This window comes from Vulpes vulpes, chromosome 2, assembly GCF_048418805.1.
Source record: "Vulpes vulpes isolate BD-2025 chromosome 2, VulVul3, whole genome shotgun sequence".
Taxonomy (NCBI): Eukaryota; Metazoa; Chordata; class Mammalia; order Carnivora; family Canidae; genus Vulpes; species Vulpes vulpes.
In genome coordinates, this window is record NC_132781.1 from 21,480,059 (window position 1) to 21,552,147 (window position 72,089).

Consider the following 72,089-nt stretch of genomic DNA (forward strand, 5'->3'; position numbering starts at 1 on the left):
AGTAAGAGTCTCAGAAGTGACTGTGATTTATAGGCCAACTATGGTTACTAAAAAATATCACTCCAGTGGCTCTGGTAATTATTTCCTTATAAACAAGATGAAGCACTATGTTGTTTTCCAGAAGCACTGGGCAATTCTTCCCTTAGCAGTATCAGTACACGACTCCTTCTATGAGTAATTTTGGCTTTTTTTTTTTTTCTTTTTTTAGAAATTCTTGCTTCATTTCAATGTCATTCAGAAACCAGGCCTGTGACCTCATGAACTTGCAATCTCACACTTAGTCATGGATGGTGAACAAGACGAACAAGAGGAAAGTATGATGGTTAGCAACACTGGGATCGTCAAACTTTCAACTTGTCATGTGACATGGTCTGGAAGGACTGGTTATTCCACGAGTAATTTTTTGGATGATATAAATCATCAAGTATTCATTTCAAGGAGGAAGAAAGCAGACAGGCAGAAAGGAAAGCATCCTTCCATGATGCTGGAGTTGCTGCTTCAGCAATTGAATCCACCAATCTAGAGGTCAATGGGCAACCACAACTCCAGGAATTGATCATGTGTCCTGGGGGGGGGGGGTCATCAGCACCTGGGCAGGGTATATAAAGGGCCCAAAGCAGGACAAAGACATTCACACCTGACAACACCCAAATCCTCTCACCAGTCCAAACCTAAACAGCCCCGCATATCACCATGTCCGGCTCCTGCTGTGGTTCCATCTGCTCCTCCCAGGGCTGTGGCACAGAATGCTGCCAGCCCTCCTGCTGCCAGCCCTCCTGCCAGCCCTCCTGCTGCCAGCCCTGCTGCTGCCGCGACCCCTGCTGCTGCCGCCCCGTGAGCTGCCAGACCACCGTGTGCCGCCCCGTGACCTGCACCTGCCGCTGCACGCGCCCCATCTGTGAGCCCTGCCGCCGCCCTGTGTGCTGTGACCCCTGCTCCCTGCAGGAGGGCTGCTGCCGCCCCATCAGCTGCTGCCCCACGTCCTGCACGGCCGTGGTCTGCCGCCCCTGCTGCTGGGCCTCCACCTGCTGCCAGCCCATCTCTGTGCAGGCGCCCTGCTGCCGCCCCTCCTGCTGCCAGCCTGCCCCCTGCCGCACCACCTGCAGGACCTCCCCCTGCTGCTGAACCGCCCATTGAGAAATATTCCCAGTGTTCAGAAACATGCAAAAACTCTTCCCACCCCAGAAGATCCTATGAGAGATACCTCCTTTGCAACTTACTTGCTCTTCAGTAACTAACTCAACAGTATCTGTCTATCCACTTTCCCACATAATTGCCCGGTTAATATCCGCCTCTTCTATAACCTTTAGAAACATCCCAACTTTCATCATTTGAATTCCTGGCTTGAAAAAATGAGTGAACAAAGATCAAAATTCCTCTTGAATGGAGCTCTATCCTGCTGACTCATCATCACATCTCTACTGTTACATGACGGGACATTTTTTGAGGATATCATTATATTTATGCTAGGTTTTTACATGGTAAAATAATAAAAATTTTATTTCTTGTTATCAAAAATGTTTCTCTTTATTGTTTATTAATCTTCAAAAGCTTATTTTTAGCTTATGGTATGGTAGGCAGAATCAGAAAAACCAGAGAAAAAAGGATTTTTCAAGGGCCATTTTTAAGCTTTAGGAACAAATCAGGTTCAAGGTCTATAATTTTAATGGCAGTCAAATAATGCAAAACATCTCATGTGAGGCACCTCATAGTTCAAGCCATAGGTTTTATGGTAAAGCTGAGGAAATGGAGAGACTACAGCAGGTTTCTCTGAGCATGCACCTGACCCATGAACCATCCCCACACATGTGAGAAGAGGAAGAAGCCTAAGTTAGACCTGCGTTTATATCCTGATTTAGAAAACTGTGCTGCGATTAATATAATCGGTACCTGGGAATCCCGAAGCACTGAAGGCCTAGGCTGGAAGAACCACTATCATATCTTTTCCATGACTCTCCTCCCCCACCACTGTGGCTGATTCTAATGGAGTCACTGCTGCTGGGAAAAGGAGATTTGTAGTTTGGCTGGAACCATTCTAATTTAGAACCCCAAATGATTATTTTACCATTAAAACAATGCCAATGTGTTGAAATAGTAAAACACTAATCCACACTGGATATGATTTTGTGGTTATTAAATATTTTTAAGCTGACTAGGAAACTAACTACTATTGTTTTCCTGAGAAATATGCATTGAGTTCCCAACATATGATCTAAAAGAGTTTTTTGGAATGTGCTGCTTGTCTGCTTGGGCATCTACCTACCCAGAGAGAGGAGGCAGGCCAGGTAAGCCCTGTGAAGGGTTGGAACTTGATTGACTTTGTTCACTGCTGGACTCCTACTGATCTGCACCATATTTGGCACATAGGATATAATCAGAATTTGGTGAATGAGGGAATGAATAAGTTCTACAGCATTGGAGGAGAGAGAAACATCTCCATCCCTCACTGATTCTCTCCTCATGCTGGATATGTGCATTCTTACAATAAAATAAATTAGCCACCTCATGATGAAAAGCATTTTTCTTGAAATATGGTAAAAACTTCTCAACAGGAAGTCCATTAGAATCAAAACGTTTACATACACAATGGAGTTTTCTCTTTAGTAAGAGTTTAATGGTTTACTGTAGACAGGATGACAAGTCCAGTTTCTTTCTACATATTTTGAACACCATTTTAAAAGTTCTCTAACTACAGTTTTCTCCTCTCAGGATTTTTCCTTGTTAGCCTTCTAGGGAATTCCTTGTCTTACAATATTTTCTCAGATGTAGAATTCTTTGTTTACTCCCAAGCTCATTGTTATTATTGGATTTTGTTTGTTTCCACAGTAACTCCATGCCATGGTGAGCAACAGTGGTTGGTGTGGATCTGAGTAAACCTGCCAGAGGTTATGCAAGCAGAATGATCAGAAAGGAGGCTGACACCACAGTCTTCAGCCACAGATCTAGAACAGACTTAGTTATAAAGCAAAAGGTCAGAACCAGCAAATCCAGAATCTACAAAATGGCTGTGTGAAATGATTTTCCTACAGTCCCAAACAACTGATAATCATAATTGGCTCTATAAGCAGGAATATGCTCAAGCATAGTGCATGGGGAGACACTGGAGCAAGACAGAGGTATGGGCAAAGCCGGCCTGGAGACCACCTTGGTGGGGATCACTACCTGGGAGCTCTGTTGTGCTGGCAGACTGCAGCCTTCATCTAGATGGCAGTGTAGGGGCGAAGGGCAGGCTGCCCCCAAATGGGCCACCTAGACATGAACATTTTTTTGAGTTAAAAGCATTCAAAACCCAGCAGATTCAGGAAATGCTCTTTACCTCTCCCTCAACTACCTGCTTTTACCAGGAAGAAAGCTATTAACCAGATTCCTTTTTATCTAAGACACTTATCTGCATAATAGGGCAACTTGTTTTCCAAACATCTCTTCTTATCTTTCTGCTGATGGTCTCTCTCCCCTCTGTATCCTCAGATGCCTACCTGAGCTCATATAAATATCAAGTTGCTTTCACTGTCTTCGGAATTTCCATGGCTTTGTGGATTCCCCATAAGTATGCTATTAAATTTTATTTACTCCTATTGATCTGTCTCATATCAATTTGCATCTTAGTCCAGCTAGAAGGACCTTGGAGGTAGAGGAAATTCTTCCTTCTCATCAATGGCTTTGTTCATAGTGCCCTGTAACCATTTAGTGATGTCCAACTTTGATGCTATCCTTAGGATATGTTTGGAATTTTAGAAAGCTTTGTGGGAGATAATTATTTGAATTGTTGAGAATATTGGGAAGACAGAGTCCTTTCAGATAGCTCTAAAAATTAGACATTTTATGAATACCAACTATTTTAAAAATATATTCACTGTTAAAATTCCTACATAAAAGACATTCCTTAATGCCAGGGAATATGGTAACCACATTCCATTCTTCAGCAACTTGGCCTTATGAATTATGTTCCCACAGATGTTTTTGCAGTAAGTCCTGGCTCCAACACTAGTAGGCATATGACCTTAGACAAAGTCATATATGTGTAAAATGAGGAATCCAATACTTACCTCATAGGATTATTATGAAGAATAAATTAATACATTTATTTCTTTTAGCACAATATTTAGAATACAGTTATTAAAATCAATGATACTAGCTATCATGAAGATTAAAAAAATGAAATTCACCATGGTTTGGAAAACCACAACTATGGAAAATAATGAGCACATATTTAAGACCAAAAAAAAACCCCAGCCAAACTCACAGTAACAGAGAGTAGAACAGTGGTTACCAGAGGCTGGGTTTATATTCTACATTCTGAACATAAAGAACCAGATATGACTTGCCTAAAGTCTTACACTGAGTAGTGTTGGAGGCAATATTTATGGGGTATGGGGAGAAAGGAGATAAATAAGAAAAAAAAACTGCAGTGGTCGTTGCCAGGGGCTGGGGAGAGGGGTTCAATTGGGAGTTATTGTTTAATGGGCACAGAATTTCAGTGTTGCAAGATGAAGAGTTCTAGGGGTATCTGGGTGGCTAAATTGGTTGAGCATCTGACTCTTGATTTCATCTCTGGTCATGATCTCAGGGTCCTGAGATCAGGCCCCACATCAGGCTCACGCTCAGTATGAGTTCACTTGGGTTTCTCTCCCTCAGCCCTCTCCCTGCCACTCTAAATAAACAAAATCTTTTCATTTTAAATTTTTTGTATATTTTTTAGTGGGAGTTCGATTTGCCAATATATAACACCCAGTGCTCATCCTGTCAAATGCTCCCCTCAGTGCCCGTCACCCAGTCACCCTGTTTCCCCGTCCACCTCCCCTTCCACTACCCATTGTTTGTTTCCCAGAGTTAGGAGTCTCTCATGTACTGTCACCATCTCTGATTTTTCCCCCAAAGAGTTCTAGTGATGGATGGTGCTGATGGTTCACAATAATACAAATGTACTTCATACCACTAAACTGTACACTTAAAAATGGCTCAGATAATAAGTTTTATGTTATGTGTATTTTGCCAAAATAATAATTTAAAAAAACTGGGGAAAAAAATCCCACTGATGAGAAGATGATAAGGTGCATTCCTGTAGCTCCAAAAAGTACACAGCAAAACTTATTTTCCTGAGAGACCATGACTTTTAAAATAGTCCCTTATTTTTTTTTCCTAAACTTATGCTTAGGAGGGAACATTAGCAGTGGAAACAGATACTCACAACTTGGGGAATTTACTTCCACTATTAGTAAGTAACCCTAAATGCATGACAGCTACTCTGTGCTATCAAAACATCAATTGGCAAAAACATCACTGAATTATGAAGATAATTGGAAACTTTGAAGTTAGGGTCATTAAATTCATATTTGAACCATAAATAGCAAAATATAATGGGTCTCTATTAAATAAGGAAAGCAAATGGTGTTTCATGAGTAGGTGAGCACCTAAAAAAATGTGGAGGAAATTGGTAGCCTATCTAGTGCCATTTCAGAAAGAATAAACAATAAACAAGGAAGTGATCATGTGTCCTGGGGGGTCATCAGCACCTGGGCAAGGTATATAAAGGGCCCAAAGCAGGACAAAGACATTCACACCTGACAACACCCAAATCCTCTCACCAGTCCAAACCTAAACAGCCCCGCATATCACCATGTCCGGCTCCTGCTGTGGTTCCATCTGCTCCTCCCAGGGCTGTGGCACAGAATGCTGCCAGCCCTCCTGCTGCCAGCCCTCCTGCCAGCCCTCCTGCTGCCAGCCCTGCTGCTGCCGCGACCCCTGCTGCTGCCGCCCCGTGAGCTGCCAGACCACCGTGTGCCGCCCCGTGACCTGCACCTGCCGCTGCACGCGCCCCATCTGTGAGCCCTGCCGCCGCCCTGTGTGCTGTGACCCCTGCTCCCTGCAGGAGGGCTGCTGCCGCCCCATCAGCTGCTGCCCCACGTCCTGCACGGCCGTGGTCTGCCGCCCCTGCTGCTGGGCCTCCACCTGCTGCCAGCCCATCTCTGTGCAGGCGCCCTGCTGCCGCCCCTCCTGCTGCCAGCCTGCCCCCTGCCGCACCACCTGCAGGACCTCCCCCTGCTGCTGAGAAGTATATCATCATTGAGGGTCGCTAGTAGATGGTGGAGTCCATCCATCCTGCCCTTCACGACAGAAAAGCATGACTTTTCCTGAGAAGCCCATTTCCCGTTTCTTCAAGCTAACTCAGAGTACGCACTGGGGCCCCCTTTTCAGACGGACTACTGATGGGAGAGTACTCTGTCCTCTCAGGACCCCTGTCTAACTCCTCAATCATGTCTTCTGTTTTCTAATAAACTTAGTATTTCCAGCATAGAAATCGTGGTCTTTGTGATACTTCCTTTAAGTAGGTTTTGTCTCTCTTTTTTTTGTTCATATTCAAAGCAGGATGCAGAATAATTCTCTCAAATTGTTCACTGAAATAACTTAGGTCTGGGTAATCTCATTGTTCTTGTAAGGAGCATTTATAAGGCACAATATCCAAGTGAGAAAGGTAGGCATAGCTGTATCTTCACCACATATATAGAGTCACATGTGCTCACAATCCAGACATGCCAAACATCTGAGAGATGTCCTTTAACAACACTTGGTAAGGAGGCTGCATCTAGACTAATATTACATCCCTGGGCTCAAGTTTCATTCACTGAATGATACCTGTTAGTACAGCTTAGAAAACCTAGTATGTTAGAAGTGGTAAGACCCTTAGGCAACATCTGGCAAAACAAGTTTATGAAGTTGCAGAGCAATGAGTAATGAAAGATTAAGTAAGTTTCCTATAATATGATTATAATCACTGGTGTTCAGAAAAGACCCAGGAGAACGTTAGCCCCCTGACATTAAGCCTTTAAGTCAAACACTTCCTCTTAGTATGGTAGGAGACACGTTTTTCTGCCCAGACAAATTCTTGGATCTTTTGTGCCAAGGATAACTGTGGCTTCACATAATTCTCTTCTATATGTTACAGATCTGGTAGTTATTTTGAATGTTATTTTGAGTGTTAACTCTTGAGGGTACTGAGTCCACACTGGCTCTCAAGGGTGCTTACTTTTGTGCCCAGGAACTGGGCAATGATGCCATTTTCCAAGCAAATTAATCAATTACAGGGCACCTGGGTGGCTCAGTCAGTTAAGCATCTGCCTTGGGTTCAAGGTCCTGGGATGGAGGCCCGCATCAGGGTCCATGCTCAGCCAGAACCTGCTTCTTCCTCTCCCTCTGCCCCTCCCCTCCTTGTGCTCTCTCTCTCAAATAAAATGTTTTTTTTAAAAATGAATTAATTACTGTCAACATACACATGTGTGTTGAGCATCTACTATGATTAAGACACTGAGTTGACCATCCTGAGGGAATATGAAAGAGCAAAGAGGGCTTCTTCTTCAAAAAGGTTATAATGTATTTAGGGAGATGAGGTATAAATAAGAAAAAAGTAAAAAAAAAAGTCAAATAGTACATAATGTAGGCAATATAAATATAGAAGATATGCCACAAATACTTTAAAATAGTTGAAGATTGTAAACCTACCAGGAAACATGACGCACTTAAACTTATTGCCATATATTTAAATTGCAAATAAACTGTAAAATATTCAACTATTTTATGAGGAAAAATGTATTGTGCATGTCTTTTTTTTTTAAGATTTTATTCGTTTATTCATGAGAGACCCAGAGAGAGAGAGGCAGAGACAGGCAGAGGGAGAAGCAGGCTCCATGCAAGGAACCCGATATGGGACTCAATCCCCGGACCCCAGGATCTCACTCTAGGCAGAAGGCAGGTGCCAAATTGCTGAGCCACCCAGGGATCTCCGTAGTGTGCATGTCTATATATGTTTATGCCTAAAAATTACCTAAAACATTATGTAACAAAGTCTAAGAGTAATTGGAGATAATAGTCAGTCAGTTTCTTCTTTATATTTTTCTTAATTACATAATTTCAATGAACATATATTTTCTTTTTAATTGAATGTACTATCTAAAACCTCTATCTATTTGGGGAGAAATATTTAAAGTTTTCTCATGATTATGCTCTGCTTTTATTTATTTTAAAGATTTTACTTATTTATTTTGACACAAAGAGAGAGAGAGCACAAGTAGAGGGAGAGGCAGAGGAACAGGGAGAAGCAGAGGAGCCTGCCCTCTCAGCACGGATCCTGAGGCGGGGCTCCATCCCAGGACACTGAGCCAAATCATGACCTGAGCCTACGGCAGATACTTAATTGAATGAGCCACCCAGGTGCCCCTATGCTATGCTTTTGGAAACCTACCTATCAGAGTCTAAATGGATTTAAAGCAGATAATTAGACAGTAGCTATCTGTACTTTTAAGAAGTACTTTATTATATTTATTCCCCAAATGAATGAGAACATATAATGTTTGTCCTTCTCTGACTGACTTACTTCACTCAGCATAATACCCTCCAGTTCCATCCACGTTGAAGCAAATGGTGGGTATATATTGAAAAGAATACCATTATGTTATGTAGGGTGGACTTTTCTGATATCTTTAAACTCCGATCAAATTATTAAACAGTCATTCGTATTTTAACTTTTCAAGATCATCTCAGTTGCATAAAATAAGAAGTGCAATTTGATATGTTCCAATTAAGAACTTTTTAAAATTGTTAGCAGTTTCAAATTACAGGTATAATTATTTTTGTCCATTTGTATAAGACGATTGAGACTTAAGAACACAAGACAATATTTTCCATGTTAAAATTTGTACATAATGCTATTGTTGAATGGTAGTGTTAAATAAAGCCCTACCATTAGTAATACAAAATATGTTGCCCATCACCCTCAGGAATCTGCCTGTATTACTTTTAAGTCTTTTTTAAAGGATGTTTTTCTAAGAGTTCACTCTGTGTTTGCATGGACTGTGGGGTTCTCAGTCGGGTTCAGGACACTATCCACAATTCCGACACATATGCTTCTTGTAAATTCTGCAACAATAACCTAACTCCCCTTTCCAGAAACTAGTGTTAAAAAGAGGGAGCTTCATATCTTCCTTCTAGACATTTTTATTTTATGTCATGCTATTAATGAAACTCTCCAATAGATATCTTATTTAGAATATTTTCTGTGGTGACTGGGCAAACAGCTGGCCATTTGCCATATCAGATATGTTCATCTAATTCTAAATTCAAAATTTAGAGTTTATAAGGCACCCACATAACATGGCTTTTTAAAATATATTAATTTACCTAAGAAACATAAGACAGTTGATAAGCCAGGCACTGTTCTTCATGACAAATAATAGCGTATTTAGGGTCACAACAGTTTGGGTGTGTACTATCATTACTCCTCCTGGCCCAAGGACACAATGCCAGTAAGTGGCTAAGTTTTCAGTGAATGTTATCTAGTTTTAGGATAAATGACATTAAAAAATATCATGACTTGCCAACAATGTCAAATCATAGAGTTCTGTGGCATAAATCATTGAAACATGGCCCATATTTTTTCTGCCTAGAGATGAAGTTTGAATATGGTTGGGAATGAGCATCTTAGACTGAAGTTAGACTCTAGAATTGCTTACTGAGAAACTTGTGGACTCTCTTTGTGGATCTTTACAAAAGGCAAAGAAAAATCTCTTTGGAATGATTTTGGATCAAAAGTGTTCAGATTAGAAAAATTAGTCTTGTTAACTTGAGGATTTAAGTATCTTCTGAAAAGGCCCCCTTTGCATAAAATGTGGTTATCATGAAAACCCCCCAAAACATGAAAAGCTGATTGTGAGACATGTGCATTGAAAAGAGCAAAGTACAAGCAACAAATGCAAAACTCTGTAAGCGGGACTACATCGAACTAAAAAGCTTCCGAATAGCAAAAGAAACAATGAACAAAATGAAAAGGCAACCTACCAAATGAGAGAAAATATTTGCAAACCAAATTTATATCTTATAAGGGGTTAATATCCGGAATATGTAAGAACTCCTACAACTCAATAGCAAAAAAACAAACAAAAACAAAAAGCAAAACAAACAAAAAAACCCAATTTGTTTGAAAAATGGGCAAAGGATCTGAATAGACATTTTCCCAAAAAAGACATACAAATGCCAACAAGGCGCTCAATATCAGTAATCATCAAGGAACTGCAAATCAAAACCACAATGAGATATCACCTCACACCTGTTAGAAAGACTAGTATAACAAGATAAGATACAACAAATGCTAGTGAATATGTAGAGAAAAGGGAACCTTGGTAAGAATGTAGACTGGTATAATCACTGTGGAAAATGGCATAGACACTCCTCAAAAAATTAAAAATAGAACTACCATATGAGCTAGGCAATCCCACTTCTGGGTATATATCTGAAGGAGACAAAATTACAGTGTCAAAGAAGTATCTGCCTTCCCATGTTCATTACAGCATTGTTCACAAAAGCCAAGGCATGAAAGCAATGATAGATGAATAAAGAAAATGGGAAAACATGAGATATATGTATACACACACATATACATGGCATAAATATATGAATAATATATATGTGGTGTGTGTGTATATTCCAAGAGAAGTCTTGGGATAACTGTGTTTTGTACATGCGTAAAAAAAAAAATGAAACCTTACCATTTGTAACAACATGGATGGACTTTGAGGGCACTATGCTAAGTGAAGTAAGTCAGAGAAAGACAAATAATGTATAATCTCACTTACAGGTAGAATAAAAAACATCAAATTCATAGAAACAGAGCATAAAGGTGGTTGTCAGAGGCTGAGGGGTAGAAGAAATGGGAAGATTTTGGTCAAATGATACAAATTTTCAGTTATGAGTATCAGGGATCTTAATGTACAGCATGGTGACTAGTTAACAATACTATATTGTACATTTGAAAGTTGCTATGAGAGTAAAGCTTTAATCTTCTCACCATAAAAACAATAATAACAAAAGATAATTACGTGGAGTACGGTGAAGAATGTGTTGACTAACCTTATTGCAGTAAGCGTCTTGCAATATATACATGCACCAAATCATCACAATGTACACTTCAAGCTTACACAATGTTGTATGTCACTTATATCTCAATAAAACTGGGACAAAGAAAAAGAACAACAACAAAAAAGAGCAGAATATACAAGTTTTTATCTTGGTTCTGGTTATGCTTTGAAATAAAAGTCATGTGGGTCCCTGGATAAGAGATAGAACATGAAATATGAGAGAGTTGAAGGTCTTCATTGATGAGACCATGCTTCATTTCTCCCTCTTCTGTCTCCTCAGTTATGACTATACATTCAGTCAGTTTACATTCCTTTTAAACTTTTAAAATTATGTTTAAAATTCCATTTGGGGAGCTTTAGTTCCTGGGGCTTGAGGTACATTCTTTTGAATGATGGGAATGATCCTAAAGTGACTCAAAACCCTGCCTGGTGAATAATAGGAGGGAAAAGCTGAAAAGTAACGAGACTTCTTCCCCCCATGCAATTCCCCAAGAGCCTCTGATGACCCTTCCCTAAGAAGCATGTCTACCACACTTCCAGCAGAACTGTCACAGAACAGCTATACAGTCCCCTACATAAGTTTTCTGATCAATGTATTGTCTCCGTCAGCAATGCTGGTTGGAAACCCTCCATCTTGTCAGTCATAGTGCCCATGTCAAATATATTAAGAAAAAATTTCCCATTACATGATTCTTTATCATATACACAAGAAAGGCAAATATAAAAAAAAATGTCATGTCTCAGAGATAAAAATCAACATTCTGTAGTCAGAAGGACCACAGTTGCTCAAGACTGAACAGAAGAAAAGAGAAGAAATACAACGGAGGGCAGCTGTGGATATTTTATTCCAATTCTTAGCTGGTTTACAAAAATAACCTTTTATCTTTCCCAACGAGTTATCTGAGCTGCAGTCTTATTCAAGGTACATGGATTCCATTATCAAGTGATAGGTCAATAAAGTCCTAAGGAGTCTACACCCAAGGACATGTCTAATACCTGTCTGATTCACATACAGGTTTCTCAGGGCATCTCCTAAGGGTCAAGTACAAGATCCAGTCAGTTCTCTAGAAACCCCTATATATTTAATTTATTTTAAAACTTGCAGTTCTTTTAGGATCATTTTCTCCAAGATTCATCAGGTGCTTATCTACCCAAAATATGCATCAAGAGCTGTTATCACCTAAAATGACTGAGTGCTTAGATTTTGATGATGAACAGCATGTATATATCCATATTTAGGAATGCCACAAGAGTTCTTTAATGAGATCATGAGTATGTCACAAGTAATGCAATCATTTAGTCAAAACAAAATCCTACTTAATTGGCCAAAAGATAAATGGGGGGGTGGTGTCATCAGCACCTGGGCAGGGTATATAAAGGGCCCAAAGCAGGACAAAGACATTCACACCTGACAACATCCAAATCCTCTCACCAGTCCAAACCTAAACAGCCCCACACATCACCATGTCCGGCTCCTGCTGTGGTTCCATCTGCTCCTCCCAGGGCTGTGGCACAGAATGCTGCCAGCCCTGCTGCTGCCGCGACCCCTGCTGCTGCCGCCCCGTGAGCTGCCAGACCACCGTGTGCCGCCCCGTGACCTGCACCTGCCGCTGCACGCGCCCCATCTGTGAGCCCTGCCGCCGCCCTGTGTGCTGTGACCCCTGCTCCCTGCAGGAGGGCTGCTGCCGCCCCATCAGCTGCTGCCCCACGTCCTGCACGGCCGTGGTCTGCCGCCCCTGCTGCTGGGCCTCCACCTGCTGCCAGCCCATTTCTGTGCAGGCGCCCTGCTGCCGCCCCTCCTGCTGCCAGCCTGCCCCCTGCCGCACCACCTGCAGGACCTCCCCCTGCTGCTAAGAAGTGTACCGACTGTCTAGAACAAGCTATCAACTTTCTGAAAACGTCGTACTCCCATCTCTACCTAACAAACCTCCAGCCCTGAACTATCAAGACCCCAAGTCAACCAGAGGTTGAATGAAAATACAGGCTCACTTATTAAGACTTGGGCTATTCTCAAGTCTTTGTAACACTATCAACTCCCTTCTTCCCACTGTAGATCTTAGATCTTGTGGCATGCTTCTTTTCTAATAAACTTCTCATCTTTGGCCTAGAAAATATATTTTTGGTTTTACTTGTTCATTCTAATTTTTTTTCATTAAGTTTATTTTTTATTTTACTTAAATCAATTTGCCAACATATAAAATATACTGATTGCCTACCATCTGCAAGTCACAGGCTAGATGGTATATGATAAAATTAAAATTGAGTTAAAAATGCTCCCCTCTTCAAGAAACTTCTAGGGAGATAAATGAAATTCACAATGATGCAACTAAAAATTATAAAATGAAAAAAAAGTACAACATACATTGGTGTCAACAGAGAAATCGGTATTGACTAGGGAGGGAGAACAAGGAACACTGAGAAGGGAGCTAGCATTTTGTATAGGTTAAGATTTTGGCATGCAGGTATAAAAGACGATGGCATTCTCAACTCTGGTAATAATACACATGAAGGTATGGAGAGAGGGACTGTTCAGAGGATAGTTTGGCTGGGAACACTGGATATATGTAAAATGATGGTGGAAAATAAATTTGGAAAATGTGTATGCTTTTAATACTAACCAAAGGAGTATGCCCTTAGTGCAGTAAGTACTAGGGAGCTGTTGAAAGTCTTGGGGCAAGTGATTGGCACAAAGGGTACTGAGTATCAGCATGATTCTTATGGTAGTTGCTTATCAAAAATGAGGCCAAAGGCTAGACATATAATAGCTATACAGAAACAATTCAAGAGGCCATTGTACTGGTCCAAGTGATATACAGTAAGAACTGAACTACAATGATAGCCATGGAATAAAGAAGACCCAAAGAGTAGGGCAGACATAGAAACTCAGAGGATATATTACCTAATTGTGGGAAACAAATAGTTAAGAATGAAATGTGTTGGGATGCCTAGGTGGCTCAGCAGTTGAGCATCTGCCTTCAGCTGAGGGTGTGATCCTGAGGTCCTGGGATCAAGTCCCTTAACAGTCTCCCTGCAGGGAGCCTGCTTCTCACTCTGCCTATGTCTCTGTCTCTCTCTGTGTCTCTCATTAATAAATAAATAAAATCTTTTAAAAAATCAAATGTGTTATTGCAGCTTTAGGTAAAACTCTTCTGTCAGAAGACACCTAATAGAATCTTAACATATTCATGCTTATTTACTGTATGTTTACTACTCCATAGCATTTCTGCCCACTACTAGTATTTCTATTCTTGAGCTATTCTAAAGTAATTTTTAAAAATAAGGAGACAAAGAGTTTTAATACTTAATTGATCCTGGAAAACAGCATGGTATAAAATAAAATGAACTGATGTAGGAGGGAGAGATAGAAGTTTTATACCCAGCTCTTCTGGCTGTCTATTGTGTGAATAAAGCAAGTCACTAATCTCTCCAAAATGCAGCCACTCCTAGACTCAGTAGTATTCTAACATCAACTGATGCCAAGAGGAAATTAAAAGCAGTCTATACCAAAAAATCAGTGTTCCAATTTAAAACTATAAGGATGGATGATAGTATATTTGAATCTTTTCCTTGATTCATCCCTCCTATCAGTACTACAATGATTTGTACACTAGAGCAAGATATGAGGCAGACAGATTGAACCTCCCTTCTGCACAACCTTTTAGTGCTCTGTGCATAATATGATGATTTAATAAACATTTGATACTTATAAAAACAATGATGTTAGTTTCTTTTAAAAAATGTCAGTTTCTATAACTATATAATCAAATGTTTGGACAAAACAATTTATTGTTTTTGATCTCTGATACTTGATGATTCCTTCAACCACTTTTCAACTTCATACCTGTGGTCATGGTTATCATATGATATGAATATCTTTCTTGATACTTGCATGAATCACATTCTAATGTAATTCTATCACTGTTCAAACCAATACTTCCACCTCATAAAAAGCTAACTATGTGCTTCTATTCAAGATTGGAAGGAAAGAATAAGCCTACCACAAATAGCAATAATATGCTCTTTTGGCCACCACTTCTTTTTTTCATTTCCCCCCATGTAAACACTACACATTCTTCTTTTGACCACATGTTCTTTCTTTTGGCAACCACCAAAACTGTTTCAAATTTATTTTGCTAAATGTATATCCAGCTTTCTGGCTATGTACTGTGTAAATGGAGCAGCTAGTCACTTACCTCTCCAAATTATAGTCATTCCTAGAGTCAGCAGTATTCTAACATTGGCTGGTGGTGAGGGGAAATTAAAAGTGGTCTATATCAAAATATCAATCCTTTCCACCTATACCTATTGAATGATATTAGATCATTCATTTCCTACCCTGTCTTATATGCACTGTAATCCAGAAAGGATATTTCCTAACTCCTGCTTTTCTTTTTAGTGGTTTGCCTTTGTAAATTCAATTGTTGTGCTCTTTGGTCTAATATCCTTTCACAGGACATATGGTGATTACATAAGTTGAAAATAAATCCCACTTATGAGAAATAAATACTGTCTAGATAATCTATATAGCAGTGATTTTTATCGTTCATAGAAAAATATAAATTACACTTACATTTCTGTGTGGTATTTTCCTCATTATTGGCTATGAATTTTAGTCTTTCTTTTAAATTTTGGCTAATAAAATATCCGTAGTAAATTGGAATGGAACAGTTTTTGTTCTCTACATCTTCCTGAGTGATATTTTCTCAAGTCTGAAGTGTGAGATTCAGGAGAGATCATGGAAATTGGGAAAGATCCAATTTCTGGAAAAATCTATGGATTTCTATCAATGTGAAGTTTATCAGAGTTTCTATCTGACTAACTGTAGAGACTATAATCTTATTAATAAAAAAAATTAAAATGTCTTACATAAGAAAGTCAATTGTTACTAATTTTTTCTGGAGATTTGAGTTTGGTGAATATGACCCTAAAATCACGTCATCTTATGAGTGAGAGTCACTTTGTCAGGTGATGCAGAATGGAAGCTGAGACTTGAGGAGAAATTACAGCATTGTTTGGAAATGAAACAATAACATTTCTATGAAGGAAGAAACATTTAGTGAATATTAGCTGAGCAATAAGGAAAAACCAATCTGAGGATGCATTTAAAATAACTCAATATTTGAACAATCAAAGGACTCTGGAAAAGCTTGTTTAAAGAGTAACAAGATAAAAATGCTGTCCATCACAAACAAAGGAACTGGCCAAGACCTATAAAAGGCCCAAGTGGAATAAGCAGCTCTCACTCAGAAACTCCACTAAGCAACCCAACTCTCAACCCAGCTCCTGACCATGGCCTGCTGCTCCACTAGCTTCTGTGGATTTCCCACCTGCTCCACCAGTGGGAACTGTGGCTCCAGCTGCTGCCAGCCTAGCTGCTGTCAGACCAGCTGCTGCCAGCCAACCAGTTGCCAGACCAGCTGCTGCCAGCCAACCAGCTGCCAGACCAGCTGCTGCCAGCCTAGCTGCTCCCAGCCAACTTGCTGTCAGACCAGCTGCTGCCAGCCCAGCTGCTGTCAGACCAGCTGCTGTGGGACTGGCTGTGGCATTGGTGGTGGCCAGGAGGGTGGCAGTGGAGCTATGAGCTGCCGAGTCAGGTGGTGCCGCCCTGACTGCCGCGTGGAGGACACCTGCCTGCCCCCCTGCTGCGTGGTGAGCTGCACACCCCCAACCTGCTGCCAGCTGCACCATGCCCAGGCCTCCTGCTGCCGCCCATCCTACTGTGGACAGTCCTGCTGCCGCCCAGCCTGCTGCTCCTACTGCTGCCAGCCCACCTGCTGCCAGCCCACCTGCTGCCAGTCTACTTGTTGAAAACCTCATTCTAAATGAATCCTGAGAAACTGGTACTTCAAAATGAGCCAATGTAGAGTCCCAACAACATCTGAGCTCTAATACTCAAAATCCAGCTTGCAAACTCTTATCACATGGCTACATAATTTTCCTAAGATGTGAATTAATTTATAATCGAAGACCAAAAATATTTCATAAACCTCGATATGAACAGAAGTCCTACAAGGTTAAGAGAAATATGTAAAATTTTACTATAAATATCTGAAGCAGCTCAACAGCTCTTTGGAGTTGGGATTTAATAAAATTTTTATTCTTCAGTGATGAAGTCATTGTTGGAGCCTTCTTTTCTTTGGAATTTTTTATTGCTATTGGGGTACTTGGATTTTTCAAAATCTCAATAACTATGCTATGACAGTATGGTTTTTCTTAATTTTTGTCCTGTTATAAAGGTCTTTGAAAGATGGGTTTTCTTTGTTTAGCCATTAAATAGTCTAATATCTGCAGCCAAAATCTATGATTAAAAGAATCTATCAGAAAAAAAAGAATCTATCAGTATTTAAGAATTATTCCCCAAGGTCTTCACATATGCAAACTGATGGGTTAGGTTTTCCAGAAGATCAATTTTACAAAAAGGAATTTTTATGTCATTTAGCTTCTTGAGGTGTTACCAAATCTTTTTATTTCAGTCACATGACTCAGTGTACAATTCTTTCAATTATCAAGGGTATAAAAGGGTAATACATAATTGGAAAGACAGTAAACATAAGATTTCAAATTACTAGTATAAGATGTAAAGGCATCCTGAATTCTTGTCACTACTTTGTAACTAAGAATCTATGGATTCTTGAGCAAGGCCTTTTGCCTGCCTGGGCACCAGTTGAAAGCCCGGAAAATAAGAGAATTGACTTTCATTGCTTACATTACAACATCCTTCTCAGGCAGAGGATAGATTATTTCCTAAACAGGTAATAATGCACTGACAATTAGTCTCTTCAGATACCCACTAGGGAAAAAGTATTCAGTGGTCAAATAATGTTGCATGCATTTTCACCATCTTTAAGGTTTATATAAAGCACAATAGAATATTAAAGAAAGCTCTAAAACTATTATTCCCAAATTGATTTAATCAGGGAATCTTCCATTTATTTATTATTAACTAACATCCTGTAACACTAGTATTCCTCAAAATATACTTTGGAAAATGATGAAAGGGAATTTCAACTAATGTTCCTATAGCATTTATACAGTTCTTTCATGTATTGTTAAGTAGAAAACAAATATTCATTACAGGAAGGGTTTAAGCAAGCATGATACTGGCATTCACTATGTCCAGTCTTATTCTAATCTCCAGAGAGAGAGGTCTAGAATGAAGCAAGGATGAAATAAAAAACCACATAATAAGACCTTCCATTTTAATGGATAAAATCTTTAATTATAAAATCAAAGTGGTAAACCAGTGGCAGGAGATAAAGGGAAATGGGGAATGATTACTAAAGATTATTAGGTGATGAAAAAGTTTTTAAGCTAGAGAAAGGAATGGAGGTTGCAAAACATTATTGATGCACTAAAAGTCATTCAATTGTACACTTTAAAATGGTTTAGTATACATTATATGAATTTCATTTCAACTTAAAAAACTAAGTCAAAGGATTGGGGTTTCCATTAACACGACTTACCAGCATTAGAAAAAAAGCACCACCTTTAGGTAGACACAGTCTATAGAATATACAGCTTACTGAGCCTATAGCATCTTTGTGTGAAAAAGGTTCTCCCTCCTCTGAGAGGACAGAGCCTACCATCAGGGCACAACCTACACATTCATACACAATGTGTCTAAAACATGTTCAACACTCTACGTCCCTCATATACCACTCTCTTAGCTTCCAACAGATTAGGAAAACTTAGGTTGGATGCACCTTTTACTTAGAAGGGCTTCAGCTTGAAGCACCAAAAGAGCCAAGTGGACATGCAGAAGAGAAGATCTTATTACCTGATATAGAATAAAAAATGGGGGATGTTCAACTGGTTGGCATATCAACCATATCTTATCACTCAGGAAAGTAAGGCAGAGGCAACTGAATTAGAGAACTAGTAAAATGGACTTTAAGGAATTGAGAGAAGCCCCAAAATTTACAATAAGAAACTCAGAACCTTGATCTCTTAAAGAAAAATAACTCAATATATAAGTATCTATAAACAGAAGGCAAACATTCAATAATAAAAAACAAACACATCCTTTCTTCTTTTGGTACTACTGTGTCTGGGCCCCATCACTTAAATGAAGTAATGAAAACGAAAGAGAATAAGCAAAGTAATAAAATAGTTTTAAATGACTGGCATTCCTTTCTCAAAGAAGACCACAGATAGAGATATCCAGCATTTAAACAGGACAGAAAATCTACACAGAAACATCATGAATGATTATAACTTCTTACTCTATTTGTATGAGAACCAATCAAGAAGAAATGGATTTAAGCGGTAGGAGAAAATAATTTTATTTTCTTAATTTATTTGGGAAGGTAAGGGAATGTTCAGATTTGTCTGTGGCAGAGGAGTAGAATTCTCAAATTTTAAGTGTCATACCTTATGTGATGGTTAATCTTATGTATGAACTTGACTGGTTTAAAGGAGATATAGTTTAAAAGAGAGCTGGTAAAACATGATTCCTGGGTATCTCTGTGAAGGTGTTTACAGAAGGAATTCACATATGAATCTGCAGAATGAGTAAAGAAGATTGTCTTCACCAATGTGGGTGGGTATCATCTACTCCATTGAGACCCGGAATAGAACAAAAAGGCAGAGAAAGGGTGAACTGTTCTATAGCTCAAGCTGGGACATCCATTTTCTGCCTTTAGACTTCACTGCTCCTGGTGGGACTTCTCAGGCTCCATATCTGTGTGAACCAATCCCTCACAATAAATACACACACACACACACACACACACACACACACACACACACATCCTATTAGTTCTGTTTCTCTGGAGAACCCTTACTAGAACATCTTATTCTTAATAATTCTCTGAAGGCAATTAAAGCCCAGAAACATGAAAACTGAGTTAAGTTTTGCACCAATGTTAGATGCTAAAAACAGTGCCACACCAGAAAAGTACAGAAATAGAGATTTAACAAACAACATTACTATCTCCAGTGCCTTTATCAGGAGGTATTTCAACTCCTCAAACATCTGAATTGTTTGCAAGGGGAGATAAATGTTTTTAGTATCAGAGATTCTACTGAATTTAAATATGAATTAAATAGCTCCTGAGATTGTAATGGTGACAAATCTACATATTCCAAACATCCAAGGTGGAAAAATTAGCTAATCAAAGAATCTGTGATGTAGATTTGCTTAAGGAGAGGAGGCCAAAAATTCACATACCTTTTAACTCAAAATTTGATGTGGGATTTGAAAGTGTCTTAATTCTGACTTGGGAAGAGTTATGATCTTAACTCAAAACTGTCATTTCTGGAGAAGCAGGACTGAACACCTGGTATTCTGATTCAACCTGTATAAGTAGCATTTTAAAATTCATTTCCCTATAATAGAATCCATACTCAACAGAGACCAGGTCACCTTTCATTGCACCTGCACAAATTCGAATTATATTAGCTTTCAGTGAGTTGGACTAGTTTCTAATATGTACAGTAAACTGCATATTGCAGATCTAACTCACATGCTCCAGTGTTAATACATGGAGTGTGATTTTTATGCAGTTAAGGACATTTAAACTATTAGAATGTGGTAACATTCTAATATCAAAATTTAGATAAAGTCACAAGTCAAATAGGTTAACAACCTTTTTAGCACTTGAGATTTTCTTGAAATGTGCTTATTATATAGTTAAAAAAATAAAATTTTCAGAGAAGCCTCTAATTGTGTTGTTACTCACCCTAAGCGCTGCCTTTCTTCCTTTGACTCTAAAAAAAGTTTGAAAGTGGGCCACATTTTTACATCTTTTCTTACCCTTTGATTTTCTCTAGAACAATTGCTTACATTTGGAAAACAGAGTATTTTTTAAGATTTTATTTATTTAAGAGAGAGAGTGTGTGCATGTGTGTGAGAGAGAGAGAAAGAGGGAGAGATCACAAGCAGGGAGGAGGGCAGAGACAGAGGGAGAAGCAGACTCTCCACTGAGCAGGGAGCTCAGTGTCCATCCTAGGACACTGGGATCATGACCTGAGCAGAAGGCAGAAGCTTAACCGACTGAGCCATCCAGGCACCCTGGAAAAAAGTATTGACTATAGTGGTTGAAAGAGTTTAGTCTGGAGTCAGATGATGTGGGTTCAAATCTCAGATTCAGGGCAGCCCGGGTGGCTCAACGGTTTAGCGCTGCCTTCAGCCCAGGGCATGATCCTGGACACCCGGGATCGAGTCCCACATCAGGCTCCCTGCATGGAGCCTGCTTCTCCCTCTGCCTGTGTCTCTGCCTCTTTCTCTCTCTCTGTCTCTCATGAATGAATAAATAAAATCTTTAAAAAAATTCAGATTCACCACTTCTTGTTGTGAAACTAGGCAAGAGATGTAAATCTGTTTGAGGCTCAGTTTCATTACATGGATGATGGGAGTAGCTATAGGCGTGGCTCATGGGATCGCAGTAAAAATTAAATGAACTGATACAGGCAAAGTAGTCAGAACCATTTGGGCACCCAAGTGCTCCAGAAACTGTGATCAGTAACAATTCATCCACATTTCTCAGTCACCCAAAAAGCATCCCTTTCTGGCCAGCTGGATCACTTTGTTTCACAGTCAAATTGAAGATAAGAAAGATAAATGGGCAGTAGTTGACATCAGGGCCATGTTGCTGGGAATTAAACTGTCATGTGAGGCCCAAGAGCTCGATTATTAGGATCAACATTGAGTAATACTGACACTCCTTAAAGATGAGGCATTATTGGTCATTGCCCATTATTCTTAGGGCAATGACCAAATTTTAACAAATATGAAGGACTGTGGGATGTGTAGCCAATGAATGCCAATGATTACTTGACTGTGGTAAAGAAAACTAATTGTAGACCAAATAAAATGAACGTTAAAAGCCTTTTAGAGGTTGAAAATTAACTCAGGAATAGGGCAATTATTATTCAGAGACAGATTATTTATACACAAACAAGAAAGAGATTTTGAGAATTATGTAAATCATAGCTAGCCAAGCCCTATAAAAGGCCCAGCGTGGAAGTCACCACCAAATCTCAAAAACTTCTCTTAGCAACTCAACTCTCAACCCACCTCCTGACCATGGCCTGCTGCTCTACTAGCTTCTGTGGATTTCCCACCTGCTCCACCAGTGGGAACTGTGGCTCCAGCTGCTGCCAGCCTAGCTGCTGTCAGACCAGCTGCTGCCAGCCAACCAGTTGCCAGACCAGCTGCTGCCAGCCTAGCTGCTGCCAGCCCAGCTGCTCCCAGCCAACTTGCTGTCAGACCAGCTGCTGCCAGCCCAGCTGCTGTCAGACCAGCTGCTGTGGGACTGGCTGTGGCATTGGTGGTGGCCAGGAGGGTGGCAGTGGAGCTATGAGCTGCCGAGTCAGGTGGTGCCGCCCTGACTGCCGCGTGGAGGACACCTGCCTGCCCCCCTGCTGCGTGGTGAGCTGCACACCCCCAACCTGCTGCCAGCTGCACCATGCCCAGGCCTCCTGCTGCCGCCCATCCTACTGTGGACAGTCCTGCTGCCGCCCAGCCTGCTGCTCCTACTGCTGCCAGCCCACCTGCTGCCAGCCCACCTGCTGCCAGCCCACCTGTTGCCAGCCCACCTGCTAAAAGCAAGGTTGTTGATTTTTGATTTGAAGTTTCAACTTCCAAATCAATTCATGAACTAATTTTCTCTTCCACTTCTCATGGACCACTAACAAATTCTTGAACTTTTATTTGGATTTTGTTGTGGGGGATACCACACATTTGGGCCTCACAGATCTATCTGATTCCATTCAATTCTGGAAAGACCTCATTCTCCCCACTGAGGTTGCCAAAATATAAATTTAACTCAAGAAATTGCCTTCAGGACGCATGTGAATTTACTCTCTATGACTCAGTGCCACCGATGCCACAGAAGAACCATCTGTCCTTCTCAGATATATACACCTCCTCTATGCCACCATTCTGCAAGCTGCAGTTTTTATGAAAGGGAATTAATATACCAAGGTCTATTAAATTTTATTTGGTGCAACAAACATATCTATTCTTCTTCATTGAGTGTGTTCGTGATATGTCTTTCATAAAAAGTCACTAAAGATTTTAGTCTGTTTTGGATATCCCACATTGCTGTCTAGGAAATTTGATCAGATCCAATGGATGTTAATCCCCATAGAAAGATAAAGCAAAAGCAGTTATATAGGGCCTCAGAAGTGGCACAGACTCTATTTCCATATCTTGACCTCACAAAATGTTTCCATAGAGTTACAGAAATCGGGAACTCTGAATCCAGAGCCAGAATATGATGTATTTTTTCAAGTCTATTAGAGGAATGCTCTTTCAGGCTATCTTCAAACTGTGGTAACATAAACTAGTATATGACACTCTTCCATTTATATGTAGCCTTGAAGAGTAAAGCAAGAGAGCTATAAGTTGGGGAAGACTCTCTGAGGAAATATACTTTTGGTTAGATAGAAAATTTTACTTTTCTTTTTCCAGTTTCTAAACTGAAAGTGAAGATAATAACGTAACGAATTTGGTTTAAAATTTTCAAAAAATAAAAAATAAAATAAAATAAAATTTTCACTTAGACATACATACATTTATTATACATACACATGCATTTACACATACTATACAACAAATGTAAGTTTAACATACAATGAATGTACACATATTTAAATACAGCCTCAGGAAATGCTTAATAAATCTGGGCAGATTTTAGACAATGATTAGGATTAATTTGTGGTTTCTTGAAATTAGAACTGGAGGGAGCCAGGGGCTCCTGGGTGGCTCAGTCAGGCGACTGACTCTTGGTTTCAGCTCATGTTGTGATCTCTGGGTCAGGGGATCAAGCCCTGCACTGGGCTCTGGGCTTAACTCAGTGTCTGACTGGGACTCTCTCCTTCTCTTTCTGCTCCTCCCTCCTGCTCTGTGTCTGTCTGTCTGTCTCTCTCTCCCCCCTCTAAAATAAATAAATAAATAAATAAATCCTTTTTTTAAAAGAACTGGAGGGAACTGAAGTTAATTCTTTTCTATTAAAAATACTTTAGTTAAGATTTTTTTTTAATATTTTTTATTGGAATTCGATTTGCCAACATATAGTATAACACCCAGTGCTCATCCTGTCAAGTGCATCCCTCAGTGCCCATCACCCAGTCACCCCATCCCCCTGCCCACTTCCCCCTCCACTACCCCTTGTTCATTTCCCAGAGTCAGGAGTCTCTCATGTTCAGTGAAAATTAACAAGACAGGAAACAACAAACGTTGGAGAAGACGTGGAGAAAGAGGAACCCTCTTGCACTGTTGGTGGGAATGTGAACTGGTACAAGCCACTCTGATAATCTGTGTGGAGGTTCCTCAAAGAGTTAAAAACAGAACTGCCCTATGACCCAGAAATTGCACTACTGGGGATTTACCCCAAAGATACAGATGCAGTGAAAAGCTGAGACACCTGCACCCCAATGTTTATAGCAGCAATGACCACAATAGCCAAACTGTGGAAGGAGCCTCAGTGTCCCTCGAAAGATGAATGGATACTTTCGTTAAGATTACAATGCTTTATTCTTTCAGGGGTTAATGGAAATCAAGATTTGAAAGCATGAAAAAGGATAATGTGCAAGCAGAGAATCAGTTTTCCCAACATTTCCTCTAGAGATCTGATCTAACCCAGAAGACATCCTTGAACAACAGAACAAAAATGGAAATGTTTTGTCTTCTTGTTCCTTTGATTTTAACTATTGACCATTTTGAGGTAGCACTACCTAAGAGCTCCTTTTGAGAAAAAAGTATAAAGTAAAATGACAAGTGACTTGGGTAGAATGCAAATTTGGTTGTTTATCATTACAATACACTGCCCATCATTCATTCCTTCCTTGATTCAACAAGCATTTACTGAGTGCTCACATTCAGGATGGTGCAGAAGGCACTACCTAGAATACTAAAATGGATCAGACATGGCAGATCATGCCCTTAAGGAATGAAGGATATGGTAGAGCAATTACACAATTTCAGCCCAGGGGTGTCTGAGAGATCATCTCATTTTACAGATGAATAAACCAATGTTCAGAGGGATTAAGTGACTTTTCTGAGGTCACAGAATCACTTAATGGTAGAACTATGTGAGAAGCCTGTTTAGTTTAATTAGTTCAATTTAGTTCTCATAATCACCTAAAGCTGGACTTCTTTAAAGTCCCCTATTAGCTTAAAATGCTATGATTTTTTTTTATTCAAAAGCACCAACTAAAAACAATTGAGGATTTATCAACAGGGGGATGATTGAATAAAGTGTGGTATGATCATAGTCTGGAATATTGCATAGCTGTTTAAAAGAATGACATACATATGAGATATGGAAAAAATTAGATAACCTAGATAAAATGGATAAATTCCTAGAATCACATAATCCATTATGAATCATCAAGAAACAGAAAATCTTAAATCTATCTATGAATCATGAAAAATCTAGAAAAATCTGAACAGATCTGTAACTAACAAGGAGATGAAATTAGTAATAAAAAACCTCCCAACAAATAAAATCCAAGTACCAGAAGCTTCACTGGTAAATACTACCAAATACTTAAAGAAGAGTTAAAACCAATCATCCTCCAACTCTCCCAACAAAATAAATAGGATGGAACACTTCCAGACTAACTCTATGAGGTTAGCATTACCCTGATACCAAAGCCAAAAACACTACGAGAAAACTAGAGACCAGTATCCCTGATGAATATTGATGCAATATTCCTCAACAAAATACTATCAAACAAATTCAACAGTACAGTAAAAGGATTATATACACCATGACCTAGTGGGATTTTATCTTAGAATGCAAGGATGGTTCAAAAGACAAAAATCAATGAATGTAATACATCACATAACAGAATAAAGACAAGAAAACACATGGTTATCTCAATAGATGGAAAAAAAGGATTTGATGGAATATAACACTTTCATAATAATAATAAAAAAAAACAACAGAAAACAAAACCACTCAACAAACTAGGAGTGGAAGGGAACTACATCAGCCTAATAAAAGCCATATATGAAAGCCCACACTAACATCATACTCAGTGGTAAAAGACTAGAAAGCTTTTCCTCTAAGATTAGGAAAAAGAGGGACACCTGGGTGGCTTAGTGGTCAAGCATCTACCTTCAGCTCAGGGCTTGACCCCAGGGTCTTGGGATCAAATCCCACATCAGGCTCCCCACAGAGAGCCTGCTTCTCCCTCCGCGTATGTCTCTGCCTCTCTCTGTGTGTCTCTTATGAATGAATGAATAAAATCTTTAAAAAAAAGATTAGTAAAAAAGAGAAGGGTGCCCACTTTTATTTATTCTATTTATCATAGTACTAGAAGTTCCAGCTAGAGCAATTAGACAAGAAAAAGAGGCAAAAAGCTTCCAAATAAGAAAGAAAAAAGTAAAACTGTTTCTACTTGCAGATGACATGATATGATATATAGAACACCCTAAAGACTCCACCAAAAGAAAAAAAATTAGAAGAAAATGATTAGAACTCATCAACAAATTTAGTAGAGTTGCAGGATACAAAATCAATATACAAAATCAGCTACATTTTTATATACTAACAACAATCTATCAGAAAGAGAAATTAAGGGGGCTGGGTGGTTCTGTCAGTTAAGCATCAGACTCCTGGGATCCCTGGGTGGCGCAGCGGTTTGGCGCCTGCCTTTGGCCCGGGGCGCGATCCTGGAGACCCGGGATCGAGTCCCACGTCGGGCTCCCGGTGCATGGAGCCTGCTTCTCCCTCTGCCTGTGTCTCTGCCTCTCTCTCTCTCTCTCTCTGTGTGACTATCATAAATAAAAAAAAAAAGAAAAAAAAATTAAAAAAAAAAAAAAAAAAGCATCAGACTCCTGATTTCAGCTTAGGTCATGATCTCAGGGTGGTGAGATGGAGCCCCACATTGGGCTCTGCACTGGGCATGGAGCCTGTTAAGATTATCTCTCTCTCCTTCTCCCTCTGCCCCTCCTCCCTGCTCTCTCTCTTGCTCTCTCTCTAAAATAAAAACGTAAAAGTAAATAAAGATAAAATTTTAAAAAGAAAGAAATTAAGAAAGCAATTCCATTTATAATAGCATCAAGAAAAATAAAATACTTAGGAATAAATTTAAACAAAGAGATGAAAGATCTGTGTACTGAAGACTAGAAGGCATTGATGAAAGAAATTAAAGAAGGCACAAATATATGGAAAAGTATTCCATATGTATAAGTTAGGAGAATCAGTACCATTAAAATGCCCATACTACTCAAAGCAATTTACAGATTCAATGTGATCTCTATCAAAATTCTAATGGTATTTTTCACAGAAATAGAAAAAAACATCCTAAAATTTGTATGAAACCATAAAAGGTTCTGAATGGTAAATCAATCTTGAAAAAAAGGAACAGAGCTGGAGGCATAATACTTCCTGATTTCAAATTACATTATACAGCTACATTAATCAAAATAGTATGATACTCGCATAAGGCAGTCATATAGACTAGTGAAATAGAAGAAAACTCCAGAAAGAAACCTCTATATAAGGTCAAATAATTTTTAAAGAGAGTATCACAACCATTCAATAGGGAAGGAGACTCTTTTTAACAAATGATGCTGGGAAAAGCGGATATCCACATGCAAAAGAATGAATGTGGATCCTTACATCATACACAAAAATTAAGTGAAGATGGATAAAAAACCTAGAGTTAGGAGCTAAAACTGTAAAACTCTTAGAAGAAAAAATAAGAGGAAAGCCTCATGACATTAGATTTGGCAGTGATTTCTTGGATATGACACCAAAAGCATATACAACAAAAGTAAAAAACACATAAATTAAACTATATCAAAATTTAAAACTTCTATGCATCAAAGGATCAATGAACAAAATGAAAATTCAATCTACAGATTAGGAGAAAGATTTGCGAATCATATATATGATAAGAAGCCAATATTTAGACTATATAAAGAACTCCTACAACTCAACAGCAATTGAAAATTGGGCAAAGGACATGAATGGACACTTCTCCAAAGAAGATATACAAATAGCCAACAAACATTTGAAAAGACATTTCATGTCACTAGTCATTACAGAAATGCAAATCAAAACCACAACTGATAAACAACCTCATACCCACAAGACTGTCTAGTCGCAAAAAAAAAAAAAAAAAAAAACCAACAACAACAAAAAAAAACCAAAACCAAAAAGTGCTAGCAAGAATGTGGAGAAATTGATTGGAAGCCTTGTGTACTGTTGGTAGAAATGTAAAATAGTGCAGCTACTATGGGAAACAGTATGGCAGTTACCAAAAAAAGTAAAAATAAAATTACCATGTAACCCAGCAATTCCACTTCTAGGTATATACCCAAAGAATTTAGAGTATGATCTTGAAGAGTATATTTGTACACCCAAGTTCATGGTTATATTAATCATAACAGCCAAAAGGTTGGAAGCAGCCCAAATGTCCATCAATGGATAAATGGATAAACAAACTGTAGTGTATACATCCAATGGAATATTATTCAGACTTAAAAAGGAAGGAAATCCTGATATATTCTATAACATGGGTGAATCTTGAGGACATTATGCTAAGTGAAATAAGCCATTCATAAAAAAGACATGTTGTATGATTCCACTTATATGAGGCACCTATGTTGGTCAAATTCATCAATACGGAAAGTGAAAAAGTGGTTATCAAAGGCCTAGGGAGAAAAGAATGGAAAAGTTGTTCTTTAATGGACATTTTCAGTTTTGGAAGTTAAAAAGACTTCTAGAGATTGCACACCAAAGTGAATGTGCTTCAGCCTAGTGAACAGTGCACTTAAATGGTTACGATGTTAAATTTTATATTATATGTATTTTATTATAAGTACAATTTTTTAAAAGATTTTATTTATTTATTCATGAGAAACACAGAGAGGAGAGAGAGAGAGGCAGAGACACAGGCAGAGGGAGAAGCAGGCTCCATGCAGGGAGCCTGACGTGGGACTCGATCTCGGGTCTCCAGGATCACGCCCTGGGCTGAAGGCAGCACTAAACCGCTGAGCCACCCAGGCTGCCCCACTATAAGTACAATTTAAAAAAAATAAATACATATAGACCCCATTATTTACTTAGCTAGATATATTTATGGTTTATGTCTGCAAAAGCTGGGAGAAGTGTCAAAGAATATGCACCAAACTGTTAGTATTTATTATTTCTGAAGTACTAGTTTTGGATCAGATGGATGTTTTGGGAAAGAGAGGAAAAATAATAATTTTTTTATGCACCTGTGTACTGTTTGACTTGTTAAAACACGTATTCATCACTGAATTTTATTTTTAATTTAGTAGAGTCAGAAAACAATCTACTAGCAAAAGTCATTAAAGCTTTCAACTGGGAATATGTACACTGATGGTTGAAGGCAAAAATACTGGTTAGAGCTCTTAGTGTCCTATAACTTGCACAAACAGATCCTAGAAAGGCATAGTTCTTTTGGATGTTGATTAATTTGGATAGTTCATGTTTTGATGACCCTAATATCAGCCATTCCAAATCTGAACAAATTCTTTTTATGAAGTCCTGATCCCTAATTTAATGATCACTTAGGAAGAAAATGTTCAGTTTAGATAAACTCGGTCTCAAGGTTAACAAAGGGTAGGTATGATAAAGCAAACCAGGGTTAGCCCAACTCTAGTCTGTCATGTGATTTGCATAAAGAGGTGTTGCTCTGATTGGCTTCCATAATGATCCAGAGAGCAAAGACAAAACATAATGAGATTTAATTGAATAATGACCAAGCAGTCTATTGAAATGCTATTTATAACTTTCTAAACAACTCAAGTATCAGCCAATCAGAGACTTACTTTGCAAATGGTATCAAGGAACAATGCTGAATGTTAGGGAAATAGGCAGCTCTAGGAAATATATAAAAGGCCAGATGTAGAAGGCGCAGCCAAAACTCAAAAACTTCTCTTTAACAACCCAGCTCTCAACCTAAGTTCTGACCATGGCCTGCTGCTCCACTAGCTTCTGTGGATTTCCCACCTGCTCCACCAGTGGGAACTGTGGCTCCAGCTGCTGCCAGCCTAGCTGCTGTCAGACCAGCTGCTGCCAGCCAACCAGCTGCCAGACCAGCTGCTGCCAGCCCAGCTGCTCCCAGCCAACTTGCTGTCAGACCAGCTGCTGCAAGCCCAGCTGCTGTCAGACCAGCTGCTGTGGGACTGGCTGTGGCATTGGTGGTGGCCAGGAGGGTGGCAGTGGAGCTATGAGCTGCCGAGTCAGGTGGTGCCGCCCTGACTGCCGCGTGGAGGACACCTGCCTGCCCCCCTGCTGCGTGGTGAGCTGCACACCCCCAACCTGCTGCCAGCTGCACCATGCCCAGGCCTCCTGCTGCCGCCCATCCTACTGTGGACAGTCCTGCTGCCGCCCAGCCTGCTGCTCCTACTGCTGCCAGCCCACCTGCTGCCAGCCCACCTGTTGTGAGCCCACCTGCTAAAAGCAAGGCTGCTGATTAATCAAGAATGAAATGGGAAGCTAAACCAGCTGCTCTGATTTCTGAAGAAGTGTTCAATTTTATTCCCATCAGGATGTTTCTAAGCCTATCAGAAATAATGAGACTTAATCAGGCCCCTCTTGGATGTGCTGAATTAGCACAGTGAACACATGTATCAATCAATATCAGGAGTATCTAGATATCCTGCCTTGCTAGAGAAGGCATCAGGGTAGGGTATTTCTTTATTTCAGTGACATCTCCCGTCTCCTCCCTATCTCTTGATCCCTGCATATTTTTAGATTTGCTTTCTCCTTGAATATACCATTAATTTCAAATAAAATGTTTAAATGTGTAAAGCAAACTGAGTTATTTTCTTCTTTCTACCTCTAAGCTTATCCATCTTTAGTTGGAATTCAAGTTAGTTTAGTTGGATTTGCATTTTGATAATAATCTTAAAGCATAAACAAAGTCTAAACTGGAAAGATTAAATATTAATTACATTATGCATGAATCCATCAGTAAGTAAAATGTTCCATGCGTTAAATAATCTTTATAGTTATTCAAATACTTAAAATGCCTGGGTGGCTCAGTGGTTTAGCACCTGCCTTCAGCCCAGGGAGTCTCGCATCGAGCTCCCTGCATGGAGCCTGCTTCCCTCTCTGCCTATGTCTCTGCCTCTCTCGGTGTCTCTCATGAATAAATAAATAAAATCTTTTTAAAAAAATACTTAAAATGCTCTAACCTATTATGATTAGGTCTAGACCAGTAAAGCCACTTTTGGCTAAAAATTTTAGGTTGCTCAAATCTATGGGATTTCCACCTAGATATACCTCTACCATTTTAATCTCCTTCCAGTTAGTTTATACACCAGATGGTTCTCCTTTGTGCATGCCTAATATCTAAAGATTATATTACTAAATAGATTTTAAAATATCTACCAGATACTATTAGATGGCATTTTCCAAGAGCCTTTAGGTTTAATTCCTATGTCTTAGCCTATTATATTCTTCCCACTGATCCCCAGATTACTCTTCAAATTTCAACTCCCAACACTCACCTCCATTTACTGTAAGTGTGTATAAAGTGTATCTGATCTAAATGAGGGTAGAACAAAAAGCCAGGGAGATTCTCTGTGAGTTCTACCAACACCAATGGTCAGACACATGCATTAGATATCTCAAACTATATATGTTGCACTTTGTAATCCAATTTGAAAGATGTTCTCTTAGGCAGTTAACACAAATCCAGAACAGCAAATACATTTTACCATTTAATTTTTAATTCCTCATTAAGTATTTTAATGCAACATCCAAAATAAAATAGGACAAAATATAGGACACTTTATGTAAAATATTTTCCAAGTTATTTACAAGCTCCCAGAACTTACCTCTATCATTTAATTGGCAGCAATGATAGATCAAATGAATTTCAAAGAATATAATAAATGGCGATGCATTCTTCAAAACATCATAATTACCAGATGGTTTTCCCTGAGACTTGGTTCAACTATTCAATGTAGAAAAATATTTCAGCACTTCCTAGTCTCTTTTGACAATAACAGGGACTCCTCCATGGAAGGCGCTAGCTTGAAAGTTCTATTAAATCATTTGTAAGTGTTCCATGTGTCCATGAATCATGCCTTTTACTCCACCTATTCAAAATCAGATTCAGTGAGCATTTACTGAAGTTCTACCTGAGGCTTAGCACTCTGCTAGATACCTTTATATAAACTATGTCACTTGGTAAACAAGAAAAGATTTCTCATCTAGAACATGAACAATATTTACATATTTCAAACTGATTGAAATCAAAGGAATTATAACAGTAATTTGATGTGATGTTGGAGTAAATTAGAAGCTTTTAATTATGTATAACCAAAGGTACTCTTCTATTCAGAGGAAATCCCAATGTCCTAAACTCAACAGAATTCAGTCTATACAGCCAGAAGGAAAAAAATAATAGTTGAAAATAAAAGCACAATTATCCTTAGCCTTAGAGATATGAATAGAGTGTCACGTGGAATAACCACCTCTACAAAATGAGGGTGTTGACATGGAGTAAAATGGACGGACTCTTTGAACATGGAAAACCACAAATGTATTCCAAAGGGCAAAGGACCAATATGAGGAGTCCAAAAGAAACTATAAAACGAAGTAATTTCTAAACTGCTGCTCATAATGGGTCCTAAGTATTTCAATGTAAGCCAATCAGAGGACCAATGAGGAACAAATTTAAACAAAAACAAGGAAGATATGTTAAGAATTTTATAAATAGAAGCTGGCTCAGATATATAAAAGGCCTGACATAGACCTTACCACCAAAACACCTCCAAGCAACCCAACTCTCAACCCAGCTCCTGACCATGGCCTGCTGCTCCACTAGCTTCTGTGGATTTCCCACCTGCTCCACCAGTGGGAACTGTGGCTCCAGCTGCTGCCAGCCTAGCTGCTGTCAGACCAGCTGCTGCCAGCCAACCAGTTGCCAGACCAGCTGCTGCCAGCCTAGCTGCTGCCAGCCCAGCTGCTCCCAGCCAACTTGCTGTCAGACCAGCTGCTGCAAGCCCAGCTGCTGTCAGACCAGCTGCTGTGGGACTGGCTGTGGCATTGGTGGTGGCCAGGAGGGTGGCAGTGGAGCTATGAGCTGCCGAGTCAGGTGGTGCCGCCCTGACTGCCGCGTGGAGGACACCTGCCTGCCCCCCTGCTGCGTGGTGAGCTGCACACCCCCAACCTGCTGCCAGCTGCACCATGCCCAGGCCTCCTGCTGCCGCCCATCCTACTGTGGACAGTCCTGCTGCCGCCCAGCCTGCTGCTCCTACTGCTGCCAGCCCACCTGCTGCCAGCCCACCTGTTGTGAGCCCACCTGCTAAAAGCCAGGTTGTCATTTCCAATTGCCCAGGACACAATATCTCTGGATAGCAGATCTCCTCAATCACCCCTGGGCCATCAGAAGTTCTTAGACTTCCATTTAGGTTTAACTTATGGAGTTACTAAGTATATGAGTTTTATCTGATTTCATCCTGCAGTGAACACCTTGGCTATCCACTGTGGTCACAGAAAAGCTGCAAACCTACCAGTTGGTTATCAAAATGCTTTGGATATACTATTTCTGATTTTTCTGTAGGGTTGAAAACTATTAATATTCTGTGGAATTAATCTTTGAGAACTATACACAAGTCTAATTCTTTTCCCTGCTTCATAATCTTTTTTTTTAAGTTCTATTTACCTAACATTTTTTCTAACATCAAAGGCACCAGAGTAGAGTCAAGTGACTTTCCTCAGGTGTCATCAGAAAAAATGGAAGCTCTTCACCCAAAATTCACCTTCTAAGAAGTAGGCTAAACTTTTTCATATTTCAACATCTGATTCCAACCTTTTTTTGGCAGGGGGTGGGGATCATAATGATCTTGCCTGTTGGCTGTTTCAATTACACCTGTGATACAGTGTTTTCTGTCATTTCTTAATAAATATTATAACTGGGCAAATAAACCTTAGTCTGTGTTTCCACTTGTACATAGAATGGGTTAACTGTGATAATTTGTGAGTGCCTACTTGGAAGAAATACATTCTTTTTAAAAGAAACTGAAATCATACATAGTGCATTCATTCATTCATTCATTCTATAAATATTTATTGACCATCACTTCTAAAGCAAGGACTATGGAGATCAGGAAGATGAAGAATTAATTCTTATCCTTGAGGACTTTGCTATGCATTAAGAAAAAGTATATGTGGGAAAATAGCCACAAAAATGTAACAAGATAAACTATATTCTCCTTAGTTGGTAGAAAAAAATCTCCCTGTCTTAGGGAGATGTTTTTGTGGCCAACAAGCTCTGATGATCCAACTTACAACAGGTACATCACATGTGACATACACATTGGCAAACCCAAAACCCTAAGAGAAGGATGTAAATAAGTAGACATAAGACAGAAGGATTTTTTTTTTTTTTTACTTCAGAAAGGGAGTGAGGATAATAAAGAAGAGAGGAGGGACCCAGTCATGAGGTCATGAATATTACCCTATGACTTATCCCCATTAAGTTACCAAACTCACACAATACTTAGAATAGGTCAGCTTCCCTATGAATATCAGTGGAAGAGCTGGATTTCATGTGTGGGTTGCTGCAAAAGGCATTGGAAACAACCCAGGATGCAGACAAAGCAGGGGGATCTATAAGAAAGTAATGCCTCGGGAATGCTCAGAAACTGGAAAGGCTCTGGATGGCCATTGCTGTGGAAAGTAATATCTTGGTTATGTAGACCGCAAAGAAGACAGAAGGGCCAGAAACAGGATTTCAAAAAGGAAAAAATCACTTTGGGACTAGCAGGAGCTATGTTGGGAGCAACATCTGGAAAGGCTTCACAAGGGAGGTAATCTTTTGGGGCCCTGATGATCATTCTAAATGGAAGGAAAAGAGTTTAGCCTCCCCACCTATAAGAGTGGCAAAAATCCAAAGCACAGACAACACAGAAGGGTGGTGAAATGCTGCTGGAGCAAAAAGAATTCTCTCTCAGTGCTGGTGGGAATGCACAATGGTACAACTTTGGAAGACACTTGGGCTGTTTCTTACCAAGCTAAACACAGGTTCATCATACAACCTAGCAATTGGGTGCCCATGTATTTATCCAAATAAGCTGAAAAGTTAAGTCCAGAAGATAGGGGGCAAGATGGCAAAGGAGGAGGGGTCCTCAACTCCCCTGGTCCCACCAACTCACCTAGATAACTTTCAAATCATCCTGAACACCTACGAATTTGAAGTGATATTTAAAGAGAGGACAGCTGGAACGCCAAGGAGAGAAGGATTTTTGCTTCTAGCAAGGTAGGAAGGTGGAAAAAAATAAAATAAAAAAGAATCAAGTGGGGAAGGGCACCGCAAGGCACCAGGCTAAACCTGGCAGCGAAAACCTCGGGGACAGGAAAGCCCAGCACGGGAGAAGCAGGAACTTTAAAAATCCACACAGGATTCTCCCTGGATGGAAAGTGCTCACCAGGGAAATCAGGCAGAATTGCAGGAGGGGCAGTGAGGCCTCCAATTTCTCAGAGTCGCTAAAAGAGGAAGTGCGTGGGGGGAGAGCGCAGCACAAACTGTGGGCGTATCTCGGTAAAGGGCTGGAGCGCGCAGTCCTTGGAGCATCTAGGAGAAGCTGGTGGGTCAGGAGGGGGCTGTGGACAGAGGTGTCTGTACCCTGCTGCCTTTGGGAGCCGCTACCCACCCCCTCCAGCGCGATTCTAGCACCACAGGGTCACTGGATCCCAGGGCGCCAGGCAGACACAGCGATGATCCTGTGCTCCCCCTGGGACAGGCAGAAGCGGGGACGGTACAGGACAGTGAGGATTCTCCTGCCACTTGGAGCCCCCAAGATGTGCAGATCAATGCACCTGTGCTGTCCGGAAGCATCTAGGCCAGTGCGAACTGGGAGACTGCATTAGTTGCTGGTGGGGAGCTGACTCCAGAGCTGGACATTTGGCCGCCGCCAGTGTTGTTGCTCCTTGTGTCACCTTGTGCCTGGAATGGCGGGGTTTCCAGGGAACAGAGGACTCATGGGGTAAGCAGCTCCCACTGAGCCCGCAGGGAATGGGGCATCTCCACGCAGGAGATGGGGCATCTCCACTCAGGCACACACACCTGAGAATCAGCACAGCAGCCCCTCCCCCAGAAGCCAGCTGGAAGGACAGGGGAAGAGCAAGTTCTGGACCAAACAGCACTGGAGAGCTCCAGGGGAAGTCGAGGGATTTATAGTATTAGAACTAGTGGGTACCCCCCCATCCCCTTTTTCCAGTACAACTCATTTTTATATCAAACTAAAAATTTCCAATATTCTTTTCTCTTTTCCCACCTTAAATTATAATATTTTACCACCTCTTCATTTTTAAGTTTCTTCCTTTTTGACTTTCATATTTCTACAATTACATGTCTTAGATATATTTTCCACTTCTAGATTCCCTTCAATGTACTCAATTTAATTTTGGGAGATATATGAGATATGTTTTTTTGTTTTGTGTTTTTTGTTTTCTCTGCCTCATTTTGTTCTACTATGGCGGAAGTTAATACCTTCTAAAACATGACCAGCATGCAGCCAGAACCAAGTTGTATACCATGCTCATTCATTCTGTAAGATTATATTCTCTCTTCATTCCCATTCTGCCCCCTCTTTTATATCATTTATGTTTTGGTGGTCAATGGTGGGGCTTTCTATAAGTATTGCTGGTTTATATAAATTTGGGACTAAGCATCTTCTAACATACAGAACTTAATACACTAAGAACCAAGAGGATCACCATCTAGGACTCCTCAGGTAGACTACATTCTCCCTCCACTACAATTTCGTCAACACTACCATCTCCCAGTCCTCCCCTTTCTTTCCTTATCTTTTTTACTTTTTTCTTTTTTTTCCTCTTTACTTTTGCTTTTTTCTTTTTTTTTTTCTTGACTCTGGGATTCTTGGCCTTTTATTTTTTACTACTTTGTTTTAAAATTTGTTTTTCACATTGGTGGTCCTTTTGTTTTATTTTGTTCTGATCTTTGTTTTCATTTTCTTGTCTCTGACCTCGGCAGATCCATCTAGGGTGAAATTTACTTAGGTCGTGGTTGATATTCTTGACTCAGCCTGCTCATACAGCCACTCTGCACTGAGCAAGAGGACTAGAAGGAAGAACTTACCACAAAAGAAAGAATCAGAAACAGTACTCTCTGCCACAGAGTTACAGAATTTGGATTACAATTCGATGTCAGAAAGTCAACTCAGAAGCACAATTATAAAGCTACTGGTCACTCTGGAAAAAAAGCATAAAGGATTCAAAAGACTTCATGACTGCAGAATTTAGAACTAATCAGGCCGATATTAAAAATCAATTAAATGAGATGCAATCCAAACTGGATGTCCTAACGATTAGCGTTAATGAGGTGGAAGAAAGAGTGAGTGACATAGAAGACAAGTTGATGGCAAGGAAGGAAGCTGAGGAAAAAAGAGAAAAATAATTAAAGATCATGAGGAAAAGTTAAGGGAAATAAATGATAGCCTCAGAAGGAAGAATCTGCACATAATAGGGGTTCCAGAAAAGGCTGAGAGGGACAGAAAGCATATTTGAACAAATCAGAGCTGAGAACTTCCTTAATTTGGGGAGGGAAACAGGCATTCAGATCCAGGAGATAGAGAGGTTCCCGCCCCCAAATCAATAAAGACCATTCAACACCTTGATATTTAATAGTGAAACTTGCAAATTTCAAAGATAAAGAGAAAATCCTTAAAGCAGCAAGAGACAAGATATCCCTAACTTATATGGGGAGAAATATTAGATTATCACCAGACCTCTGCACAGAGACCTGCCAGGCCAGAAAGGGCTGGTAGGATGTATTCAGGGTCCTAAATGAGAAGAACATGCAGCCAAGAATACTTTATCCAGTAAGGCTCTCATTCAGAATAGAAGGAGAGGTAAAGAGCTCCCAAGATAGGCAGAAACTGAAAGAATATGTGACCACCAAACCAGCTCTGCAAGAAATATTAAGAGGGGCCAGGTAAAAGAAAGAGGAAGCCCAAAGAAATAATCCACAAAAACAGGGATTGAATAAGTATTACAATGACACTAAATTCATATATTTCAATAGTTACTCTGAATATGAATGGGCTAAATGATCCCATCGAAAGATGCACGGTTTCCGACTGGATAAAAAAGCAAGACCCTTCCATTTGCTGTTTACAAGAGACTCATTTTAGACCTAATGACACTGCCAGCCTGAAAATGAAAGGTTGGAGAACCATTTACCATTCAAATGGTCCTCAAAATAAAACTGGGGTAGCAATCCTCATATCACATAAATTAAAGTTTATCCCAAAAACTGTAGTAAGAGATGAAGAGAGACACTATATCATACTTAAAGGATTTATCTAACAAGAGGACCTAACAGTCATGAATATTTATGCCCCTAATGTGGGAGCTGTCAAGTATATCAATCAATTAATAACCAAAGTAAAGACATACTTATATAATAATACACTAATACTTGGAGACTTCCACATGGCACTTTCTGCAAATGACAGATTTTCTAAGCACAACATCACCAAAGAAACAAGGGCTTTAAATGATACACTGGACCAGATAGATTTCACAGATATATACAGAACTTTGCATCCAAACGCAACTGAATACACATTCTTCTCAAGAGCACATGGAACTTTCTCCAGAACAGACCACATACTGGGTCACAAATCAGGTTTCAATACATACCAAAAGATTGGGTTGTCCCCTGCATATTTTCAGACCACAATGCTTTGAAATTAGAACTCAATCACAAGAAGAAATTTTTAGGAAACTCAAATACATGGAGGTTAAATCCTGCTAAAAGATGAATGGGTCAACCAGGAAATTAGAAAATTAAAAAGATTTATGAAAATGAAGATAAAACCATTCAAAATCTTTAGGATACAGCAAAAACAATCCTAAGAGGGAAATAAATCACAGTACAAGCATCCCTCAAAAAATTGGAGAAAACTCAAATACACAAGCTAACCTCACAGCTAAAGGAATTGGAGAAAGAACAGAAATAAGAAATAAAAACTACACCAAGCAGAAGAAGAGAGATAATAAAGATCTGAGCAGAACTAAATAAAATAAAACCAGAAGAACTGTTATCTATCTATTAAAAATTAATAAGCTAGATAAAACATTAGCCAGTCTTATTAAAAAGAGAAAAGACTCAAATTAATAAAACCATGAATGAAAGAGAAGAGATCACAACCAATACCAAGGAAATACAAACGATTTCAAAAATGTATTATGAGGGCAGCCCTGGTGGCCCAGCGGTTTACACCACCTTCAGCCCAGGTTGTGATCCTGGAGACCTGGGATTGAGTCCCACGTCAGGCTCCCTGCATGGAGCCTGCTTCTCCCTCTGCCTGTGTCTCTACCTCTTTCTCTCTCTGTGTCTGTCATGAATAAACAAATAAATAAAAAATAAAAAAATATATTATGAGCAGCTATATGCCAATAAATAAGGCAATCTAGAAGAAATGGCTGTATTTCTGGAAAACCACAAATTACCAAAACTGGAACAGGAAGAAATATAAAACCCAAACAGGCCAATAACCAGGGAGGAAATTGAAGCAGTCATCAAAAACCACCCAAGACACCAAAGTCCAGGGCCAGATGGCTTCCCTGGGGAATTCTATCAAATGTTTAAGAAAGAACCAATTCCTATTATACTAAAGCTGTTCTGAAGGATATAAAAGGATGGAATACTTCCAAACTCGTTTTATAAGGCCAACATCACCTTAATTCCAAAACCAAAGACCCCACCAAAAAGAAGAATTATAGGCCAATATCCCTGACGAACACAGATGCAAAAATTCTCAATAAGATACAGCCAATGGGGCTCAACAATACATTAAGAATATTATTCACCATGACCAAGTGGGATGTATCCCCAGGATGCAAGGTTGGTTTAACATTTATTAAACACTCAATGTGATCACATCAACTAGAGAAAGAAACATGAATCATATGATCTTCTCAATAGATGCAGAGAAAGCATTTGACAAAATACAGCATCCATTCCTGATCAAAACTCTTCAGAAGGGGATCCCTCGGTGGCGCAGCGGTTTAGCGCCTGCCTTTGGCCCAGGGCACGATCCTGGAGACCCGAGATCGAATCCCACGTCGGGCTCCCAGTGCATGGAGCCTGCCTCTCCCTCTGCCTGTGTCTCTGCCTCTCTCTCTCTCTCTCTCTCTGTGTGTGACTATCATAAATAAATAAAAATTAAAAAAAAAAACTCTTCAGAAGGTAAGGATAGAGGGAACATTCCTCAGCATCTTAAAAGCCATTTACAAAAAGCCCACAGCAAATATCATTCTCAATGGGGAAACACTGAGAGCCTTTCCGCTAAGATCGGGAATATGACAGGGATATCCACTCTCAACACTGCTATTCAATATAGTACTAGAAGTCCTAGCTCAGCAATCAGGCAACAAAAAGAAATAAAAGGCATTCAAATTGGCAAAGAAGAAGTCAAACTCTCCCTCTTTGCAGATGACATGATACTGTACATAGAAACCCCAAAAGACTCCACCCCAAGATTGCTAGAACTCATACAGCAATTCAGCAATGCAGCAGGATACAAAATCTATGCCCAGAAATCAGTGGCATTTCTATACACTAACAATGAGACTGAAGAAAGAGAAATTAAGGAGTCAATCCCACTTACAATTGTACCCAAAAGCATAAGATACCTAGGAATAAACCTAACCAAAGAGGTAAAGGATCTATACTCTAAAAACTACAGAACACTTCTGAAAGAAATTGTGGAAGACACAAAGAGATGGAAAAATATTCCATGCTCATGGATTGGAAGAATTAATATTATGAAAATGTCCATGCTACCCAGGGCAATTTACACATTTAATGCAATCCCTATTAAAATACCATGGACTTTCTTCAAAGAATTGTAACAAATCATTTCAAGATTTGTGTGGAATCAGAAAAGACCCCCCAATATCCAGGGGAATATTGAAAAAGAAAACCAGAACTGGGGGCATCACAATGCCAGATTTCAGGTTGTACTACAAAGCTGTGATCATCATGACAGCATGGTACTGGCACAAAAACAGACACACATATCAATGGAACAGAATAGAGAATCCAGAAATGGGCCCTCAACTCTATGGTCAACTAATATTTGACAAATCAGGAAAGATTATCCACTGGAAAAAGGATAGTCTCTTCAATAAATGGTTTTGGGGAAATTGGGCAGCCACATGCAGCAGAAGAAAACTAGACCACTCTCTTGCACCATACACAAAGATAAACTCAAAATGGGTGAAATATCTAAATGTGAGACATATGGGGAATCGCTCATATGGGGAATATAAAAAGTAGTGAAAGGGATTATAGGGGAAAGGAGAGAAAATGAGTGGGAAAAGTCAGAGACGGTGACAGACCTGAGAGTCTCCTAACTCTGGAAAACAAACAAGGGGTAGTGAAAGGGGAGGTGGAAGGGGATATGGGGTGACTGGGTGACAGGCACTGAGGGGGGCACTTTACGGGATGAACACTGGGTGTTTTACCATATGTTGGCAAATCGAACTCCAATGAAATAATATACATATAAAAATAAATAAATAAAATAAACTCTGAATAAAAAACTTACATCCACACAAAAACCTGCACATGAATGTTTATAGCAGCTTTATTCATAATTACCAAGAATTAGCAGCAACAAAGATGTCCTTCAATAGGTGAATGGAAAAACAAATTGTATTACATCTATGGAATGGGATACTATTCTGTGATAAAAAGAAATGATTTATCAAGGTGCAAAAAGATTAAATGCATATTACTAAATGAAAGAAGCTAATGTGAAAAGGCTACATGCTATATGATTCCAACTGTATAACATGCTGAAAAAGGCAAAAACACAGAAACATTAAAATGTTGCCCAAACGTTCTGCCTACTATGCCGCAGAGATGCCTGTAGTCCAACACTAAAATAACAGGCTTATAAACTAAAAAAAATAAAGTTATAGAAATAGACACAGGACTAGCCTGTGAAATCTAAACAGAAGCCAATTATGGGTTTTGTTGTTAGGAAAAGAGAGCTTTCTTTTATTGATTAAAAGACCACACACTGTTGGTGCTTCTATTTCCTCTTTGTCCAGACTATTCTTTTCACTTTAAACACATATATGACTCCTAGAGCTACAGAATACCAAGATAATGGAAGGGACACTGGTCCTGACATAGCTGAGCCTCTGCACCATTGCTAGAAGCTGCCTACCTGTGGGAAGAAGAAGTCCTTTGATCAAGCCAATATCTATCGGCTTTTCCAAAATTGGAAACCTAGAGCGTTCCTAACCACTACACTATGCAGTAGACTGCAGTAAGCTCTCAAAATGGAAACTTCCTATATATGATACCTAAGAGCATTTGAGATGCATAAACAGTTCAGTGATAGGAAAAGCACATTAACTGCAAATTCTAAAGCAAGATGGGGAGTACTTTTAATTGAGGTTCATTGATCATAATGTGAGTAGATGGATAATAAGAGGGATAGAAGAAAATCAGGGGGGGGGCAGATTAAGGTAAGAAATGGAGAAAAGAATGAAAAGGAAAAGCACGAAACAGAGAAGAAAAGACAGAGAGAAGACAGATTGAAGATGACGAGGGGGATGCCTGGGTGGCTCAGTGGTTGAGTGTCTACCTTTGGCTCGGGTCGTGATCCGGGGGTCCTGGGATGGAGTCCCTCATCAGATTCCCCTCGGGGAATTTACTTCTCCCTCTGTTTATGTATCTGCCTCTCTCTCTGCATCTCTCATGAATAAGTAAATAAAATCTTTAAAAAAAAAGAGTAGAGAGAGAGAGGACTAGGGACTGGAGGCAGAAAAGAAAAGGGGAAAATGACGGGGGAGAGGGGCATGAAGGAGAGAGATGAAAACCAACATGACCTTGTTTAGTGCCAGACACTGTGCCATATGCTAATTATACTTTACGCACTTTATCATTTAACACTTATATCAATCCCTGAGATAAATATTATTATCCTGGCTTGTAGATAAGGAAAATAAATCTAAATGAAACTAAATAGCTTGCTTAAGTCACATATTCTTTTAAGTAAACAAAAAAAACTAAAATCTGAACCCAAAACTAAAATCTGACTCCAAAACTCAGAGAATGAAATTAAGGAATTAGATTTGAAGGAGGTATGGGGAGGTTCAGGAGATTTAAGAATGGCTGTTTAGAAGCTGTGGAATAAGTTCCTCTTTTCTCAGTTGTTATTATCTTTCAGCCCACCTGCATAGTCCAGGATAATCTCTGCATTTTAGAGTCACCTTAGTAGTAACTTTAACTACATCTGCAAAGTTCCTTTTGTCTTGTAACATAACATATTCATGGGCATGGCACCAGGGCTCAGATGTCACAGGGCCTCAAATTCTGCTGGAGGGGAGGGGGTAAAGGGATGGGGTAACTGGGTGATGAGCATTAAGGAAGGTATGTGATGTGATCAGCACTGGGTGTTATATGCAACTGATGAATCACTGACCTCTACCTCTGAAATTAATACACTCTATGTTAATTAATTTATTTTAAATAAAATAAAAATAAATCACCATTCTTTATCTCCAGTTCCTTAATTTCATTGTCTTGTTCTGAGTTTTGGAGCCTGAGTTGGGTTCATATTTTGGTTTTTACGTATAAGCTATGTGACTATAATAACTCAGTGAATTTGGAGATAAGTATAAACCTGTGAAATAGCACAATCAATGCCATGAAATCCCAAAGTTTCCTCTCCTTTTTTTGTGTGTGATAAGAATGCTTAATATGTATCTTTTAAACAAATCTTTAAGTATATAATACACTATTGTTAACCATAGACCCTATGGTACATAGTAGATCTCTAAGACTTATTCGTCTTATATAACTGAAGCTTTATACCCTTTGACCATTACCTCCTCAATCCTCCCCACTCCGAACTATAACTGATGTGAAATGTTGGGGTTTGGGAGCAAACAGTCAAGAAAGAATTCTTGAGACATCTTTGGTGCAAAAAACAGTGGCTTTATTAAAGCACAGGGACAGGACCCATGGGCAGAAAGAGCTGTACTGGGGTTGTGAAGAGTGGCTGATTATATACTTTCAAGTTGGGAGGGGGTTAGGGATTCCATTACTTAAGGAATTTGAAAGCAAGATTTCCAGGACCTCAAGGGACTAGCAGTTGTTAGGAAAAGGCCATTTACTACTGTCTAGTAAAACCTTAATTATGAGACCCTTCAGTTGTATTATCAGTGGCCATATGCTTGGAGGATAATTGCTAACATATATCTAGGATAAAGGAAGTTTCCAAAGGGAATTTTACAGGATCCTGGAGGTCTGGCTAATGTCAAGCAAAGGTTGCCTTTTGTTTCTAGCAAAGTATTAACATCAAGGCAGTTGAGTTCCAGGAGGAGGGTCACTCTGCCTGTCTCAAGTACTTATCAATGGGATGTAAGTTATAAGGAAATTTAATTTTTTGTTTTTTGCCTTTTTCTCCACATCAGTAACCACCATTCTACTCTCTGCTTCTATGAGTTTGACTATTTTAGATCCTTATATAAGTGGTGTCATATAGGATTTGTTCTGTGTCTGGCTTATTGATGTTATCATAATGTCCTACAGGTACATCTATGTTGTTGCAGGTAGCACTATTTCCTTCTTTTTTAAAGCTGGATAATATTCCATTGTATGTAAATACCACATTTTCTTCATCCATAGTTCATTGTTGGATACTTGCTTTGCTTCCAGGTCTTGGATATTGTGAATAATGTTGCAGTGAACATAGGAGTACACATATCTCTTTGAAATCTTGATTTCCGTTTGTTTAAGCTCTTTTAAATTTAAGATACTCTTCTTACAAAACCAAGATAACAGTATCTATTTTACAGAACTGATGAAATATTAAATGAAATTGGGTTCATTTGAAGTTTAGTCAGTCTGGGTATAGCAAATGGCACTAAACAAGGGAAGGAGAAAGGAGAAGAAAAATAAAAAGAAAGAAATACACATAATATAATTATGTGTATGTTTCTGTAATCCTTCTAATTGGTCACAAGACTGTAATTGATATTTATAACTCTTCCTTCACTACTCATTTCATGGTAGGGTTTTTTTTTTTAATGCTCAATAAGGACTTCAGCTGGTTGAGGTTCTTTACCTGATAGGGGGTGATTTAAATCTTCATTTCTGAAACACCTTGAATCCATAGTTGTCCTGTCTCTTCCAGGTTGTCAGTAGGTGGATTATACTAGCACACTCAAACGTATATTGAATTCAGAATCCAAAAAAGTCCACTAAGGGTTGTGCTTTTCCTAGCTGAAGATAGTTCAAAGGACAACAATTTTTCTTTTACCTTGGAGAGATCTCAACATGTTCTAGACAATTTGACTCCAAGAAATTTCACTGAGGTGGTGACCTCCTTAATTTTTGTGGGGTTTATCTCCAACCTGGGTGTTCTCATATGTTTACGAAGACATCTAAAGTACTCACTACTTCCTGCTCATCAGAAACAATTAGCATGATGTCATCAATGTGTAGTGGACTGATACGATGTGTGGAATGTCAAGATGATTAAGGTCGCTGCTGAGTGTATTATGACAGAAAGCAGGAGAGTTGACACAGCCCTGAGACAATACTTGTAAATTTACTGTTAGTCATACCAGTTAAAAGCAAACTATTTCTGATTGTTCTTGCAAACTGATAATAGAGGAAAAGGTATTTTCATGTCAAAAGCTGCATACTTCCAGTTGCCAGGGACTATGTTGATTTGTTCTATGAAAGACACTCCATCTGGAACATCAGCTTCAACTGGGGCCATTTCTTAAATTGGCTTAAAATAATAATAGAGGGCAGCCCAGGTGGCTCAGTGGTTTAGCGCCGCCTTCAGCCCAGGGCGTGATCCTGGAGACCCGGGATCAAGTCCCACATCAGGCTCCCTGCATGGAGCCTGCTTCTCCCTCTGCCTGTGTCTCCGCCTCTCTCTCTCTCTCTCTCTCTCTCTCTCTCTCTGTGTGTGTGTGTGTGTGTGTCTCTCATGAATAAATAAATAAAATTTTTAAAAATAATAGTAGATAATTACTTTCTTATACTCTAAGGTTTGTCTGCTTTTTCCATAGGACAAACAAGAGAGTCAGTGGGGAGATGCTAGGTATCACCATCAGGCTTTTTTCAAGTCTCTAAAAATGGCACTCATCTTCACAATTCCTCCAGGGATACGGTATCATTTTGGATTTACTACCCTTGTAATGAGGGGAACTTCCAGTGGCTTCTACTTGGTTCTTGCTACCACATGAGCTTCATTTCTCAAGCCAGAGTGCTAACGTGAGGATTTTGCTAATTGTCAATCAGATTATCCCAGTTATAGACTCACAAATTGAGGAATTGATCTCTAGATCTACTGGGTCCGCTGTGATTAAAATGGGTGGTAAGACTGGCCACCACGATCCACCATAAGCCACCACTTTCATCGGTGGACTGAGTGATATTTTGGGTCTTTAGGAATTAGTGTCAACACAGTGTTAAGGAACTGGAAATAAAGAATGGTGATTTATTTTTATTTTATTTAAAATAAATTAATTAACATAGAGTGTATTAATTTCAGAGGTAGAGGTCAGTGATTCATCAGTTGCATATAACACCCAGTGCTGATGACATCACATACCTTCCCTAATGCCCATCACCCAGTTACCCCATCCCTTTACCCCCTCCCCTCCAGCAACCCTCAGTTTGTTTCCTATAGCTAAAAGTCTTTTATGGTTTGCCTCCCTTTCTGATTTCACCGGTTCAACTGATTTAAAGATGTCTATTTGGGAAGCTGTAGGCTTTCAGAGTAAGCTCCTCTGTGCCAGGTGTTGTTCCTCTCTCGCTTCATACCCTCCCTGCTGTTCAGTTGGGTTAGTGATGCTCTGCAAACCACTCTGTCGGGATTCACCACTAGGGAGTGACAGAGGAAAACTGCAAAGCTGAAGAGGAAGAAGGCTCCTGCTCCTTCCTTTTTGCTTCCTTCTGCTTCATGGGACTTCTTGTATGCTGGCAATTCCCAGGATTACCTCCTAGTAACACTGTTTGCTCCAGCAGCTGTAGAGCCCATCCAGAGAAGCATCTAAACCCAGCCTGCAGTTTTCTCAACACGTGTAGAACCTGCTTCATTGCACACCCCACTCAAAGTCACCAGCAAACCAGTTTTCCTGAAACATGTGAGTTTCAGCTCTACAGGATAACCCCCTCCCTAAATTTCTAAGTGTTAATTCCCTCCCTCTTCCCTCAGAAAAAAAAAAGTATCATTTCCAAGGGTTTGCTACAGCTCCTACATCTGTAACATCTCGGTATCCCCTTCTAACCCTTTTAGTTATCTAACAACTTAGTTTAAAATTCTCCATATAAAATTCACTTGATTCAAATAATGGGTGTGATTCTTGTTTCCGAAGGAACCCTTACTGTTATACTCTTATTGCCTTTAAAAATTCAGATTATTTACTGAACCATTTGTTCAGACTTCCCACTTATTTTGATTAATCTTGGAAACTGACTGAAAAAAAATTAGTCTCTGAGCTTTGGAAGTGGCAACCAGAGAATTACATTATAGATCTGACAAGAATCTGATTGAAGAACTGGAAAGATTACTTGGCACCACTTAGCTCCGCAGTTAAGAAAGCTCTACCATTTCTGGGCAACCCGGTGGCTAGGTGGTTTGGCGCCACCCTCAGCCCAGGGCGTGATCCTGGAGACCCAGAATGGAGTCCCACCTTGGGCTCCCTACATGGAGCCTGTTTCTTCCTCTGCCTGTGTCTCTGCCTCTCTCTCTCTCTCTCTCTCTCTGTCTCTCATTCATGAATTAATGAATAAACAAACAAACAAACAAATCTCTACCATTTCTATTAAAAACCTTCTCTGTAAAGTGGGCTGTGCCATGGAGACCTGACAGCAGGTAGCCCTTTGTTAATTACTGACTTATCCCCAAAACCATAACTCTGACTTGAGAAACCTGCTTTCCATCATGATTATTCTATAAATGCTAATAGGCAAACTTAGTTTTAAAAGCCCAAGAATACAAAGGGATTTTGAGAAACTTCAAGGGAGAAAATGTTGAGTCATCACATCAACTGAAGCATGAAAGCCTTAAGTGAGCCTGAGGATTGAGAGTTAAGTAATTTTGTTCTAATGAGGTTCGGAGAGACTAATCCAAGCACTAACTATTTGTTCATATTGGGGCTTTTCATTTCTTTCTCTTTTTAAAAGATTTATATATTTATTTTGGGGGGTAGATTTTGTATGAGCAGGGGGAGGGACACAGGGAGAGGAAGACAGAGAATGCCAAGCAGACTCCATGATGCGCTCAGAGCCTGACACAGGGCTCCATCTCCATCTCAGGACCCCAGGATTATGACTTGAGCCAAAACCAAGAGCTGGACACTTAACTGACAGAGCCCCCCAGGCACCCTGAAGCTATTCATTTCTAAAAACATTCTTTTTTTCTCTTCTTGATTCTTACATCACAAATACAAGACAGAGTAAAAGAATTGATATACTATGTGGGGATCCCGGAGTGGCTCAGCAGTTGAGCATCTGCCTTCGGCGCAGGGCGTGATCCTGGAGTCCCGGGATCAAGTCCACATCGGGTTCCCTGCATGGAGCCTGCTTCTCCCTCTGCCTGTGTCTCTGCCTCTCTCTCTCAGTCTGTGTCTCTCATGAATAAATAAATAAAATCTTAAAAAAAGATATACTACTTGACCTCAAAATCAAAAATTCTGGCTTTTACTAGAATAATATTGAAAACACAAATTTCAAGACTTTTACCTCTTAGTTTTTCAATATAGTATTTACCTTCGGTGGAAGAGACAAACTAAATCTTTTCCCAAAAGGATGAGAGGAATCTTGGTCTGAAGGGAGCCAGAATAAAGTAAAGGTAGTATTGTTTTGTTCAAAAGATAAGATCTGTAAACCTGCAGAAAAGATGCCAGTAGGCTTATAACACTGTGGGATGGAGAAGTGAAGGAACTCAGGATTTTCAGAACCACTGAGGTTGTCAACCATGAGAAAGTTCAAGAAGAGTCAAGATGACTGATGTTTATCTAGAATAACAGCCAGGAAGATCTTGATGCAGGAGAAATTCATGGTTCTCCCCTTAGGGGGCATCCCTGGGGAAACAGGAGACAATACAATGAATCCTGAAGATAGAATTCAGGAAACTCTGAAGTTAGTATTTTGAACCTTCATTCCAATATTTACGGTTTTATTGAACAGAAGAGACAAAAATGAGAGAGAAGTACACAAAGGTTAGGAATAGAAATTAGTATGGACCAGGGGCTGAGACTGGAAGTAAGCCAAACAAATATATTGTTATATTGTATTTGAGTACAGATTGTACACTCTGATCACTTGAAAGACATTTTTTAACTGTAGGAAGGTACAAAAAAAAGGAATCAGAAGACCTAAATGAAAATCCCAAATTTACCCAATTTTATCTTGGGTAAGCACAAAACCCTGTTGACTGTTAGGGGACTAACAATGCCCAGATACACAAGAGTCAGGAATAAAGCTGAGAAAACTAGGAAGAAGGCTGCCCAGGATGATGTTTTACTCCATTTAGGTGGTTGCTCCTTCTTTATCTAACACATCTGCACTCTAAAAAATCAAAACACTCTTAATATTTGTAGGAATTTTTTTCCACATGTGATGTTCCTCACCTCTCTGTTCTTTTTCTTTCTTCACATACTTCTTCCCAACCCATCAAGAGCCAAACTCCTGGGGTGCCTTGGTGGCTCAGAGATTGAGCATCTGCCTTCAGCTCAGGTCGTGATCCCAAAGTCCTGGGATCAAGTCCCGCATTGGAGCCTGCTTCTCCCTCTGCCTGTGTCTCTGCCTCTCTCTCTGTGTCCCTCATTAATAAATAAATAAAATCTTAAAAAACAAAAACAAGAGACTAAACTACTTGAAAGTACACCTGTGTCCTGCCCATCCCCAAGTCCCCTAAATCCCCTAGTACAGTGCAAAGCAAATAGCAGGGCCTCAACAAAGATTGGCTGAAATAAGCCAAATAATTCAATTATTTGAAATTTGAAAATTTCAAATTTTCTCTTGAAAAATATAATAATCAATAATGGAGTGATTATGGATTAGTATACACTGATTAAGAACACAGACCTTGGAGCCAGAGAGCTGGGGTTCAAATCCCAACTCCACTATTTACCAGTGGCTGGGGTTCAAATCCCACTCCACTATTTACCAGTGGCTGACCCTGAACAACTTATTCTCTCTGTGCCTCAGTTTCCCTCATCTGTAAAACAGAGGATACCTTCAATACCAAGCTTTGGACTGTTGTAAGAATTAAATGACATAATACATGTAAAGCACAGAACCTTATCAATTAAATGCTAATAAGCCTTTGCTGTTATCATAAAATCAGCTGTATATTATAGTAAACTAACAACTGAAGATATGTTTTAAAGTTATCATGTCAGCTAATATTTAAATACATAAAGATTTGATTATCTTAATTTTTAAAAATTTCAACTACTTACAGGAGCTGTTTGGAAATCCAGTAGCTATTTGATTCAATCCAGTAATCAGATTTGTCTAACCAATGGACAAAAATATCTAATTCAAAATAAAATTATAACTATTTGGTGACAATAGCTATTTGGTAACTAATTATTTGGTAACAATGGTTATAATTTTATTTTGAATTAGATGTTTTTGATTTGATAACAAATAATTATTTGTTATCAAATAATTCCAAGGATAAAAAGCCCAACTTTTACTATAGAATAATTGTGTTTAACTATCTCAATCTTCAATTTCACACAATGAACAGCTGGAAATTTTATTTTCCCAGTGCCTGCATATATTCAAATATATTCAAATTTTACTGGAAATCTATTTCCCAATCAGGTTAATTTTACTTAGCACATATACTTTATACTTTCCTTAACTGTGTATAATATCCTATGACTATCTGCACATTCCATAGCCCACAATAATGAATCAGAATTAACCCCCCAAGAAAAATAGGCAACACTGCCAGCCAGCATAAGCTGGGCTAAGCTTGTGTGTGCCGTGTGCCAGAGTACTGTGAGGGGGCTAGCTGCCCTGGCATGTTGCATTGCGATCATACATGTCCACATGAGACAGAGTGGAAGGGCTCATCCCTTTTAAGTCAGTATCAGCTGTCTTCAAGTCGCAAAACATTACTTCCATTTAAAAGAAACCCAATCAGCACAGGCTAATAAGCCGGCAAGCACTTATCTGTCTTGGCTATAACGACACACTAGAAAATCTCTGGAAAAGGCCCCAAAAGTACACCATTTAACCCAAACCCAGAATCCTTTCCCTGCCTGCTCAGCAAAGAATAAAGCGGACATTATACAATGAAAGGACTGATGCCAATAGCAGTCCTGAAGCCAGATACTTTTTTCTTCCAACTGCTATTATAAAGGAGTTCACCAGAAATAGAAAAGATCATGCAATTCAGAAAACAAAGACTGAATGTTTTTACTTACAGGCATTTTTATTAGGATGACAAACTGAAAAGGCTCCTAATGCCTGCTTGTGTGAAGGAATGAAGTGCTCCATCAGGCTTAAAGAAAATTGAGTTGCCTCGAAGTGTGAAATCTCCCCACACTGACAATTCTTGCTGACTCGGGAGGTGCTGTCATGGGAGGGTTTTCCCAACAGCACCCTAGAAATCCAGGATGTTGGTAAGGCACACAACAAACTGTGACTAACACACATAAAAGTGACCTTTCATCCTAGGCCAAGAACTTAGTAGTAAGCACATTCTGTGTCTGGGTGTTGGAGCCTTCTGTGTCTTCAGCCCTGCTACCTCTCATGGGCTTCAGGCTGCTCATCCTGCAGGTCCTACAATGACCTCATCATCCCCCACTTCCCACCACTCCAGATGGCAGCTCTGTGGCTCAAGCCCCCTCTTACCTTACGAGTAAATCTGAGACCTAAATATGATCCTTGGTTTCTCTCTCCACATGTCTTCTTGATCAGCACAACCTATCATCTCTACTTTCAAAAATGTATCCCCAATTCTTCCAACTCTTACTGGTTTATCAATCGCTGGCATCACTGTTCATCCTCTCACCTGGACCACTGATTGTTCTGTCTGTTTCCACTTTGACCCTGCTGCATCTCACTTTCCACAGAACATAACATGTTATCACCCCCTGCTCCAAAGCATTCAGTGCATTCTCAGTGCCTTTAGAATAAAACCTAAACTCTATTGAGCCTACAAAATCCTACATGGCCCGGCACCTACCTACCTCCATGAACTTCATCTACTTTCACACTCCTCGTTTGCCACACTCCAGCCACCTGGCAAGAGAAGTTGCCAACTGCCCTGGCCAATGGAGTGCACTCCCTGCATCACCTCCCACCACTCTGTCACTTCACCATTTTATTTTCTTCTGGCACCTGTTACTTCTCATTGTCATTTCTTTATTTTTTTATTGCCTATCTTCCCCTACTAGAATGAATGCCCTGACCACAAGGCTCTTATCCGACCTGTTAACTTCTATATGCATAGCACCTACCATGGTGCTGGGTATTTTGCTGAATGAATTAACTAATTTAAAAAAATGAATGAATACAGTTTACAGTTGTGTAAAATTTAATCCCAGAAAAATGCTAATTTTTACTATAAATATGAAGAATTGCTGTTAGACAAGCTGTCATTCACCAGGTGTATGACTTTAAATCATTATTTATTATCCTTACTCTCAGTTTTGTCTTCTGAGAATTAGGTGTATTAATAGTCCTGATTTTATAGGGTTATAAGAAATAAAGAAGAAAATGTGCACAAAACCCCGATGTTTATAGCAGCAATGTCCACAATAGCCAAACTGTGGAAGGAGCCTCGGTGTCCATCGAAAGATGAATGGATAAAGAAGATGTGGTTTATGTATACAATGGAATATTACTCAGCCATTAGAAACGACAAATACCCACCATTTGCTTCGACGTGGATGGAACTGGAGGGTATTACGCTGAGTGAAATAAGTCAATCGGAGAAGGACAAACATTATATGGTCTCATTCATTTGGGGAATATAAAAAATAGTGAAAGGGAATGAAGAGGAAGGGAGAAAAAATGAGTGGGAAATATCAGAGAGGGAGACAGAACATGAGAGACTCCTAACGCTGGGAAACGAACTAGGGGTGGTGGAAGGGGAGGTGGACGGGGGGTGGAGGTGACTGGGTGATAGGCACTGAGGGGGGCACTTGATGGGATGAGCACTGGGTGTTATTCTATTCTATTGTTATTTTATTGGCAAATTGAACACCAATAAAAACTAAATTTATTAAATAATAATAATAATAATTTGTAATTGATTATGGAGGATTTAAAATAATAACCAGTAATATATATTCAATAATAAATTTGGCATTTGCTGGCAAAAAAAAAAGAAAATGTTCATAAAATACTCAGCACTATGCTTAGCACTTGGTATATGTATTCAATAAATGCTACCTATTAGCAGAGGATAAGATGACCATATTCTAGTCATCTTAAAAACACAAATGAGTTTTATTGTGGAAACTGATGTGCCACCAGTGGTCCCCAGGAAATTGCATAGGTGATGAGAAATCCCAGATATATCCCTTCTTCTCTATGATACCCTCTAAGACAGAAATCATACCCTCCTCAACACCCCCCATAGAACCACTGTCCCTGCCTTCAAATTATTTCCTTTCTACTGTTAGCATTTTAGTTAAGAAAACAGGCTCTAAAATCAGCTCCCCTTTTATGGTCTCAAGACTTTCAATAACCTGATCCTACCCTTCTACCAACTCATCTTGAGGGTTGTTTTCACTCTAGTCAGAACAGTCCCTCTACCACCATCCCCACCACCACCCTGATACCAAGTAAAAGGGAACATGGCATAGTGGTTGAGAGTGCAGAATCTGGAGCCAGACTGCTTGGTTTCAAATGCTAGCCCCATAACTTACTCATTTACTAGTTAGTCTATGCCCCCAGGTTCCTCATCTGTAAAATGGCAAGGATAGCAACATTGCGTACATCATAAGCTTGTGGTAAGAACTATGTAACACACATAAAGCACTCAGCACAAGGCCTAATATTTAGTAAGTAATGATGCAGCTGAGCCTTTATTCAAAAACTAGTTGTCTTTCTAAAAACAAATCCAATCATGTCCCATATCTGTTCAAAACCTTTCATTAATTTCCTTGCCAAGAGGATGAAGTTCAAAGTCCTGAGTGTAGCATACTAGGCACAGTGCAAATTCTTCCTACTGTGTCACTTTCCAACTCCATCTCCCACTGTTCTCCACAGCCTCCCCAAGTAAGGGAAATCCAGAATCCATGTTTTGTGCTTCTCCCAATCAATGCTTTTGTCATCCCATGAACGTACTGTGGCATTTTGTTTCCCTGCTTCACCTGTTGAAATTCTCTTACTATTCCTTTCTACCTGCTAAGCTCCTAATCATGGTTCTCTACCTACACAACTGCTACCTTCTCATGAAGTACTTCCCGAACCTTCCAGGTAAAGTCTGTGGTACCTACTTCTAAGCTCCCAATCATCTAGAAAACCTGAATGTACAACCCTGTGTTATCATTTGCCAGTTCACATCTCTGTGTCTCTTCTCTACAACCTCCTCAAGGTCAGGCACCTCTTTGCTTCTTTTTTTGTGTAATGTCTGACTTACAGCAGGTGTTCCATGAATGAGGTTTTGACTGGACTAAGAGATATCTATGGAAGGAATGTGGACAATAAGCAAAATTTTAGCAGAGGAACCAAAACCACAAAATCATTCTAGTAGTAGCTAAAATGGCTAAAATGAAAGCAATTTCATGTTAAGCATGCTTTCTTTTTATTTTCTTTTTCTTTTATTTTTTTTATTGGAGTTCAATTTGCCAACATATAGCATAACACTCAATCATCCTGTCAAGTGCCCCACTCAGTTAAGCACCCTTTCGATCCATCTTCTTGTGATTTTTGGCTTCTGATTCCTTTTTGTTGCATAATTTTCTACTTATTTTTTAGAGCCTAAGCCATTTTGCATGAAAATGGGTCAAGGAAACATATTCTTTAAGATGTTCAAAGTAAAATATTTCTAAAGTTTTACTAGTTTAATGTTTTCCCTACTCTAAAGCAATTCTAAAACATTACAGTAAGTTTTACATCTTTATGTATTTAAATAATTCTATCATTAGGGTTTTAGTAGGTTTTTCTTTTTTGAAGATTTTATTTATTTATTCATGAGAGACACAGAGAGAGAGGCAAAGACATAGGCAGAGAGAGAAGCAGGCGCCCTGCAGGGAACCTGATATGGGATTTGATCCCAGGACCCCGGGATCACACCCTGAGCCAAAGGCAGATGCTCAACCATTGAGCCATCCAGGTACCCCAGATTTTAGTAGTTTAGATATTAACTTAGCAATCTCCCCCACCTGTGCTCTATAAAACACTAATCTATGAAGCTAACCTATGGAAACTAACAAACAAAATGATTCCATGGCCAAGTAATTTTGGAGAAAAATACCTGTTATATCTCTTAATTGGAAAGTCAGGGAGCATTTTAGCATATTAAAGGCTCTGAAAGGTCCACCAATGAAGAACTCTATTTCTCAAATGTATTTACCAGATAACCCTATAATGTTCCATCAAACAGGTGTTCGTGGAACTCATTTTAGGAAATATTGCACAGTTTAGTCTCTAAATGGCCCCACAAAACTGTTTTTTGGGGTCATCAACAATCTTAATCTATAACATCGTTGGTCTGAGTTTTGAACGGCATCTGCCACTGTCACTGTACAATTCCTGACTCCCATCTACCTGTCCCTGACAAGTTATTGTTTACTGTATGCATGGAGGGAACGGAAAGTAAATGATTTTTACAACTAAGAAAGTGTTTCTTTACACTGGATCAGAATCTCCTTCTCTATAGATCCCATCCATTCATCTTAATTCAGCTTCTTGGAGCCATGAAAAATAAATCTAAGACTTTTAGCACTTTTTTCAGCCAGAAGACCTAAATTATCACATAGAATCTTTGGTTGCTGTTAGAATAGCAGTCAAAAAGCCTACTTATCTCTTCATCTGAAAAGCAGACAAAGAAATGTGGAGGTGATTTGCAGATACCTAGCATACCAGGCCATCACTAATGATGTATAATGATTAGAGAATAATGACTCGGTGCCTTTGAAGACTGAAATGAAATGTCCTTGAGGTGACAAAGAGCCAACATGAAGAGTCCTAATTTGACAACAAAACAACCTAAACCCCTTTTATGAGGCAAAGAGTGTGTCCCAGGTAATAAACACTTAAGTAATTAGCTGGTTTTAATGGAGATAGCTATAAACTGAAACACAAGGAAAAAAATCTTGGTTAATAGGCTGACACCCAGGGAGGTGGGTATATAAGAGCCAGGGCAGAAGAGAGAAGCATTGAGACACCAACAGACTCCTCTTCTCAACCCAACGAAAACCCAACTCCTGACATCATGGCTTTCTGTGTTCCCTGCTGCTGCAGCGTCCCCACCGGCCCTGCCACCACCATCTGCTCCTCTGACAAATGCTGTCGGTGTGGAGTCTGCCTGCCCAGCACCTGCCCCCATGACATCAGCCTCCTTCAGCCCACCTGCTGCGACACCTGCCCCCCACCCTGCTGTGAGCCTGACACCTATGTGCCAACTTGCTGGCTGCTCAATTCTTCCCACCCAACTCCTGGACTGAGTGGGATCAACCTGACCACCTATGTTCAGTCTGGCTGTCAGAATCCCTGTGAGCCCTGCTAAGCAGCCATGTCTCTGCACAGGTGTGGGATGCTGCTCACCATCTGGCCTTCAACACCCACTACTACCTGTCTCAGGCTCAATCAATCCCAAGTCCCTGGGCCATGTTTTCGTGAATTCACCCAACTTCTCCTCTCCTCTTTTGAGTGGAGTTGGAGACCTTCTTTCTGTCTTTTAGACCATTTTACTGCTCTTTGAGATATAACCATTTTGACTATTCCTTAATAAACTTTATTCTGGCTTAGCAAATTTGGTCTTGTGATGATTTGTTCTCATGTTTCCTCTTGGCGAAAGTGGAATGCCTATCTAAACCTGAATAGCAGGTCATCATATCTAAGATTTATCCCCAGCAGAAGGAGCACATTTGTGGTGGAATCACTGAAAAATTACATACTAGCTCTTTGTGATGGGTTGAAAACTAAAAAATTCACTATGCCATTTTGTAGGATCTTTTTACTCAATAGGTATTTTTTGAAGACAACTACTATGCCAAGCCCTTTGCTGGAACCTGGAGATTAATATAATGTTTTTTAAATGTTTTACTTAATTTAATTTCCATTGTCTCTGAAATTGATTTTTCTTTCTTCCTTACCTGGCTAAACAAATTGATCACTTTGCTGTCATGTAGAAACAATTTTTATTGCTTTAGTTATAATCATTGGTGAAATTCCAAGCTCAAAATGCAAACGTAATTTGGGGAAGAACATATACCCATTACTTGATATATGCTGTCTAGAAAAGTCAATTCCGAAAAAATATTCATATTTATTGTCTATTCCTTGCACCCTCAAATGAGGCTTGTTTTACTTGTAAGAATTATCTTTAGAAGTTTACTAGTCCAGGGACACCTGGGTGACTCAGTGGTTGAGTGTCTGCCTTTGGCTCAGGGCATGATCCTGGGGTCCTAGGATCAAGTACCACATCAGGTTCCCCACAGGGAGCCTGCTTCTCCCTCTGTCTATGTCTGTCTCTCTCTGTGTGTCTCTCATTAATAAATAAATAAAATCTTTAAAAGCACAAAGAAGTTTAGTAGTCCAAGTAACATATAGTATCATGGTGTTGAAATAAGCTGAAAATGCCAGGCTATAGCACAGTATTATCCATCCACCAGAAATGGCACACAATTCTGGAAGCAAAAACACAGTTCCTGTTAGAATAGAACTTTTATGATGACCATTAATTAATCTCCTCAGTTGTCCTGGAAAATTCCAAATGTGTAAGGTTTTTACAGGAAGTATCCAAAGAACAATCTCATCTATTTTCTTGGACTTGTCTTGGGACTTTGGGCCATTCACTTTTCTCTCAACCTTAGTTTTCTCGTCATCACAGCAGAAATAATACTCCTGCCTGTATCCTGGCCTCAGGATTATTGTGAGACTCAGATGACCCAACATGTCAACAGCCCCATTCTAAATGGTGACAGACACTCGCCATTACTGCCACATAATGGTTCCCAGCTTTCGCACCAAAAGGCATCCTCTTATTCTTTGAAAAATATTATTTTTTCCACGTACCTTTGTAAAATAACCCATTTCTTCCTTCATGTTTGTTCATAAATGCATTCATAAGCATTGGCATTAAGCATTAGGATTAATATGCCCAAGTTTCCTTTTTTTAGTCATAAGCAAAGAATTTTGACATTTTCATATATGTTTGTAAGGGATAAATATTTAGATTTTATTTTTAATACTGAAAGTAAGTCTGAGTGCCCTAGAAATACCACTGTGGACCTTTAGGCACTCAAAGACCCTTGGCACTAATTTAAATGACCCAGATGGAACACAGATGTGTGGCTCTGCTCCTAAGCTGCCTTGTGGCCCTGAGCCAGTCACTTGAGTTCTGTGGGTCTCAGGTCTTAAATCAGTCAAACAGGCTTGTTGACCAGAATTTCTCTAGAGACACTTTCAGCTTTAACATTCTACTGTCCTAGGTTATCCAGAAGCATTTTAAGTAACCAGTACTCCATGCCACTAACCAACTGCATCCCACCTGATCACTTTTAGTGCTACTTTCATTCATAATAGCTAACATTTGGTGAATATCTATTGGGCATTCTAATATGTGCTTCATGGGCATTATTTCATTTATTTCTAACAAAAAAAAAAACAAAACCATGGACAGATAGCTACCATCAATCTCTCCACCTTACAGGAGAGAAAACTGAGACTCAAAAAAGTTACACAAATAGTAAGCGATTGAGTGGGGATTAAACCTAAAACTGCCTGAATCCAAAAGCTGCTTCTCTTTCCACTACACCAAAGCACACACTTCCTTTGCAGACAGCAATATGTCCAAGATAAATGGATTACATGAGGCTCTCTTTAACCAGGAGAAAAGTACATGCCATTTAACAGTACATTTTCTTCTGGCCCCCTAAATTGTATATTTGGTTGTATATAGTAACTCACTTTCTCTGGGGTGATTACAGTCTAAGGCAAAATGAGTACATACAATGAGTCTAGGAAAAACTCTTTATGTTTCTAAGGTGAAAACAAATCATCTTTTTTTTTTTTTTAAGCCAGACTTTAAAATACTGATTAGCAACCTTCACACAGGTTAATGGGTCATTAACCTTGCGCTGAAATACAAAATGTTTGGCAACTCAAACACATTTTATAATTTTCTGATGAGTTTCAATAACCCAGTTCAAAGTGAAAACAAGCTACCTGTAAAGTTAATAATTGTTTTCATTTTTCTTTCAAATATATCCTGGCCTCCAGGCCTTTATTTCCATCTTCACTAACTCTAGCCTAATTTAGCCACTGATCACAGCCTCCTAGGTAACCTTGGTTCAATGATCCCATGCCTCTCCCTTCATCCAAACTCTACCTCTGTCAGACCAAGCTTTTATTCTTCTATAAGCATTGGTTAAATTGAATTGCTCAAAACTCTAGGATAACTTAAGTTTTGTGCTTTTTTGTTTTGTTTTGTTTTGTTTACTGAATAACCTGGTATAGTCATTTCTACCAAATCTTATCTACTACTAACCTTGGGGCAATGTACAGCCTACACTCTTGTCAGAGCAATGCCCCCTATATGACAGGCAAGAGAGAAGTATCTTGTTTTAAATCATATCTCTGGCACATAGCTATGTGTCCTTGGTCATGTCGTTAACTTCTCCTGGCCTCAGGTTCCTCAACTGTCAAATAAGATTAAAAACAGTTTGTACCCTACCCAACCAGTGCACCACAGGACTGTTCAGGTCATGAAAAACTAGGAAAGCCTAAGAAAAAAATTGTCACTGACCAGAGGAGACTAAGGCATTGCAATGACTAAATGTAATGTGGGATCTCAGACTGGATCCTGGAACAGAAAGAGGACAGTAGTGGAAAAACTAGTAATATCTGGATAACCCCTGAAATTTAATTAACAGCGATGTACCAATGTTGGTTTCTTAGTTTTGATAGATGTGCAATGGTGTTGTAAGATATTATCATTAAGGGAAATCAAGTGAGGGATAGATAGGAATGGTGTACTATCTTTGCAAGCTTTCTGTAAATCTAAAACTATTCAAAAACAAAAAGCGAATTTTTGAAAAGTATGTATAAATACAGAGAACTGGTGGTTTCCAGAGTGGAGGGATTAGGGGGATGGGCAAAAGGGGTGAAGGAGAGGGCAACATAAAGGCTTATAGTTATGGAATGAACAAATTATGGGGATGAAAGGTACAGCAAAGGGAATACAGTCAGTGGTATTGTAACAGTGCTGTATGGTGACAGACTGTAGCTATACTGTGGTGAGCACAGCTTAATGGACAGATTTGTCTAAACACTACGCTGTACATCTGAAACTACTGTAACATTGTGCCAGCTACATTTCAATTTAAAAAAAACGTATATACCCCCTAAAACTGTAGTGAAGATTAAATTAATTAAAACACGTACAGCCCTTCAAACACTGTGTACCGGCTGTCAACATCTAGGTCCACCTTTTAATATTGTGATGCTGGGGTGAGTTTCTAGTAGACTCCATCAATAGAGGGCGCTAGAAGGAGCCTGCAAGGCCTGAGGAAGAGAAGGTCTTTTTGCCCCAGCAACAGTCCTTTACCCCATAGCCACAGTAGATTCTAGTCTCCAGCTTCCTTCCACACTCCAAAAACAGCATCACTGCACCTCCTTAGAAACACCTGCACCAGCAAGGTGGTGAACCCCTCCCCCCAAGAAGGACACACCTGGCCCCACGGGCCCTCTCCCCTGAGCTTTTGAGGCCAGAGCACCAGCTGGGCAGCCCCTGGGGTCTGTACCCAGCTCAGCAGGGCCCCTCTTCCCAGCATCTGGGTTCAGTTACCCCCAAACTTTACTCTCTCATCCCCATCCTAAAGCTGGTAACCAGCTTTTTGTGTTTGTTACCTCAGTTTTCTTTTTGGCTTTTTCAGCCCCCTGAGCCTATTTAGCCAATCCTTGATCTTAAAATTCTCTGTTGAAATACTTTTTGTGAGGGTTTTCTTCTTTGCTTGTTTTCCTGACTAAACTTGGTGCGGAAGCATCTGCACAAATGCTAGTTGTCATTATTTTCCAACCTTCTTCCCTCAACCACTCATTCCATGTGTTCCAGCCCTAAGACTCCACCCCAAGATCCAGGCCCTATGGCTAGGTACTGCAGAAACCAAGAAAAATAAGACATGGTCTCTGCTTAGAAGGAGATTACATTCTAGTTGAGAACCAACAAGTGTACCAGAACTGCAGCCATTATTTATGGGTACGTAAGGAGTACAATCAAGGCAAAAGAGGGTGTGGCCAACTCTATCAGGGGCAGGGGCAGAGCATAGGAACGGAATGTAGAAAAAGTCATTGTTTTCCTTGACCCAAAGGCACTTACCTCTTTTCTAAACATTGGCTGATCAAAACCCTGCAGGTGTCTCTGATGACAGAGACAGCCTTTCCATCATATTTCCTCTTGTAGATATTCTCACAGTGCCCATGGGAGAAACTGGACTGTGCCACACACAAGGCTGAAAGATTTGGGGTTTTTTGTTTGTTTTGTTTTGTTTTAAAGATTTTATTTATTTATTCATGAGAGACACAAAGAGAGAGGCAGAGACATAAGCAGAGGGAGAAGCAGGCTCCCTGTAGGGAGCCTGATGTGGGACTCCACCCAGGGACCCTGGGATCATGCCCTGAGCCAAAGGCAGACATTTAACCACTGGCCCACCCAGGTGCCCCAAGACCAAAGGATTTGTATAAGCAATCCTCATTTAATCTTTATTTAACTCTTGCAATAAGACTACGGTTAGTGGTTATTATCTTTCCCAAATTTGTAGAAGCCTAAATAACTCGATCTAGGTCTAACAACACATAATTTATAATCTGGATTCAAACTTAGTTCCAGAACTCCTCCTTATTACCTTGTCTTGTTGTTAATTATACATTGTTTGGATCATATGCAAAGGGATTCCTAGCCTTTTCCATCAGACCTTGTACCCTTGAAGGACAGGCACCATGCCTTCTATTTTTCTATCTCTCCCATACTTTTCAGAATATATGCGAGACTGAATAAATATTTGACTTAAAATTAACAGATTTGCTGACCAGTATCCTTTACTGTATTTATGTACTAGCTTTGACCATGACATATTAACACTATCACTGAATTAAAGTGGAAGGAATTTTTTAGATGTTTGATAGGAGGTGACTACCAGCTTTGGCAGTCAGCAATTTGGTTATTCTGAAAAGAAAGAACTTTTCATGTTGTTTTGCAAGGAGATGCAAGCTCATTTTTCAGACCATAGACAGTCTTATGAATCTATGTTTTAATATGTTCAGGCTTCTGGTTAAAAAACCAATATCCTTTGAGAGATTATTTAAATATTTATACATAATTGCATACATATAATGTAGTGGATTGGGACAGAAAATCATCTAGCATGTTCTGAGCTTCCCAATAAAGATCATGGTATTGATTTCTGATATTCATTTATTCCCTCGAATCCATAAAAAGGTAGCAAGGTAAATCTGGTAGGAAAAAGTCCCAGAGGTTTTGACTTCCCAAATATATCCAGAACACACATTTTGAGAAGGACTATTTCTTACTTCTCAGGGAAATCACTCTTGATTCTTTACACTTAGTAGTGATCATTTTTAAGAACAAATTCTGGTTGGTAAAAAAGAGGGAAGCCAGAAAAGACAGTGAAGTATTTACCTGTGATTGAGTAAGTGAAGAACTACACTGATACCATTTTGAAATGGCAGCAGGAAGCACGTTTGAATGTAGCAACACAACCAAATAAAACTGAAGGAGAGCTTATTGCTGATAAATAAGAAGTTAGTGAGTTATTTGTATGGGATTATACAAACAACAACAGGGAAACATTCTGATGGGCAGAAGCCATGGTCCCTGAGACAGCTGGATATAAAAGACTCACAGAGAACAACTTTGTAGACAGCAACAAAATGTCTTACTGTGAGTCTTGTCTCCAAGGCTGCTGCAGGATCCCCACCACCAGCCCCACCACCACCATCTGCTCCTCTGACCTGTGCTGTCAATGTGGAATTGGCCTGCCCAGCACCTGCCCACACCAGCTCAGCCTCCTTCAGCCCACCTGCTGCGACACCTGCCCCCCACCCTGCTGTGTGCCTGACTCCTATGTGCCATCATGTTGGCTGCTCAACAGCTGCCACCCTACTCCAAACCTGAGTGGGATCTCTATCACCACCTGTGTCCAACCCTGTGCACGTGAAGCACCAGGTGCTAGCCAAAGATATGTTCAGGAGCTTTCCCACATTGCCCCAAGAGACAACAATAGTCATTAAGGGCTGCTCAGCAAATGGTCTTTAATTAAAAGTTCTGGAAGAAAACGCTCTGACCCTGTGCTTTCAGTTTTGCAGAACTGTTCTTTCTGTGTTTTGAATGATGACTTACAGTGAGAAGTCGAATAAACACTGTCATGAGCCTCCTCACCTTAAAACTAAATAAGCACCACTGTGCCCCAAACCATGTACTGTCTCGTGTTTAATGCTATAATTACTGCACAACTCTTGACGCATGTGCACATCATAAACCTATAAATACGTCCAGCAGAATGACATTAACTGATGACATCAACATAAACTGCATAAGCAAAAAGAGGCCTCACAAGGTTATGTAAATACTTGAAGAAAATTGCCTGAATGGTCAGATATATTAAGCTGTAAGCTTAAAATCATTTTAAATTCCAAGGTCAGCCCCTACTTTTAATTTTAATGTTTTCCTGTCTCTCTAAGTAACTAACTCACATACGTCCATTTAAAGATTCTGAGAAACTGACAATCAGATATCAACATACAGAAGAGACCCCGAAGACTGAGCTGACCCATATTTTTTCATTGACTCATTTAGGTGAAGCTTTGAATGTAAAACTGTTTTGACAAGTGTAGAGCACTTCACAAATGAATTGTTCCGCTTATGTAAATTATTATTATTATTATTATAAGGGTATATTCTAAAAATAAATACATACCTTTTTTTCATTCTAATCTGTAATTTGATCCAATTCAATATACATTTATCAAATGCCTACTATGTTCCAGGCACTGAATGAAGTACTTGAATAGAGACAAAGAAGATGAAGACATAATTCCCATTTTCAGAGAGTTTGCACTGGAGTGAGGAAGACAGATATAAATGATGAACCATAATATATAACAGATTAACACAAGGTCTAAATATAAAGACAGGCAGCACACTTTGTGAAAGCGAAGAATCTAGAAGAACCACCTAAAAGCTACCGTGAAGGAGATATTTGAATTGATGCTTGAGTAATGAGTAGCATTTGAAAAGTAGAGAATCAGGGAAGGACTGCAAGAAACAGTATGATCTTGGGATCCCTGGGTGGCTCAGCGGTTTAGCGCCTGCCTTTGGCCCAGGGCGTGATCCTGGAGTCTCAGGACTGAGTCCCACATCATGCTCCCTGCATGGAGCCTGCTTCTGCCTCTGCCTGTGTCTCTGCTTTTCTGTCTCTCTCTGTATCTCTCATGAATAAATAAATAAAATTAAAAAAAAGAAACAGTATGATCACAGTCACAGAGATGTTAAGTACCTAGAAGGCTTTAACCACTTTTATTTGATATGCTTTGTGATACATATCAATATTTAAGCAAAAATCAAGCTAACTTCATTAACGAGTTCTTCCTCTCATAAAATGCATGAGGTTTATTTACCAAGGACATTTAGTATTTTCCACTGATTTGTTTCAGCTGGGTTTCTTCCCTTTTAATTAGGCCAAGTTGGTTTTCAGTAATGTCTCCTCAGAAACACCCAACCAAAGAATCTGTACTTCATGTTTACTCAACAGCAACTTGCTATCCAATAAATTATGTAATTTAAATTCTACTAACTGAATAGTTTTGTGCTGATCAAGAGGAAGTATGTGAAAATGCTGGAATCTGGATGTTACATATTAGAGATTATTCAGTCCAACTTCCTCATCTGTCAACCTACAGAATGGCAAATCAAGGCCAACTAAGGTGAAGAATGTTGTATAAGGCATTCCTCAAAAGAATTTACAACCCAAATGAAGATCCAAGATGTGAAAACAAACATTCATAGTAGGAAGTCAGTGAAAAAAAGGATTTCTATAGCTCTAAATCACATTGGATTGGATCCCCTTCCAGAAGCCACTGTTATTTTATGAACCTATGACTTCTCTTTTTAGTTGTTGTTTCAATTTATTTTAAATTAAGTATAGCATTCATTTGAAAATGAATAAAGATGAGGTGATTTTCTTTTACTGGTACATTTAACAAAGGTCAGCAACTGGGTGCATTTTTCTTCCCAAAGAATTTACATTTTGACTCACTATGAGATTGGCATAACTTTGAGAATAAAATTGTTAAAAAAAAAACGTAAGAGTAATACAACCTTTGGAAACTTGCAATAGATTAAAAATAATGAAAGGGGTTTCATCTTATTCCATTCTGGTTATCACCCCACTTGCTCAATAGAACCTGAATTATATCCTCAATAAATAAGGTAAATATGTTTGAGGTGCATATAGCCATATGTAACATTCATCTGTAAGTAGCCATGTCCTTATTGACTTTATTGAGAGAATGGTCCATTTAACCGCTTGAGTTACATGTACCAAAATTAGTAATTAAAGATGATATCATGTTAGGCATACTATTTTAAATTAAGGGGGAGGAAAACAGGGAGAAGAATATAGCCTCTGAAACTATAGCTAAATTTTCTCTCAGACTGATTATCCATAATCAAGTTTGGCATTCCAGACCCTGTGAAGATAAAATGCAACCATCTTGTGACAAAAATGACAAGTCAATGAGTCAAAAACATGATTTACCTTAATAAGGGCAGGACTCTCAATGGACAAGTAAATACCAAACTGATTAGAGAATCTTAGTGAAGACAGGTGGGATAAACAAAAATGAGAGGAAGCTTTCTGGTTGGACCAACACCCACCAGGGAGCATATATAAGAGCCTCAAAGCAAGAGGAGACATTTGTATCCCAGAAACCTCATCTTTGCAAGAAACCAGGAGCAAACCAGATTCTCAACACCATGGCTTGCTGTGTTCCCTGCTGCTGCAGCGTACCCACTGGCCCCGCCACCACCATTTGCTCCTCTGACAAATGCTGCCGGTGTGGAGTCTGCCTGCCTAGCACCTGCCCACACACGACTTGGTTACTGGAGCCAACCTGCTGTGACAACTGCCCCCCACCCTGCCATATTCCTCAGCCCTGTGTGCCCACCTGCTTCCTGCTCAACTCCAGCCACCCTACCCCAGGCCTGGAGACCCTCAACCTCACAACCTACACTCAGCCCTCCTGTGAGCCCTGCATCTCAAGCTGCTGCTGAATGATGATTGCTTTGCTCCATGCCTGACGATGAAGAACCCAGAAGCTGTCTATTCAGTATTCACTTGCCTGGGCAGTTTATCAGATGTTGAGGTAGACCAGATGGCCCAGATATGGAAAACCTACCTTTCATTTTAATGGGAAAAAAATTGAGACATTTTTTATGGTTATTCGGCTGAATAATCATTTGGGCAGGTGAACATCATCTATTATCAAAATACTACTGAAATCTGTCAGAGCTCTGACTATATTTTCTTGGTCATGTTGCTTCTTGGATCCTATTTCTTATACTGGATATTTTCATAGAGAAAAAAATTCTTGATGGGTTTTCCAATAAACTATTTCTCTGGCAAGATATGTTGTTTGTGTACATTCATTTTTTGGTATATTTCTTTAATTTAAAAAAGGTAAAGATAAGATGATTGTTTTATTTTTAAAACTGATTAGAAGAATGATTGGAACTAGCTAGCTTCCTAGGCTTCCTAACTTCAAATTGGTTATCTTTAATGTTCTCCCCTTTTCCTCATCCAAATACAATTTGGAGGTGAGACAATATTTATTTACCTATATTTTGCTGCGTAAATCACATTATTAATTCACATAATCCTTAAAACATCACTCATAGATGAGAAAAATGAAGCTTTAAGAATTGCTCAACATTCTCAAAGTTACTTAGTAAGAAATCCAGAATTCAGGTCTTCATATGTTTGACTTTAAAGCCCAACTCTTTCTACCAAATGACAGAGCCTCCAATACTAAGAGCCAGAAGTTGAGTGAACAGGTAGGACATCAACTTAAGACATGCAAGAAAAAAATTTAAATGTAAGAATCTTTAGCAAAATCATCATATCTGATTGTAATAAAAAAGGATTTATTGGCTCACAGATTAAAAGTAGCAGATATTGGGCAGCCCAGGTGGCTCAGTGGTTTAGCGCCACCTTCAGCCCAGGGCATGACCCTGGAGACCCAGGATCAAGTCCAGCATCAGGCTCCCGGCATGGAGTCTGCTTCTCCCTCTGCCTGTGCCTGTGCCTCTCTCTCTCTCTCTCTGTGTCTCATGAATAAACAAATAAAATCTTAAAAAAAAAAAAAGTAGCAGATATTCAGTTCTAAGATCTGGGTCATTTAGTGGGCCTACCAATTTTGACTTCACTTTTTGACTTCACTTTCCCTTAAGGAGAACTTAAGTAGAGTTCTAGAATCAGGGCACTAGGAATATATCTCTACTTGCCACCATCCTCTGCACAGAAGTTCAACCTCAGTGATCAACAAAATGCCAAAACTCTTCAGGTCATGAGCTAAGAAGTAGAGCTAGAGTCTTGATTAAACATGATTTAATCTATGCCTTAATTTTACTTCTTTTTACCAACCTACTTAATTTTATCTTGAGCAAATTATCCTTTTTCCAACCTTACTTAGAGAGAGAATACCTATATAATATATATATATATAACACATATAATGTATACATCTATGATACATGTATAATGTATATTTGTGTCATTCATATACAAAGGCACAAGTCAAAATCTGAAAAGCATTGAGCTAAAATCGAAAGAATATATGCAAAAAAAAAAAAAAAGGCAGGGCAAGGAAGCAAGGAAGGGACGAAGTAAATGCCTTTCAATAAACATGTTTCTAAATGCCCTTAGTGTGCCTGCCAGTCTCTCCAGAGAGGGATTTCTCAGAGGATCTCACAGGCTTGTTAGCGGTCTGAATGAAGAGAACTTAGCAGCCACAGGGCACATGGAACACAACCTACAATACTTCCAATAAGGGATTTAGTATATTAACTCATTTGTTTGGCCAATATTTCACGAGTGCTTCCCCTATGCCAGGCACCATATCTGTGCTAGAAGTATAAAGATAAAAGAAATGTTATTACCTAGAGTGCTCTCAAGTTTCTTTCATATCTGGTGAAAGACAAGTATGTTATTTTTTTTAAGATTTATATATTTATTTGTGGGGGGGGGGGCAGAGGGAAAGAACCTTCAAGCACACTCCCTGCTGAGCACAGAGCCCAAAATGGAGCTCAATTTCATGACCCATGAGATCATGGCTTGAGCCAAAACCAAGAGTCATATGCTTAACTGACTGACCCTACCAGGAGCCCCAAAACAGGTAAGTTATTATAATCACAACACATGTGTTCTACATACAGTGTATGAATATATTTATAATGCCATGTGGTTCCTGCCGTGACAAGGTGTGAGCAGTAAGGCATGCAAGCACACAGAGGAACTAATCCCAGATTTGGTGATTCAGTGTCAGGGGGAGGGAGAGTTATGGAAAGCCTCTGAGCTCTCCAGGCTAAGCATTGAAAGATGACAAGGCAGGAGAGGTGGTGTGTGTGTGTGGGGGGGGGGGTGTTCCAGACACAACAGCAGCTTACTAACTCATGGATTGAGTGCACTGAAAATGGAGAGAAGAGGGTAAGGGGAGGAGGAAAGAAGAAATGCAGAGACCCTAAGGTTGGGGCTCCCTAAGCCAAGGGCTTTAAGACTAAAACCTATAAGCAAAGAGAGATTTGAAGCAAGAAACTAACAATCATATTTTGTTTCTTTTTATTATCAACTTTTAATTTATGTCTTCACTATCACCGATACCCCTGTAGGGCTAAGGGCAAGCCACCCCAAAATGTGTCACATTGGCATACTGATTTTTTATACTGATTATTTTAAATAAAAATTACTTAAGAGACGGCCTATGCAAGGACATCCAGCCCCTCTTCTGTCTCAGTGAAAGCAGGAAATAAATCTCCCCATGTGAAAGGTACCCTCCCTGTACCAGGAGGTAAAGACAATCCTCATTATCACCAGTTAGGCAATGTAGAGCTGAGAAGGATGTATAAACAAACCTTGCTACCTTTTACTAATTTACTGCCATAGCCCAGTTTCTGTTTACCATTCCTTACTATTTGAAGTTCCCAAAGTTAAGTTTTCTTTGACCTGTCAATTTCTCACATCTTGTCTCTTTGCCCTCAAAGTATAAAAATTGCCTGCTTTGGTAATTTTTTTAGGTCTCAATTTCATTATTTGCCTTCCATATGCACATAATAAACCTTTGGTGTTTTCTCCTCCTAATCTGTCTCATGTAAATTTAATTCTTGGGCCAGCTGGAAAACCTTTAATGGTAGAGGAAGAATTTCTCCTTCCCCACACTCCCATTGACTATAGACAGTATAATTAAAACTGGGCAAATTCTTGTGTGTGTATGTGTATGTAGATTTTCAGCAACTTGGGATCCCTGGGTGGCGCAGCGGTTTGGCGCCTGCCTTTGGCCCGGGGCGCGATCCTGGAGACCCGGGATCGAATCCCACGCCGGGCTCCCGGTGCATGGAGCCTGCTTCTCCCTCTGCCTGTGTCTCTGCCTTTCTCTGTGTGTGTGTGTGTGACTATCATGAATAAATAAATAAAATCTTAAAAAAAAAAAAGATTTTCAGCAACTTGAAAATCTACCATCTAATCAAGAATCACCATGCTTTTCCTGCATTCACTTAAAGGAAAAAGGGGCTCTTTGTTTCTAAAAATAAAATGTTTAGTATCTCTGACACATACTTTAAACTTACATGTTAAACCACAAAAAAGGGGTAGCTCAATTTCAATAGGTTCTATATTTATTATATAACAAGTTAGTCACCAGGCCATCTAAGGCAAATTAGCTCACCTCTCTAGGATTCACTGTCTTAATTTACAAACAAAAGAGAGTTATTCCCAGGTCTCTTAGACCATGGCAAAGAGAAGAAATTTTAATAAAGTGTTGCAAATCTTTTCAATAAGAGAGATGTTTATTATCATAAGCTTATTATTTTACAACTGTTTCTAATCTATAACTTTACATATTATTTGTAATTATGGAAACATAACATTCTACACAGAACAGTAACAATTTCTCTAGCCTTATAAGCCTGACTCAAAGTAACACTGCATTCTAAATAAGAGACAGATTTCTTTCTGCCATGGAATTATGTGAGAATCTGCAAACTCCTCTGTAATGTTTTTCTTAAAATGTCAAAATAATTTCCTTCTGCTTATAATTTTTATCTCTTGAAACTCTTCTACCATAATGTATAACAACAGGAACTTATAATAATATGTGCATAATAAACCTTCCGTCAGACTCCAAGTTCCATGACAGCAAGAATGATGTGTATTTTGTTCACTGCTGTGTATCCAGCATTTATCACAGTGCTTGGCACGTGGGAACTGCCCAATAAATGTCCATTAAATTATTTTTAAAATACTGAAAATGTTAATCAGTCCTAAGCAAAAGAGTGAGCAATTTGGCAGGTATTCACTCAAAGATAAATCTGGTTGAAATCTAGCAGAGATTACAAATCCTTTCTTCCAAGCAGAGTCATAGAGAACTTTTTTAAAATTTGAAGTTTATTAATTTCTGTGCCACTATTTTATTTAATTGTAGGTATGAACCTTCAGATAAATGTTTGCTATTTTCTATAAGGTTGCTCTTTTACTATCTACAGATATATTTTTTCTTCTTTAAACTATTTCTTTCTCCTTTCTCTCACTTTGAATTTGATCTGCAACTTACTTGGATAATGATTATCTTTGTGTAACACTTTATGGTTTTCTATGGACAACAATCTCCTGAGTAGAAGAATGTAGATATTATGATCCTTATTTTGCAGAGGAGAAAGATGAAAATCTAAAATGTGAATGACTTGCCATAACAAGAAAGGCTATCAGCCGGACTGGGACCAGTAAAGAGTTCTTCTGACGCCTAATATGATCATCTTGAATCTATACCCCTTCCAGAAAAACACACAGACATGCTCCTCCATCATGCACAGGGACACAGGTATACTTAAATTAGGAAGTGGGAAGCAAATGAGAAGAATCATGACTTGAAGAATGAGTGAATCAATGTTAAGTGTAAATAATGTGAGGGTCAGGATGATCCTGCACAGAAGGCCACTCCATGTTCCCTCTTAAATATTGAAACATGCCTGAAGCCTAAATGATGTATTGGAATGAAAGAGTCCAGGTGTTTCCTACCACAGATACATTTGATTTAGGGAGAAAATGCACTACTTGAAAAAAAAACTGAATAAAATAAAATGTAGACAGATTAACTTAGGCCCTTAACTTCGATTTCTATTGGTGGTAATTTCATGTGAATACTAGTAGCATGGTCTTGAATTTTTCTTTTACTTAGGATGCAGATATAAGCTACAAATTCGACTTTCCCACACTTAGCAGTAAGAGAAGGAAACAAAGCAAGCCAGTTCTCAATAGAGAAATAAATGGCTAATGCACATATGAAATAATGTCTCAACCTAACTCGTTATAAAAAGAAATACAAATACAACAATAACAAAATTTCATTTTCACCCAACAAATTGGCAAATAAAATATCCATCAAAAGTACAGGGAAATGGTAATTCTCAAATACAGCTTGTGGGGATACATAAATAGAAAGAGGCAAAGAGAACCATTCTGGAGGGCAGTATGACAATGAATATCAAAGGTCTTAAAATATTGTTAACTAGTATTTGCTCCAATAATTCTATCCAATAATTATTTCTGTTCCTAAGATGATCAGAAATGTGAATAAAGATTTCTATCCATAGTTGTTACTACTGCCACAATTACCACCTTGCAAATAACCTAAATAATTAATCATATAAAATTCTTAAGTAACTTAGAAGTATAACTATATGATGAATGCTAGGAGACATTAAAAATAACATTATCAAATATACTTAAGAATTGGAGA

The 72,089-nt window shown here is 39.4% G+C and overlaps 7 protein-coding genes across 7 annotated transcripts; all 7 read left to right on the top strand.

The window, feature by feature from the left end:
- Positions 1–12,368: 12,368 nt before the first annotated feature.
- On the top strand, positions 12,369–13,018 carry LOC112918113 (keratin-associated protein 2-3-like). Its single transcript, XM_025996269.2, has one exon. It carries the CDS (start codon positions 12,369–12,371, stop codon positions 12,756–12,758), a length of 390 nt encoding a protein of 129 aa, XP_025852054.1. The 3' UTR covers positions 12,759–13,018.
- A 2,737-nt stretch (positions 13,019–15,755) lies between these two features.
- On the top strand, positions 15,756–17,016 carry LOC112918028 (keratin-associated protein 1-3-like). Its single transcript, XM_025996197.2, has one exon. It carries the CDS (start codon positions 16,194–16,196, stop codon positions 16,710–16,712), a length of 519 nt encoding a protein of 172 aa, XP_025851982.2. The 5' UTR covers positions 15,756–16,193; the 3' UTR covers positions 16,713–17,016.
- Positions 17,017–21,885: 4,869 nt separating this feature from the next.
- LOC112918027 (keratin, high-sulfur matrix protein, B2A-like) lies at positions 21,886–22,859 on the top strand. Its single transcript, XM_025996196.2, has one exon. The coding sequence runs from the start codon at positions 21,931–21,933 to the stop codon at positions 22,447–22,449; it is 519 nt and encodes a 172-aa protein (XP_025851981.2). The 5' UTR covers positions 21,886–21,930; the 3' UTR covers positions 22,450–22,859.
- A 6,896-nt stretch (positions 22,860–29,755) lies between these two features.
- On the top strand, positions 29,756–30,651 carry LOC112918030 (keratin, high-sulfur matrix protein, B2B-like). Its single transcript, XM_025996199.2, has one exon. The coding sequence runs from the start codon at positions 29,805–29,807 to the stop codon at positions 30,291–30,293; it is 489 nt and encodes a 162-aa protein (XP_025851984.1). The 5' UTR covers positions 29,756–29,804; the 3' UTR covers positions 30,294–30,651.
- Positions 30,652–32,612: 1,961 nt separating this feature from the next.
- On the top strand, positions 32,613–33,775 carry LOC112918029 (keratin, high-sulfur matrix protein, B2A-like). The gene has a single exon (XM_025996198.2). It carries the CDS (start codon positions 32,653–32,655, stop codon positions 33,154–33,156), a length of 504 nt encoding a protein of 167 aa, XP_025851983.1. The 5' UTR covers positions 32,613–32,652; the 3' UTR covers positions 33,157–33,775.
- A 22,448-nt stretch (positions 33,776–56,223) lies between these two features.
- Positions 56,224–56,814, top strand: KRTAP3-1 (keratin associated protein 3-1). Its single transcript, XM_025996203.2, has one exon. The coding sequence runs from the start codon at positions 56,275–56,277 to the stop codon at positions 56,566–56,568; it is 294 nt and encodes a 97-aa protein (XP_025851988.1). The 5' UTR covers positions 56,224–56,274; the 3' UTR covers positions 56,569–56,814.
- Positions 56,815–66,006: 9,192 nt separating this feature from the next.
- On the top strand, positions 66,007–66,706 carry LOC112918034 (keratin-associated protein 3-3). Its single transcript, XM_025996204.2, has one exon. The coding sequence runs from the start codon at positions 66,058–66,060 to the stop codon at positions 66,352–66,354; it is 297 nt and encodes a 98-aa protein (XP_025851989.1). The 5' UTR covers positions 66,007–66,057; the 3' UTR covers positions 66,355–66,706.
- The last annotated feature ends 5,383 nt before the right edge of the window (positions 66,707–72,089 follow it).

Coding starts and splice junctions, on each gene's coding strand:
- LOC112918113 (XM_025996269.2), top strand. CDS start 12,369: ATGTCCGGCTCCTGCTGTGGTTCCATCTGCTCCTCCCAGGGCTGTGGC.
- LOC112918028 (XM_025996197.2), top strand. CDS start 16,194: ATGGCCTGCTGCTCCACTAGCTTCTGTGGATTTCCCACCTGCTCCACC.
- LOC112918027 (XM_025996196.2), top strand. CDS start 21,931: ATGGCCTGCTGCTCTACTAGCTTCTGTGGATTTCCCACCTGCTCCACC.
- LOC112918030 (XM_025996199.2), top strand. CDS start 29,805: ATGGCCTGCTGCTCCACTAGCTTCTGTGGATTTCCCACCTGCTCCACC.
- LOC112918029 (XM_025996198.2), top strand. CDS start 32,653: ATGGCCTGCTGCTCCACTAGCTTCTGTGGATTTCCCACCTGCTCCACC.
- KRTAP3-1 (XM_025996203.2), top strand. CDS start 56,275: ATGGCTTTCTGTGTTCCCTGCTGCTGCAGCGTCCCCACCGGCCCTGCC.
- LOC112918034 (XM_025996204.2), top strand. CDS start 66,058: ATGGCTTGCTGTGTTCCCTGCTGCTGCAGCGTACCCACTGGCCCCGCC.